Source organism: Babylonia areolata, chromosome 8 (genome assembly GCF_041734735.1).
Source record: "Babylonia areolata isolate BAREFJ2019XMU chromosome 8, ASM4173473v1, whole genome shotgun sequence".
Taxonomy (NCBI): domain Eukaryota; kingdom Metazoa; phylum Mollusca; class Gastropoda; order Neogastropoda; family Buccinidae; genus Babylonia; species Babylonia areolata.
In genome coordinates this window covers 9,931,674-10,003,762 of record NC_134883.1, presented here as the reverse complement: position 1 = coordinate 10,003,762, position 72,089 = coordinate 9,931,674, and the positions used below count along the sequence as shown (strand labels likewise).

Sequence of the window (72,089 nt, the reverse complement as noted above, 5' to 3'; positions counted from 1 at the left end):
TGAGACACTTCACACACCCCGCACCCCTTCCCCCACCCCATATATGTGTATATATATATATATATATATAGAGAGAGAGAGAGAGAGAGAGAGAGAGAGTGTGTGTATCTACCCCCCACCCACCCGCACACACTCATGCACATACACACACATACACGAACACGCACATACTCAGGCGCGCCCGCGCGCGCACGCGCACGCGCGCACACACACACACACACATACAGACTTATGCACATACACACACATACACGAACACACACACACATTCACGCGCAATTGCGCACACACACATACACACACACTCACACGCGCGCGCGCACAAACACACACAAAATGCGCGACGCGAAGTGCCAAACTCGTATCATATGACAGCTGCATTAGAAAAAGAAATGAAATAGGCCCAGGAAGCTCTGGCTGGGGTATACTACATTCCCCAATAATCAGCATACGTGTGCTTGTGCTCACCCTTTGTCAGTCATGATTACTGAAGCTGACTCTGTTACAGGAAAAGCCAGGCTTATCGAGACATGAAATTTAAACCCACTTCTGTTTCTTCCCAATAACACAGGACACGAATATAATTATTATGTCTGTGCTTGTGTGTATTTGTGCGGGTGCACCTCATGTGTGTGTGTGTGTGTGCGTGTGTGTGCGCGCGCGTGTGCGTGTGTGTGCTTAAGGGGGGCTGATCCGCCAAACAGTCCATGCTTTTTTAAGCTTTGATGTGGCAGAGGCCCAACTGAGAACTTCCTAAGGAACCATCAACGCACGAGCACCAAGAACACAACACGACACCTTCCTTACCTGTGCTGTACAGAACGCATCCACTCTGTGAAACCTCAGAGCAAAGCATTTCCACGACAATTCCTCTTTCAGCGTTGCCATTCGCTGGGTCGTCAATTGTTTTCCTTCCTCGATACAAAACAGATAAATAAATCAGAGAAGAAATAAAGCCGTGAAAAGAAAATATATAACCACCAAAAAAAAGTATTTTTTTCTAAATGTCAATATGGAAAGTTAAATTCCTCCCTAAGTATTAAGCGGCTACTTTGTAAAATATAGCAGATGGCACGTCGATGGTTCAGTTCACTTCTAGCAATCCCGGGTACTGTCAGTGTCACAAAATATGGCGGCTTCGAGTCAAAGTCATTGTGCAACACAATTCAGAGGGGAACCCAGCTGGTGATAGCACTTTGTTCGCATTCGCTGCGAACACACACACACACACACACACACACACACACACAGCACAGCACACACACCGAACATCCAAAACTAATCCATCTACCCTCCACTCTGTACAGAGAGAGAGAGAGAGAGAGAGAGCAGGCAAAAACAACTGTCAACTGTCCCCACTTGTACACGTCCCACTTTCCACCGAATCCTGTTCCGCAAACCTCTGATGTGTCAACTGGTATGTGACATCATGCTTCGTGTGATATCTGCAGGGCCTCCTCTGCTATATTTTTTTTAAGAGGAGGGAGATAAAGAAAGACTGAGTCAAGTAACTGGCGAAACACTTCGCAAACATGGTCTTATCATTTACAGCCAAGTCAAAAGCACAAGGCGTTATCGGGACTCCATGTCAAATTCGGGGAGTGGGTGTGTGTGTGACAAAGACGGCGAAGTCAAACTACGACCTTGCTAATACCTGAAGGACTATCGTATAGCGCCATGTTTTCGTGTGTGAAAAAATAATGGATGAATGAAAATGTTTGCGAAGGGGGAGAAAAGCGTGAACGGGTCACTCGCTCACTCAGCCCATCGCATGATGACTCGGTCCAGGCTCAGAGTCAGCACGCCTCAGACACATGGGCAATGAATGAAACAGGTTCGAGAGTCAGTTTTATTGTGATTGTCTGCAGTTTTATCAAACATGAACAGGCCACTAGATAACTCAGCCCATCGCATGGTTTCTTCAGTCCAGTCAATGGGTATATGGAGTGTTGTAGCAGTAGTTGCGAGGGAGTTTCGATGAGTCCCATGCCCAATACATTCTTGGTACATGTCCTGGGTACAAAATGTCACAGGTACACAGTTTCGTTAAACCACCTTTTTATTTTTTGTGTGATGTAAGCCATCTCTTTGAGTAACGAAGGGATTGCGAGTTGCTAGCTAAAAACAGTGACTGCATTGTTTCAATAGAGCGAGATCAAAGCAGCACTTCAGTGCGATTTTTTTTCTAAGTTTGTAATTTGCCTATGAGACACCTTTTGAACCATATTCTTCCTAAGCTTTAGTATCAAAGAAGCTCGCGTTCTGCTACCGGAAGCAAAAGGCTTCGGGCAGGATGTAGCGGAAGTAACTCAAGCAGACGAACTCATTTCTGGTTTCCTGTCAAATTTGCTACGGTGCCCTTCCTGTGTTGTTCAGTTCAGTTCTTTGTTGTCAAGTTCATGCCCTTCCCCCATTCTTCCAGGCATTGTTCAGCGCTCAGACTGCATAACGTGGAGTTTAACTACCTATATATATTGGCTTACGCCCTTAGGACAAGCTGTTCAAGGCTTAGGTCCTTATTCGGTGGAAGTTGTGTTGTTCGAGGGGGTTAGTCCTGAACGCCGCTTTATGGGTCACCCTATCTGATGTTGGACCAATGTAATATTCTACAAAAACGAGCATATGATTTTCACCCATTGGCTGATCATATCATTGATTCGGATTCAAAATATCATTCACACTGTCCGGGTAAGACATATTCAAAGGAGAGGTCCAGGGCCCCGGGACCTCCCCCCCCCCAGCCCCCTCCCCCCGTCCCACCGGAAAGGACTCCACCACTTTGAAATTTCATTCCACTTAAACAACACCCACGGCACCCCCTTGACACACCAGATAGGTCTCCCACCAGGACAGACACCCAGGACTCATCACCTTGAACAAGGCAACATTCACCGAACCAAGCCACAAGTCCTGAGCATCTAGACCTCAAGGGCTTTTTGCCAGTGGATCGTTCAGCTCCACTTCAAGACCCCAGACATGTTAAAGAGATCCAGGTTGAAACCCGGTACAGTCGCATCAGCCGCCGTTGGACATCATCTGGTGTTCATCTGATATATTTCACCTTTTTTTTTTTCCGAGAAACGTCAGGAAACGTAATCAACAAGGGGGACTGCTAGTCCGCGGAAAGTGATACCTGTGCACAACGGTGACAGGAAGACTGTTTGGATTCCCGCAACAAAAGGCCTGGCACTTTTTGGACATGGGACGTATTGAACCTTGAATGCATCGTGACGTTCGTTTTACTTCTTCTTACATGTGTTTAGGGGTGGGGGTGGATAAGGAGGGAGTGAGTCTGTGTTGGGATGGATGCAAGTGTGTGTGTGCGTTTGTGTGGGTGGGGGGGAGGGGGGAAAAAGAGAGATGTGTGGAGTTGGGAATGGGTGGTTCGAGACAAGAGAGGCTCGGAGGAGGAATGGGGATGCACGTATGACTGTTGAAGACAAGTAATGTGTGCAAACCGACAAACCGTTATCCACTGTACGCACAGTCAAACTCGGACGAATGGCGAAGGGAAGCAGTACAAAACGATACCTCTGCCGTTTCGCTTTCGGTGTTTGGGGGAGTTTGTTTTATTCAGTGGGATAAGCCACAGAGACTTCGACTCTGAGATACTGAAATAAAGAGCCCCCCAAAAAGTAAAGTCTATTTTTCTTATGTTCTGATAAGTTTCAGGATGATAAACTGGCCACGGGAATAACCATTTACACGCTTTCTGTTCTTTCACAATGCACAAAGCGCATTGCAACATGCATAGTAAAATACTGATAACGGAATGTTTGTTCTCCACGCCTTCAACTTCCTTCTGTGTGTGTGTGTGTGTGTGTGTGTGTGGTCCTGTTATTGTGAAACTCAAGTCAAGAAAAACGAAAGCACTCATCATATCAAAACGAAAGTAACTTGAGACGACCTCAAACTACAAGACCGCATATGTGAACGATAACCTGACCCCTCTAAGGAGCAGAATGCTTCACATCGCGAAACAGAACGCAAACGTGGACAGAGTCTCTTCAACACCAGGGTGCAAGATCCGCTGCGTGTTGAAGAACGCACCGGACCAGACATCGGAACCAAAGATGGTTTTCCTTGATACGCCCGACGACCTGCTTCTGCTGGGGGTTGACAAGCTGGACTTCAGTGCCCTGGGTTTGCAGCACCTGGTCAACTGGTAGCCTGCATGATGGAGACCCCTGCCCATTGCACCAGACTGTGTACGTAACATTGAATCTATGATTCTCTTTATGAATACATGTGAACTGGAAAACAGAAGTCAACTTGAAGATTTCACTGATCATATTTCAAGATTTGATTGCCTGTCGTTGTTTTTTAACACTAAGACTGGCAGACAGCATACCATGCTTATTTATTAAAATTTTCAATGATTTGGGATATAAAAAAATAACATTATTTTATCGTAAATATCTGTCATATCAGCTGTTCAGGAGGAAATAAGTTGTTTAAAACGTTCTAACAATGTACGAGTCTTTCCTGATGATGACTAATTAAGCATGATTGTTTGACTGAGATGTGTTACAAGATACTATAAATAACTGCTAGTTGGAACAGTTGACAGTCTCTGAAGGATATCATGGCAGTATTTATTTGTTTGATGATATAAAATATTTGGAACAGTTGACAGTCTCTGAAGGATATCATGGCAGTATTTATTTGTTTGATGATATAAAATATGTTTATATCAAACTAAGTATAACGTACTGCAATGCCCCTTTAGATGGACATTTAATGTATGCACTGAAATACTTGATGATTTCATGTGGTGATGCGAGCCAACTTCGTGGTCTGCTGGACAGTGAAGAACGTGACTGTTGAAAGTAAAATCTCTGCGACCCGCAGACTGAAAATTGTATGTGTAAATAATTTGATATATGTGATTTGATTAGAAAGCATGGAGAATACGCAGATATTATGCATATATGAACTTATATGACTGTACCATTGTTAACAATAAGATACATTCGCCAAGTCGTGAACAAAAAAGTTAACGATTGTACTGTTAATCACTTTGTTGCTGTGCGCTGGGGTGTGCATAGTCCTTTTGTGTAGCCTCAGGTGTTGCTGGAGGTTGTTGTGGGCTGCTGCACAAAGGAGTCATCTACTTCAGATCACTGATGCTGAAAGGACAACAAATGTTTACATGATGACTCATGTGACCTCATTTCAGTAAATGACGTATGACATGGTTATGACGTAGAACTCGTAGTCTAAAAAAATTTTTTTTTAATTTAAAAAAAAACGTCAGCGAAAAAAAGGCCAACGATTGTTTAATTTTTCTTGTTGGAAGAGGCTTTCTGTGTAATTTATTTCATGCAGCCAAGACAATTTGGTTAAACTTAAGTAATGTTGCAAAGATGAGCAACGTAGTCTATCTATCCTGGGGTTTAATACCAGAAAAATACTATCATCATTTATGTTGTGTTTCATATAGTTTCTATTCTGTTTCTGATAGTTATATTATTTTAATTTGTTTAATTTTGGTGTAAAATACTATTGCTGTTATATATTATCCTCCCTGCCCCAAACGGGGTGAAAGGGTTAAATATTCTTGATTCTCTTGTGTGTGTCTTTTGTTTAACGTCGGTTCATTATGAGTTATATCAGAAGAGGAGAAAAGGATTGGATATAGGGAGAAAGTTGTGTGTGCGTGTGTGTGTGTTAGCTCGAGCTTCATTTCAACTTCTATTCACGAGAGAGAGAGAGAGAGTACTGATACAGAAGATCATAACTATGCTACTGTATATGCCAAAAAACAAAACAAGTGCTGGAATGTGAACGCTCAGCTTGGCAGTCTGACCGCATCGTATCAGTGTTTCACTAATATCCAAAACAAACGTTCGTATCTGTCGAACTAATATGTTCATATTTGCTGAATGTTTAACGAATTTGTCTTTTCAGTGGATTCATCAGATTGTAAATGATCACATGCGTAAGCAGATAATTATTTAAAATGTGAACTGGCTAATCTATTTTGAAATCGGGCATGCATTTGTGAGTGGGTGTGTTCGAGTGAACTGTTAGATGGTGTGGGTAACCGAAGGGTTATAATCGGGTATTGTTATCATCAGAGTATCCAAACAATCTCCCTTTCCCTCCAACCCCAACTTAATGCAATGAATGTTTCACTGACTGAATCACGTGTTTTTGAACGAGCTTGGATGGCCGGGAGGGCAGGTTGGGGGTGGGGAGAGGATGTTGATATGCATGGACCCATGACCACTAGGGTTATGATAGATGTTCACACACTAACTCAATGACAGATGACATCCCTGAAGCAAAAGGTGCAAGATTAAAATGACTGTTTTTGATGCACTGTCCACAAATCTGAAAGCGTCAAAAGCATTCAGTATTTTGTTGTTGTTGTTGTTTATGACGACGGTTTGATCCACTTCGATGTAAACTGAAACTGCTCTCAATGTTGAGCATTTATTGTCGAAAATTGACAACGTACACTTTGGTAGCAAACATCGCTCCCGTAAAGAGGTCCAAACTGGTTCAGTGAACCCTTATCAGTTTGTAGCTGCTTTTCCTATGTCGTGCCGACTACCTTGAACTTTCTTTCAACAGTTTCGATAACCCCACCCCCATACGCATTCATATCAGTGACCTTAACATTCGTTTGATGTCTGTCACAGTTGCAGTCCGGTGTCTTTTCTTATCGAGTTACTGACCTGACTATGAGTATTGTTGACACACTTGACCTCTGGAAGGTGACCGATTGTAATGTGGCGATTCCAAGACCTAGTGTGCTGGCCAGAGTGAAAGGTGACTGTGAAGGTGAGAGACAGAGGCATAGGACAGAGACAGAGAACGAGAGAGAGAGACGCACAGTACAGAGTTAGTCAGCGCACCGTAAACGAACAAGCGATACTGTTCCACGAAAAAGTCTGCCATGCACCGACGTCACTGTACACAACTGGATTTGTTTTTTTTTCTTTTTTCCCATCGATGGAAATGCCATGTTTATGATCTACATCTTTGAGAAATTCTGTTTTATAATGGCAGACAATTTTGCATGCTCTGGCCTTTATATGCACAACAGAAAATACGAAAAGTCAGAAAAATAAGCGGTGAAATGTGAAATAAATAAAGAAACTGATAAATGTATAAAGAGAGATACAACAAAAAAAATGTAACATTATATAGGTGGTCCAAATTTTTAAAACCACGTTCATGCACAATTTTTAAGTAAATCAAATATATAAAAACAGTTGAAAAAATTAAGAAAAAAAAGGCGTATTCTAAAACACGGGCGCCACACGTACATATAATGTAAATGTTTCCCTGGCCTGTTAGAATGGGCACCAATTCATATATGTATAAAAAGACAGGAACATATCTACCATCTGACATCCTCACGAAAGACGCACCCATATGCATTTTCGTTTGCCTAAAAATAAATAGTTAATTAAAATACAGTTGCTTCTTTTTCCCACAACACTGTCCAAATAACTGCACAATGTTGTCAGTTTAACTGGGGATCCAGCTGCTAAAAAGATGTAATGATAATCAACAGTTTTGCCCCTTCGAGAATTCAACGTGGAGCTTCAATCAAAATATGTTTCACTGGAGGGGAAAAAAAAGTAATATCAAAAAACAAGACCAGGCAGCACACAGAAAATGTGTCCGTGAACGCGAATATTCTTCACACTCTCACAATTCACTATATTCGACCCATACACTGTACAAAAGGTAACTGTTATTAGTCAAAGGAAAAGTGACGTATCTGTGGGTGATAGAATATACAGATAGAAGACAGAAGACAGAAAAAGAGTAAAATGAATACTGCGATAAAATATACAGATGCAAGTTAGAAGACAAAAAAAGGTCAAATAAAATATTGTAAAAACACTTGGGGATCAGTCTGCTTCTTCCGGGATCTAGTACTAGACAGCAGTTGGCTTTACAAGTCAGCCAGCAGAGTAAGATAATTATACAGCTAAAATAAAAGAGACTTAAATGTAAATAATTATGACTGGAATATCAGTTTGTTTTCTTCATGGACGATTCAGCCACGGCCGTCGTCACTGGTCAGCCAGTACAGTAAGGCAGGTGAGGCCGAGAGCGGGGCTTCCGATGGGCTCCACGTCATCCAGCCAATAGTCGGCCTCCACGTCATAGCACTCCACGTCACGCAGCACCTTATTCTCCACCGATGACACTCCGCCAACAACGAAGATGCGGCTACCTGTTCACATTTATTGTTGTTGTTGTAAAAGATGTAAATGGTAACTCATCTATGTATTTATTTATTTATTTATTTATTTATTTACTTATTCATTCGTTTCTTTATTCATTCAAGCTTTTTGACTCAAGACAGACAACTACTCTTTTTCTTCTCCTCTGGGACCCCCCATTTTCCCCACCCCTCCCCCCAAACAACTATCGACCCCACACCAAGGGCGAACGCCAATAGATCCTGTAATCTTCAAGATTTGACAAAAAAATATATAAATAAATATATAGATGAAAAAAAAAATTTAAAACGTGTCCAAAATGTCTAAATGCCATGTCCACCAAAGTACACTTCCGCAAAATTTAATTTCCAGCCAAGTCGTCATGTGTGTCTTGTGGAAAGAAAACATCAGTGTCTACAGGTGGGATGGGAAAGGTCTTCTTGTAACTTGACAATTCTATTCATGTTGGTCATAATATTATATGCAACACTTGGCACAGACGAAGAGAGAACAAAGAGGCCAGGGTGGGTGCGAAGGGTGTTTCAATTTCACGTTCAGTTTCTTTTTCAAGTGGGCGTCACTCCATTTGGCCAAATACATACAATTATGCTTTACCAAATCTGCAAAGCAAATGCCTGACCAGCAGCGTAACCCAACGCGCTTTGTAAGGCCTTGAGTGCATGCATATTTCTGTAACCATCTGAGTGGATTCCCTCTGCAGTAATTTGCCTGAGGATAACACTTTTGCTGTCGTTGGTTCTTTTTCAGTGCGCCAAGTGTGTGCTGCAAACGACGGGGACGCCGGTTTATCGTCTCATCCGAATGACTAGTTTGATTTTCCATTCAAACCTAGGAGAAAGGGTCAGAGCAGGAATCGAACCCTGACCCTCACGAACACTGCATTGGCAGATAAGCGTCTTTACCATTCTGCCACCTTCCTCCCGTGGGAGGGTAAGGATTCTGCTGGCCGGCGATTAGAGTTCAGGTCAGGGTGAGGGCAAGGTTGTGGGATCAAAGTATAGATAACAGGACATGTCCAAGAAAGAGTAAGGGATTTGAGGACGACGAGATAGGTGAAGAGGGTGGTGCGGGAGGTGGGGGTCATGAGAAATGGGGTTCTTGGGGTAGGGTGAAATGTAAGTTCAATTGGTCAGAACCGATTTCGGGGCCCTCATTCAATTCAGATGGCTTTTTTTTTCTTTTAAAGATCAATGTTTCGTTGACTCTGTTTTTACAAGCTGTTTCAGTTTGTCAGAGGTGGGTTGCATGCCTACGCTGAATGGTTAACCCAGTGTATTTGCGGGAATTCGGCTCTCGTCTTGCCTCCCACAAACGCCAGTAGCTTATTTAAAATGATACATAGATTACACAACAATGAACAAGGCTAAAGCGTTCGTGTGTGTGTGTGTGTGTGTGTGTGTGTGTGTGTGTGTGTGTGTGTGTGTGTGTGTTCCAGCAAGTGCGCCTCCCCATCCCCTACCCTGCCTCCCGACCTCAAACACACATCTTGCCCGGAAAAAACAAAAAATCGGATAACTGTAAAAAAAAAAAAGAGAAAAAAAAAAAGGGGACGACGATCACGAAATACACGCAGAAGCAAGTGTGAGTTTGCATGCCAATGTGTGTGTGACTGAGCTTTTGTGTGCATGTGAAATTACATCAATTCCACGCTATATCGAGACTCACCCAGTACTGCTACAGCCATGTCATGGCGTGGGGTTCGTAACGTCTGGATCCTGACCCAGCTGAAATCAGTGATCACACAGAGTTTCATTCCAAATCGAACTGTGCCTGTTTTGAGTGTACTACTCAATACATCAGTAACTGAACTTAACCAGCGAGCGAGTAAAATCTGCCGGCGTCAACAAAACGCATGCATGCTTAATAATTGACCTGTTCCATGCTACTGTCCGTGCCACCAGTGATGCGCGTATTACATACCAACACACGTGGTCCCTACCAACACGCCATAACACGTTGAATCATACCAACACATTTAGACCATACCAACTTACATACACAGGTACACATATGCATACGTACACACATACGCACGTACGTACGTAAATACCTACCTACCTACATACATACATACATACATTCCTACTAACAAACATAGACCCTACCAATATTACCAACATACATACATACTAACAAAATACATACATACATACATAAATTATGCTCCTTACCTCCACCTCAGGCTTCGCCCTGCCCCCAGCCTGTGTACGTCGCCCCCCCTCACCCCCACACACACCTAGAGGTAACGCGTCCACCTAGGAAGCGAGAGCATCTGAGCGCGCTGGTTCGAATCACGGCTCAGCCGCCGATATTTTCTCCCCCTCCACTAGACCTTGAGTGGTGGTCTGGATGCTAGTCATTCGGATGAGACGATAAACCGAGGTCCCGTGTGCAGCATACACTTAGCGCACGTAAAAGAACCCACGGCAACGAAAGGGTTGTTCGTGGCAAAATTCTGTAGAAAAATCCACTTCGATAGGAAAAACAAATAACACTGCACGCAGGAAAAAAATACAACAAAAAAAAGGGGGGGTGGCGCCGTAGTATTGCGACGCGCTCTCCCTGGGGAGAGCAGCCCGAATTTCACACGGAGAAATCTGTTGTGATAAAAAGAAATACAAATACAAATATACACACCAATCCCCACTGCACTCACCGGTCATCGTTCTCGTCGTAGCGTAACACGGATGGTAGGCTGCAGACTGAGGCGGTGTTGGCAGGGAAAGTGGACCCCCCCACCAGGTACAGTTTGCCCCCACACTCCACCAGCCCCGCGTGACACCTCGGGGAGGGAAGGCCACTCAGGCAGCTCCAGCTGGCCACCACAGCACATTAGGGGATGGAGTGAAAAATGTCTCTGAATATAATGCTTTATTCGAGAAGGCCTTTTTTGGCCGTGACAAATAGGGGTGGGGGGACTCGCGTGGTGGCATCCATTTTGAAGAACAATACCGATCTCTAGGAAGCACAAAGTGAATATACAAACAAACAACTTATGCATGCTTGAATAACATTCATTCTGATGAGCAATACTAATGTATAGGATGCACAAAGAGAATATACAAACAACCGATCTATGCATGTCGAAACAAACAAAATATAACACAACATACTCGTACTCGTTGACATATGGAAATCATTTCCTCGAAATCAGTGTGAGAGAGAGAAAGGGGGGGGGGGAGGGAGGGAGAGAGGGAGAGAGAGATAAGTATCCAACAACGAATGAGTTGTGGCAACTTTCCACTCGCTCTTTTACCAGAACCAACTCTTTAGACGCCGGTGAAACTTCACCGTTGCTTTCACGTCAAAGGCTATAATTCACTGTTTACGCGGTCTCCTTGAAAATTTTGTAACTAAAAAAAAAATGAAAAAATAAAAAAATAAACACAAAAAACACCATCATTCAGCCAACAAGTCAACAGCAACCAGGCGCCACAGCGACCAAAATGAACCATAAACATCACTACCGCCAAAACATCCACCCACCCACTCCCTCCTCCGCCGCCCCTCCCCCCAACCCAACCCCTCCCTAGCTCCCTCGCACCTCCAAAACCCTACTACCTCCCCCCACATCCCTCCCCCCCATCCCCCAACCCCCCCCCCCCACCCCCCTGCCCCCCAAAAACACATTCCCAAGCCAAACTCTCCCCACCTGTAGGTCCTGGGATCGAAGACCTCCACCGTGGCGCGGACCACGTGCTCATGCTCCGTCTCCAGGAATCCTCCCACAGCGTACAGTAGGCCTCGATACGCAGCCACCGCCACCCCTATCCGCCCCTCCGCCATCGCCACCCCCGTCTCCCACTCCCCCACCTCCGGCCGGTAGCACTCCATGGAGGAAAGGTGTCTAAAAAAAAAAATAGTGAACAAAAAATATATAATGAAGCCATCAAATAAAGTCATCCACTATTAGTTGCTGACACCGTGGCCCATGTTATCTGTAGGGCAAGCTAAGCACAAGTGCGGAAAAGTTTACATTCTGGCCATGCTCTGAAAAGAAACAAAGGCGCGAAAAGAAGGCAACAAACGAAATTTTAAAAAAAGGCACAGGAACGAAGACAGATGAACAGAGACAGGAGGGTGAATGGAGGGGAGAGAGAGAGAGATAGAGAGGTGGGGGAGAGGGGGAAAGAAGGAAAGAACGAAGGAAAAGAACAGAAAGAAAGAATAAGAAGAGAAAGCCATGTATTATTTTCTTTATATCGTAACTATTTGCACACCGTTTTACAAAATTCTAAAAATGCATACCCGTCGTTTTCAAGGAATGTCTATTCTAGTGTCTGGAACAGACGTCGCTCATATTCTGAAAACGGTTATAAAATTCTCTCATTCCGATAAGTTAATTGCTGCACGATGAAGAAAAGCAACATTGCGTTCTGGGATCAAGATACCGAATGCAAAACTTGGAAACCCTTTCTTTCTGACATTGTGTGAACAACATCAAAAAGAACAACAACAAAAAGGGTTATATTTCGTAAATGTCACAGAAAAGAAAAGAAACAACACACTTCATTGTTCATCAGTCTTTTCGCTCCTTCAAAAGCCCCCCCCCCCACCCCCACCCCCAACCCTCCCGTTATTACCAAAGTGGTCTTGCAACCTTCTCTTTCTCGTGAGAGATTTTTTTCAGTTTTGGGGGACAGCTTCTTGCCTGTGTTGGAGACTTTCTCTGCAGACAAACTAAAGACAAAGATAGTGGTTAACACAAACACAACCAGGGATCACCGGCCTAAAGAGTCTTCAGAGGGTGAAGTGGCCATCACTTGCCTTGGCAGCTGCCAAACATTAAACCTGCCTAATGAGGTTGTCGAAAATAATCATGGTTTATCACTTTCCAAGGCTTTGTTTTTCATATTTTTGTCTTGTCCCTCGATGATTGGACTTTGGTTCTTCTACCCCCCACCCCCACCCCCCCCCCCCCCAAAAAAAACAAAAAACAAAAACAAAAACAAAAAAAACACACACAAATCCACCATATAAACAAAAAATAATGATGTCGAAAAAGTCAACAAACACCCACACGAAAAAACAACAAATGCACTAAACTAAAACTTAGCTGTTTCCTTTCACTCCTTAATTTGGGCTGTGTGCTAGACGGGACTCTATGAGGTTACAGCTGGTGAGAATAATTCCTTGAACAGGCTCTGAAGACGTTCAGTTATTTCATCCTCAAATGGTATGTGGCACTACCCTCTCACCTGGACTGCTGGGTCTGCCCAGCCATCACGAAGATGACCTCGTTGAGGACGGCGGTGGCGTGGTACATCCGGGGCACGTTCAGAGGAGCGATGGCGCTCCACTGTTTCTTGGTCAGATCGTAGCGGTAACAAGAGGCAGTGGGGTTGCACAGCTGTTCGGGGTTCATGTCGTCCAGGATCGAGCCACCTTCAAAACCAAAATCATCAAAGGATTGATATAACGATAATAATAATAATCATCATCATCGTCATAATGATAATATGACCGTGAATATCCTGTTCGGGGTACTCATAAACTCGACCCAGGAGAAAATGGAGGAAAGAATATCCAGCACAAGACTAGACTGTCTCCTACCTGGCGCTTGGAGCAATGGGGTGGGCGGTTAACAGCCCTGAGAAACCACACACGAGGGAGAAAAAATGTTGCCAAAGAAAGTGAACAACCAAATCTTTGTATAAACTGCAGACTCGTAAATGCCAACATAAAGCTTGCAGCGGTCTATTAATCCAACAGGACATGCTTGAAATGGCTTTCGACCTATGAGAAGATTAAATAGGAAACCCTTATCCAATTCTATCCCTTTGTTTGGGACACTCTTTGTTTGGGGCACTCCCCCCGCCCCCCTCCCACCCCAAACGAGGAAAGGAAGACGACGACGATGATGACGCCGACGGAAGAGGGAGAGAAGAGGAACGAGAGGGGGGGGGGGGAAGATGGGGAAAAAAACCAAAAAAACAAAAAAATCAGAAGCAGGTGTCTGACCTATGATGTACAGATAACCCCCAAGCAGCACGGCCCCGTGGTGGTGCCTGCCGTCAGGCAGATGGGTCAGGGTGGTCCAGTGGTTCTGACGAGGGTGGAACTCGGCCGCCAGCCGTGCCTGTTCATCCACATCCGGCTGGAAAGGATTCACGCCCCCCACCGCCAGGATGACGTCACAGGGAGGCCAGGCTTGGGTCAGGGGTCGTGGGACCTGGCGAGACGATGACGGCAGGACCAGTCGCTGGTGGGACCAGGACAGATGGCAGGTGGTGAAGGTTTACGGATACCTAGTCTGTGTGTACATTTTGTTTCTGGCTTTCGTGTCTGTGAGTCTGTACATTGTTGCATATCTGTTGTGCTTGTGTGTGTGTGTGTGTGTGTGTGTGTGTGTGTGTGTGTGCATGTTTGTGAGTGCATTATCACGCTTGCGTTGGTGTATGCGCGTTTGTGGGTGCACACGGTATAGGGTTTGTTGCCTTCTACTTACTTTTCCCTGCACTACATTTCAATGTACATATACCTTTTATCGTGATCACCATTATTAATTTATCTATTTACAATTATTATCAATATTGTTGTTGTTGTATTTGTTTGTTTGTTGGATTTTTTTTGTTTGTTTATTCGCTTGTTTTTTCCTCGCTGCTTGACTAACCGCGTTGTGTTATGCTGCTGGTCAGGCATCTCCTTGGCAGACGTGGTGTAGCGTATATGGATTTGTCCGAACGTAGTGACGCCCTTTGGAGTAACTAAACTGAACTACGAATACCATCTGTTCACACCGTCAAACAAGTACCCCTTTATATCAACAGCCCCGCCCTGACTCAGCATCTTCATCATCACCATCATTATTAACATGATACAAGATAAAAACAAACAAAACATGTGGGTTGGTTGTGTTTGTGAGATCCAGAATAATCGACAAGAGACGCAAGGGGCTGAGAACTATCAGGCACTGTGTGCATTTTCCAGATTGTGACAGTCTATCATGCAATCTGGATCACTGCTTTTCTTCTTTTATGGTTTTTTGTTGTTGTTGTTGCTGTTGTTGTTGTTGTTGTTGTTTGTTTGTTTGTTTTGTTTGCTAGGGTTGTTGTTTTTTTTTTTTGGGGGGGGGGGGTTGTTGCTTTTTTCTCCTGATGTCATTGTCCTTAAATCATGTCTTGACAAGTGGTTGTCTCACATGATAACAAAAACTCAAGGAGAACTGGACAGTTGCGCACTCCGAAAGTACATCACTGTGAACGCTAATGGTGAGGGGTTACGGACTTACCTGTGAAGCAGTCGTGCGACACACAGTTTGTTTAGTTATCGGGCGGAGTACAGAACATGCTGGATCAAAGACATTAGACAGTCAGATATATTCATATAAATATTTATACATACATATATCTCTGTGTGTGTGTGTGTGTGTGTGTGTGTGTGTGTGTGTGTGTGTGTTGTTCGTCCGTCAGCACGACGAGGACCATCTTAGTCATCCTGGGGCTGGGGTACTTGGGGTCGGTGTGCGCGAAGAGGGCTGGTTAGTCCAATCTGCCCCCTGAAGATTCTCTGGCAGTGTGGACAGGGGATGGTGGCGGTAGTTGGGGGTTCCATGAATATAAATGCATATACATTTGGAAAGGGGGCGCTCACTCAAGCTCTGTGATGAAGCATACTTGGCCTCGTCAGTTCCACGAACACCGCAGAAGTGACTCAGCTGCAGTGAGGGGTCAGCTCTGCTTCCTGAAGACTGTAAGAGGAATGCGACATAATGAACCTAACAGTACGACTCAGTGTCAGAAGGGCACTGGAGGAACACTTGGGCTCAGAAGATGGAAGAGAGAAAGACGAGGAGAACGCAGATTCAAAACAGAGAAACATACTCGGCGTGGACTGTAGGCGGGGGTGCTATGGTCCTGTGCTGGCATGGCTTCCAAAGCCACATACTGGCGGCGGGGCAGGTGATGGCCTTGGTGTCCGTGCTGACAGCCGCACGTCTGCAGAGCGTGGTGTCTGCACGTGGAACGCGGTCATAGGTGTTTACCTCTAGTTACACACATCAATAAGTTCTTTTGATGCATGATTCCAATGCGATTAAATCTAAGAAAATGCACAAATCTAACATTGGTGTTTAGTTTTATTTTATTTTGTTGTTGTTGTTTGTTTGTTTTGTTTTGTGTGTGTGTTTTGTGTGTGTGTTTTTTTTCTCTTTGCAGACCTATTTTACACTGTACATGTAGAGATACTGACTGATGTTTCTATCTCTTGCTATGATTTGGTGTACGTGCCATTCTTCGCAGTGAACAATGTTTGCATGTGTACGTTTAAAAAAATAAGGAGAGAGAGAGAGAGATCACGAGTCTGTGTCTAACTCATTTTGAAAAGCTTCACTTTCGTGTTTACGCAAGATTAGAACGCTGATCAGGAAACCCGACATTTAATCTTAGAATGTAAATGATAAGAATATCAGGAACGCATGTATCCATACTATACACGCACGTGCACTCATAACACACAGACCTGTAGATGCACAAAAGGAGTTCTTTGCCCTCGTCTCCATGGAACAAAAACTGTTTCGATTCAACGTGTTTGGCGATCTCGTCAGGGGTGACGTACGCAAACCTCACGCAACCAATCAGATCTGCTGCAAAAGGTAACCTGCAACGTCATGAAAATTTACTGACATGTAATATGCAAAACGCACCCAATCTTCAACACACGACTGCGTGGAATTTTTCGTTCAGTTGGGTTATTTAGTTGGTTGGCGGTGGCTGATGGTGGTAGTGGTGAGTGGTATTGTGTTTCTGTTCACATTCGCATGTTTATGAAGTCTTTCAAACTGGTACAGTCCAAACAAAAATCATTATTATTATTAAAATGATAGATGAAATAAAAATCGAGAGAGGGTTTTCCCGCAGTTTATTGGTGAATCTTTGGAGAGTCTATGGCACCCGTGGTTTCAAAGCAGGGCGATAAGAACAGACAATATTCCTTCTTCAAAGAAACAAAAATCCCTACTGAAGGCTGTTTTCTGATTATGATTAAAAGTGCAAAGTTACTGAACTTAGACTTTTTTGTTTGTTGTTTTCTTTTTGTATGGACAAAAGCCGGTTGACAAATCTAACCCCGATAATATGTGTTGGCTGTATAATATGAATGGCGATGATCAGCAGCAATGAGAGTTGAGTTACAGCATTGGACTTTCAGTCTGGGGGTCTCGGGTTCAATCCCGGTAGCGCCAGACGAGCATAGGTCGGAATTTTATCCAAAATCCCAGTAGAGTGGCGATCCGTCCAGAAGAAACGCCGCCTATGAAGCGAGAGAATCTGAGTGCATGGGATCGAATCCCACACTCTCCAGTATTTTCTTCCCCTCCATTAGAACTTGATGCTTGGTCTGGACGCTAGTCATTCGAATGAGACGATAAACCGAGGTCCCGTGTGCAGCATACAAGTAGTGCACGTTAAAGAACCCACGTCTACAAAAGGGTTGACACATTAAAAAAAAATATGTGGAAAAATCCACTTCGATACGACAGCAAATACGTATACCTGAGGACAGAAAACAAAGTAAATATATATATGGAAAAATAAATAAATAGATAAAACAAAAATGGGGTCGGGGTGGCGCTGCACTGTATCGACGTTCCCTCCCTGGGGAGAGCAACCTGACTTTCACACTGAGCAATGTGTTGTGACAAAAAGTAATCACCGCCTACAATACATTCAATACACAATACAATAAACAAATCGGCAGACCTGCCAGTGCCTGTAACCCATTCCGCGTGCATGCAAATATGCAAACATGATCGATTACTCAAATCAAATATCCTATCATCCATGTCAGAGAATAGGTGGGTTGTGAGGAAATACATGTACGAAATACGGCAAAAATATTCAGCAAATGTGTTACAGATGGCATAACAAAAATTACCTGCTGACTCTATCCGCGTCAATCCACGCAACCGCCGCCAGAAAGACGTCCAGTTCTCGTTCCACGTGGAGATTGTTCTCGCTGAGGAGGTCAAAGACCTGGGGAAAGTTCAAGGTCTTCCATCCCCGCGTGCGGGACACGGAAAGGAAGTGTTTGCAAAGGAAGTCGTAGAAATAGGTGAGGTCTTCACAGAGGTGGTACTTCTCTGCCAGGGCGCTGAAGGGGATGACAGTCTCGATATCGGGGTTCACTATCATCTGTGGTGTGAGGAAGTGTGTAGTTTTTAATGAATCTCTCTCTCTCTCTCTCTCTCTCTCTCTCTCTCTCTCTCTCTCGTGCGCGCGCGTACCTTGGGCTGTACGTGTGCGTTTGTGAGTGCGCGTGCGTGCGTGTGTGACCGCGCGCGCGCGCGCGTGTTCTCACGTAAACCACTCTGTACGTGAACTTATTACTCTATTGTGAGTGATCTGTGACACTCGCTTAGAGCTACTTCTCCCCTTTTTATGTTTTTCTTCCTGAACATGGTAAAAATGCTGATTAATTTTAGTCAGTATCATAATACTCATCTTGCAAGTTAACATCAAAGAAATGCGTAGTCCACACTTAGATACTGCATAGGCTATGATCCACAAACAAATGGCCCATTTCTCTCACCTGTTTACACGAGTGGACGATGTGGTCGATGTGGAGAAAGGATGCAGCCGCCAAGACGCTGCCCACGTTGTCCGGGGTCAGACGGATGTCCCCGGAGTAGACGAACCGCAGCACCTCCTGCAGACCGCCCACGGTGGTGTCAGGGACGTCGATCACCACATCCCCGCTGTCTCCTTCACAGTAGGTGCGGGCGAAAGTGTCACTGAACGCAGCTAGCGCCAGCTTGTGCGCAGACACCCCCTCCTGCCCGTTGGCTCGTAAAGTAACATCACACAGGCGATGATGTCGCAACATGTCTGAGAGATTGGCGATGAGAAGACTGTCGCTGTGAGCGATGCCGCTGCTTTTGGTGTCAACAGTTTCTGTTTCTTCGTCGTTATTTTCATCATCCTCTGATGCTGGTGGTCGATGTTTGCATTTTAAGGCAGTGTCAGATTTCAAAAGATTATGGCTGTTGTGACTGATCTTTGCAACATCTTTTTGTGGTTCTGCATGCTGGTCAAAGCAAACACGACAGGTCTGCTTATGGCTGACATCCCTTGAACTGCTGCGTCGCTTGGATATGGAACTGTTTCTTCGGGCTATCCTGCCTCTTTCTCTGTTGGATTTTCTCGACAGGCTGGTAGTACTTTTCCGACGTCTGTTCTCATTGAGGTTGATCAGACCTAACTCTGAATCTTCATCATCGCACGTTGCATAATCGTTGATGTCTCCTTTGCATTTCAGAGGCTTGCGACATGAAGCTGTTGATCGGTGGTGGTCCTGGTAAGAGAAGGCGCTACCCTCTGTGCAATCGTCTCCTGAGGAATCATCCACTGTGCACGTTTGTCTGCAAGGATCAGTTGATCTTACCCAGGTCCTATCGTCCAGTTTAGAGATGCATTTCTTTTCGCGTGAATTTTTACGACTGGCATGACCTATATTTCTTCTGACACAGTCACATGTGGGCTGATCGCCGCAACAATGACAAGCTTTATTTTCTCTGGAGCGTTGACGTCTGACTCCCGCACACCTTCCATTTTTTCTTGTACCCTCCAGGCAGCTGCGCTCACAGCATTCACATATGTTCCTTTCTTCGCGTCTCTGGGGTTGAGCAGCGTGAATTCTTACAGATGAGGTGGATTTTGTCGGTGACCACACCGTCTCAGAGGCCACAGTGTATCTTCTGGAATGCCGTTTCTTCGGTCTATGCGCTGACCTCTCCTCTCTCGTGTGAATAAGATCTTTACCGCAGTGCAAACAGTCTAACAGAGCGTCAGGGGCCGATTCTGTTCGGCGGCGTCCGTAGCGAGAGTTTTCCAAGCCATGTTCCGCTGGTGTATACTTTGGTCTGTCAAGTCTGCCTCTCGGGGAATGATGATCTAGACACAGACCATTGGGTAGTGACTGTTTCAGTTTATAAGACATTCCGGACCCGTCGTGGGTTCCTCGACCACCGTGGCGTCCAGGCGTGCTCTCACTGTTCATTCCTGGCTGAACACCAGTGTGAAGACTCCCATCTCTCCACGTCAAACTTCTTGCAGATCTCAGTGCAAACACACTTGCTGTGCATTTGAAGCTTGAAAGAGTTCAGTCTTCATAGGTACCCGTGAGCGCTTCAAGAGTGACGTTTTTGTCGTGTTGACTGCGTCAGAAAAAGTTGACGTCATCCGAGTCGTCATTTTCACAGAAAATAACTTTCTGATTCTTTATGTTTCACTGTTTGTTATGTGTAATATGAAATGTATGAAATGGAACACACACACACACACACACACACACACAGAGGTCTAGGTCGACATATAATGTATGCAGCTTACATACACATCTAGATACATACCTGCGATCATTGTCGTGGAAAACAACAGAATGCATCCAGTGGGTTGGAATTTTCCACACACACGAAGTGTGACATCAGTGGGGTTTTGGGGTTTTTTTTAAAGGGTATTATGACAAAATCTCAGTTAGAGATATCCGAATAACCACTTCGAAATCTGAAGATGCTGATAACGTAATTATCAGGCATTTGACTTATATATTTTTCTCTACCAAAGTCACTTTTGAAATTTCGATAAAACAAACATTTACTACTCGCCTCTAGAGCATGTCTCCATAGATTTTGAAAACTATCTCTCAAAGCAATGTTGACATTCTTGCAGAAACATTCCCTAAGAAGAATTGAGCATCCCAAACACAGTCACACCCTGTTTCTATTAAAATTTGTCTGATACAACTCATCCATTTTGAAGAATAAATACCATTTCGATATAAATCAAGTAATATCAAATATATTTTCCCAAATTATTTTTCTGTGTTTGATATCACTAATCTCCTTTTCACTAACACACTAACGGATAAATGCCAGTTTCCCCATAAACAATTTGTGTCATAGTATTTCTGTTCAGTTTGAACAAGAGTTTCAAAAATTTCAATTCTAATTTTTCAAGTATATCTACATTTTCACAAGCCCATATTTCTGCACTATACAACAAAACAGGAACAATCATAGACTGGTACATGTCCAGAACAATATGTAAAGGTAAATCTTGATTTCTGGCTGACTGGAGTAAAGAAAACATAGCTTTTTGGGCCTGTTCGTAAATCATTTTTTTAGCTTTGTAAAAAGCTCCGTTTCTACTAAATTCGATATCAAGATATTCAAAAGAATCGACAACATCCAAACATGCATCACCAAACTTAAAAACAGGCTTTAGCTTGTTTGTAGAATTAAATATCACCATTTTAGTTTTCTTTAAATTAACCACTAGTTTCCATTTTAAACAATATTTGTGAAAAACATTGAGGGACTGTTGTAATCCTTCTTTCGTGTCCGAAAGTAAAATTGTGTCATCTGCATACAACAGTACAAATAATCGCATGTGACTATCTAAGTCTGAAATGTTAAAATTCAATAAAAGATCAACAGGTGGACTCTTATGCTCAGTCAAATACGACTCTAAATCATTGAGATACAGAGAAAAAAGCAAGGGCGAGTGATTTTCTCCTTGTCGCACACCTTAACAAATGCAAAACAAATAAGATTTTTCACCATTTAAAAACACACATGACTTAATTCTATCATACATGTTCATTATGACACGCAAAATTTTACCATTCACGCCTTCATGAACAAGCTTTTGCCATAACCCACTTCTCCAAACTGAATCAAAGGCTTTTTTTTTTTAAATCAACAAAAGCACAGTAAAGTTTCTTCTTTTAATGGAAAAAATATCAATTAGTGATTTCAAAACAAACATTTGATCTAATGTAGAATGGAACTGTCTAAATCCTGCTTGGGCCCCTGAAAGTATATTGTTTACATTGATAGAATCAGTCAATCTAGCATTTAACACTGTAGTGAATAGCTTTCCAATACAGCTGAGCAAAATTATTCCCTATAATTATCACAGTCAAGTGTATCACCTTTGCCTTTATACAATGGCAATATCAAGCCGGATACCCATTTTTCTGGTACAACACCTTCGTCCAGTATCTTGTTAAATAATTGACAATATGTTTCTGTCAGCAAAGGAACGCTGTTAATGATATATTCATTACGAATCATGTCTTCACCGGCATTTTTGCCTTTCTTCAGTCTTTTGATGGCTAAAGTAATTTCATCTTCAGTAATACATGCATTTCAGATATCATCATTACCCTCTAAATTGATAATGTGCATTGTCATTGTACTGTCAATATTTTCATTATCATTAACGTTGAGGTTGCTGAAATGGTGAAACATGTCTTCTAAATTTATGGGACATGATGTTTTCTTTTTCTTTTTAATAATTTTTTTAAAATTAAAAAACCACATGAGATGAATGGATGGGGACAGAAAAAGGGTGTGGATGGAGCACATTTGTTTACAACAGGATGTGGTGTCAAGGTCAGTTCTTTTGCACTGTTCTTCGTCAATGATCACCATGCGCCTTGCCTTATCAGTCATATACCTTGACCTCTCCTTGGGGACGTGACTCTTCTTCAAAACTTTGCTGCCCACTGAAACTGAATTTCTCATCGTTTCAAAACAAAAAAAATTTAAAATTAAAAAAACGAAAAAGAAAAAAGAACAAGTCCTTTGGCTTATTTCCCCCCCCCCCCCCCCCCCCCCCCCCTCCCCGCATGCACTCGACTCTTCATCAAGGATCAAACTCTCGCGTGCGTCCAATCGTAAGGACCTACATGTATACATGTTTCATGATATCTGTTCATGCCTGGTTTGTGCAGTCTGAAATAATAGGGCAAGTTGGTTAGACTCTTTACATACGTCTCTCTGTTTCATTTACTGTCTCTGTCTCTCTCTGTATCCCTCTCTCTCTCTCTCTCTCTCTCTCTAGCTCTCTTTCATGTCCTTACACAGATATGACCATCCGTGCCAAAAGCGTATACATAAAAATACTACTAATAATAATCAGTTTGTGCAGAATTCAATTTCCCTTTGAAACTGGATCCCTGTGTTGTTGTTTTAATTCCAACTGCCTAATTGTCAGATCTAACCCCCAAGTTGATCGATGCGTCATGCAGATTTTTATCTATTTTTGTTTTATGCTTAGTTCTCCTATCCCTCAATGACATCATGACATAAAAAGCTGTTATCTACTCCAAACGAGTTCTTGTTTAATTACTTTTGCTCGTTGTTGCACTGGCGAGGAGGGCGGGGCATGATTCGTTCAGTCACGATGACTTCTGTCACACCCACTTTATCAGCGCAGTGTGCTCTCTGTGTTATATGTGTGTCGAAACTGTTGCCACACCTAATCCGTGGATAGGTCGAGGGTGCCACCACACGTTCCGCCTACGCATTTTTCCCCTTCAATTTTTTATTTTTATTTTTATTTATTTATTTTTTTTTTAAACCAAGTCGGCCCCTCCTTTTCAGTGATCGTGTCAGTGGGTTCATTTCGCCAACACACTGACATTCGTTTGGCCTACGCATCCACTACGTACGTTGGTTTCGCCAACAGGTGAAGCATTGATCACATTTCCTGAAAAAAAAAATTTTTTTTTCGACTTGACCCCGGCTTCCAAAACAGAATCTGGTCGTGCATTTTGGACGAATACAACACCTGTTTATTCCATCTACTGGAGACTGGTTATTGACTGAACGAATGAAAAGACAACGGGAATTATTCAAACTCAAGTTAATTTGCATTCAGTGTTCTGAACTCTGAACTCCCAATTAAGCTGTTGGTGAACACGAAGAGCACCATGAGCGGTCTTTCACAGACGAAACGAACGCCTAAAAAGGGATGATGAAGATGCCTTTGTAAACGGGAAAAACTGAGACTGATTGTGGAAATGTTGGAAGCATGCTCATATGCAATTCATATTTAGGCAATACATTTCAACAGGAGTTAAAACCATTTGTAAACTCGATCTTTTTTCCCCCTTTTTTAATTCTTTTTCTTTTTTCTTTTTTGACTCACTTGTGTAAACAAAGTGAGTCTATGTTTTAACCCAGTGTTCGGTTGTCTGTGTGTGTGTGTGTGTGTGTGTGTGTCTGTCTGTCTGTCCGTGGTAAACTTTAACATTGACATTTTCTCTGCAAATACTTTGTCAGTTGACACCAAATTAGGCATAAAAATAGGGAAAATTCAGTTCTTTCCAGTCATCTTGTTTAAAACAATATTGCACCTCTGGGATGGGCACCAAAAAAAAAAAAAAAGAAGCCTAATTATATGCAAACTGCATTTACTGTTATATTTATATTTTTTGTATTCTCTAAACTTGGCTTGGATTTTTTTTTTACATGTATCACAAGTGAGTCTTGAAGGCCTTGCCTCTCTTTTTTTTTCTTTTTTTTTTTTTGTGTGTGTGTGTGTTTTTCTCAATTCATGTGTAAAGTTAGTATGAAATTGTTGACGTAATAAAGTCAACTGGCCACCAATCGGAAGAATTGTCGATATGGACGCACAACATTGCCTGTGACAACTTGAGTCAGTTCTATGATTAGGCCCAGTACTCGTTTGGAAAGGTATGTTTCAATAAATTGTGTTAATAATACATTTTAATGAATGCATGCAAACTCCATTTTGACGAAAACAAACGAAAGCACTTGAGGACGTCAAATGTCCGTGACGTATAAACCACAATCGTGAAGAAGTAAAGTGGGGGAATATTGGCAGCTAGCTAAGCTGTGCGGTCAAAATAGCTGTGGCATTTTGCACTTTTGCACAGTGGAACATGGACTGCTTAATGGACACATCTCTGTAGCAAAGAAGCAAAAACGTGCGCACACACGAACAGAAGAGGCTAACGACCGGTCAGTAAGTCGTAGTGACCGCATTCACACTCCCACCCGGATAAGAACTTACGAGACGTAGGCCTTGGGCAAGGGACGTTGTATGGAGTGATAAGACGAACACCCCCGCCGCCCCTTTCCCAGCTGTCTGCCAACCGAAGGTCAGATGAGTACTCAAGCGTCGTCATACGATACGTCTTCGCGCGTTCTGCCCACAGCCGATCGACTGTCGATCACGTTGGTTTCACCTTCGCATGTGCACCAACAGTAAGCCCACTGTTCACAACCAATAAAAACAAGAGAGGCAAGGCCTTCAAGACTCACTTGTGATACACTTTTTAAAAAAATCTAATCGTTAAAATGTGTTCTGTATTTGTTATTATAAAGCTTCGCGTTTAAAAAAGTATTAAAAATTTTTTTTTTTTAAAGTCCTAACCAGATTCGAACCCCGCTGTTCGGGTTAGAAGAAACTGCCTTATCCATTACACTGTCGTGTCTCCTTACCCGACGTTCTAAAATTTAACATTAAACTTTGAACATACTTTTTTAAAGGGCGATAAATCAATTGCGGTATTCGCAGTGAGAATAATAATAATGAATACTTATATAGCACACTATCCAGAAATCTGCTCTAGGTGCTTTACAAAAACGCTTTGTTAACATAAAACATTACATCTATGTTAAATACACACACCAAAATATGACTACACACACACACGCACACACACACACACACTGCACACACACACACACACACACACACCCGTGACACACACACACACTGCGTACATACGTTTTAACAATACATGTATATCTAACAGCTACCCTAACACATACGCACACATAGGCAGGCACAACCTTACATAAACGCACGCGCACACAATACACATTCATATACATGCATGTAGTTAAGAACAGAGAACGCTGTTTAAATCATATTATTCTGGTGTATCTTGGGCATTCAAAAAATCTTTAAGGGCAATAAAAAAATTCTTTTTAATGGCTATCGCCGCAATCACACTGCAACATTTAGCCGTTTTCACTAGATCTAGATATATGTACAAGTTTAGTTACACCCGCCGGGGATGTAGTACGACACGGTCGATTCAATTTCTCTTTTATGTTCATTCTAGTTTTATAGTTTTAAAGTTGTTATGAAAATTGAGTATTTTGTTAAACTAATAACATGTAGAGCCAAGTACAAGTACTTCTAAACGTCGTAAGAAGTGAAAAGGACTTCATTTTGAGAAAAGTCAAGTGGAAATTTTTTCGTTTCATCGTGATCAGTTCAAGGGTATTAGGCCTAACTCGCATGGTTTACAATTTTTAACTGTGAATTCCGACTGATTCTGTGGATATCTTTATGGCAGTTTGTGGCATAATCCAGTAAGTGATGAGGCGTTCACAAATCTTTCTCAGAATAAATATTTAACGGTCTCCTTCTCCAACTTTCCATCACATGTTATCGTGTATTGTCCATTGAATATAGGATTGAACGGGCAGGTCAACAACTTGAAACAAAATGGCGTCGTTCGCGAAGAATATGAGCGCGCGCTTTGAATGTGTATAAATATGTGTACGCAATAATTGATTTTTGCCCATGACCTTCAGGGCTCAGCCAACAGATGTGTAAAGTCCACTCGTCGTATTGATTTTAGTATTTTCCGAAAAAGACCACTTGGGCGAATGAACATAGTGAAAGCCCTGTACACTGAGAGTAAAACACACAAGCTTTTTATGCATTGAGTATAATTTCAAAATGTAATGTTTCAGATGAGAAAGATCAGTTTAAAGCAAATTAAGTCCCCTAGCATTAATTACAGAGTAATTTCCCTTCTTTACTATCTGCACCAAAACGTTTGCAAAATAAATAAAACTTCCATGCTCAGCAAAATGCAGTTTGCATATAATAAGGCTTCATTTTTGACTCACTTGTGTAAACAAAGGTAGTCTATGTTTTAAACCAGTGTTCGGTTGTCTGTGTGTGTGTGTGTGTGTGTGTGTCTGTGTGTCCGTGGTAAACTTTAACACTGACATTTTCTCTGCAAATACTTTGTCAGTTGACACCAAATTAGGCATAAAAATAGGAAACATTCAGTTCTTTCCAGTCATCTTGTTTACACAAGTGAGTCAAAAATCAACTGCATAACACGGTCGATTCTTAACGCGGTCTTTAGTATGTAAATATCATGCTAGCTTTGACGTTGTGCTACGTGAACGTCGGCCTTCTCCAGCATCACTTGTGTTGCATCTTCAGAGCTGTTCAAGTATAGTATACTTGCAGTTGCACTTTTAGGAGATGATAATTTGTCCACTGCAATAATCGTCAACGGATACCTTTGTATTCCGTCTTCTTCCAGATATGAGCGAAGACAAAATTAATAGGCTATTGGTGTTATTAAAACAAATGAAGAGAGAGAGGAGAGATGCTTTTAGTGTGGCTGGAATTAATCAAATTGACAAATAATCTAATTTCGCCAGTATGCTCTCTCTATGTCTCTCTCTCTGAGAGAGAGGAATCGTTTTGTAAAAGATAATTTGTAGTGACAACTGGTCCAGAAGAAATGAAAATGCATAACACTAAAGATACCATCGAACGTCGAGATTGTTTTCTAAAGGTCAATCAGTCATTCAGTCTGTGTGTGTGTGTGTGTGTGTGTGTGTGTGTGTGTGTGTGTGTGTGTGACAGACGGAGAAAGACAGGCGTCTCGACAGGGACAGAGATGTCCACCTTTCCCCCCAGTTCTCAGGTCCCTATATCTAATCTTGAAGGTCAGTATGCTAACTCAAACACATCGGCCCACTCATAGATTCTCAGCCGTGCCCTGACCATGACTTGTGCTCCGACTTACATAAAATAAATGGCTGGTGCCCTATAAAGCCTCTCTCCGGGGGTTAGTCTGCAGTCTTGATAGTACTGTTGTACAACAAACTGCAAGTGTATGGACTGTGGCGTTCACTAAAAGCGTCGACGATAAGCCACCGCTTGTTTCCCCATACATCTGCATGTCACCATGTGGAGAGCGTTGTTCGTCCGGATGGCTGATAACAGTGACATTGCACCAGCGGTGTTCAAACGTCAGTGAAAAAACTGCACGAAGTTTGTGTGAGGGAGATTGAGAGGCCGGAAAAGAAGAAGAAGAAGAAGAGAAAAAAAAGAACAGACGAAAGCACGGTTTGTCCTTAACTCAGAAAACGATTTACCACCCGTATGTCGGTTAAAAGCCCCAGCGGGTCGCCAACGCGTTATAAAACACTTTACTGAATGGGGGTAAGGCCCAGTACATTAGTTTTTGGTGGACATCTATAGTGGGTTTGTCGAAACGTTAACCGGAACTTTTCTACATGCTTTCACACATACAACTTTTATTTTCTGAGGTGTAGGCCTACATTCAACCAGCGGTGGTTGTTGTTTTTAAAGCATTACCAGCGACATTCGTTCCATTGTTTTTTGTTTTTTTTTCTTTCATTAGAAATAAACCACTGTTTTATTAGTGGTTTCGGTGTGGATTGTTTCTATAGATAAGACATGGGCACTGCGATTAAAAAGGAGTTTTCTTGGAGATGTTTCGCCTTACGGTTCCACAAAACCGAAGCCTTTTGTGAAGCTCAGGTAAGGATTCCAGAACGAATTTTGGTTGTTGTTGTCTCTCTCTCTCTCTCTCTCTCTCTCTCTCTCTCTCTCTCTCTGAGAGAGAGAGAGAGAGAGAGAGAGAGAGAATAGCGTTGACTAATACTTTGGAATTTCAGTTAATACATTATCACACCACTTGTGTCCGTTGTGTTGGAAAACACACACACACACACACACACACACACACGTGTCCACGTCTATGTGTGTCACTAAATGAAAAGGATACAGTTTTGTTTTGTTTTGTTTTGTTGGTTTTTTGTTGGTTTTTTTATTTTATTTTTTTGATTAGGTGCTCCGGTTGGAGTGAAAGTTTGGTGTTTACACAGCCAGGTATTTTTCACATGTTTATTTCTGTTTGTTTTAATTTGTTTGTGATATGCGTGTGCGTGTGTGTGTGTGTGTGTGTGTGTGTGAGTGAGAGTATAGATGTCTGTCTCTCTGTCTGTCTGTTCCCGTGTCTATATATGCCTGTCTGTCTGCCTTTCTGCCTTCCTGCCTTCTACAGAATGTGGGCCTATGCTCCACAATATAAGGATGAATAATCAGATTAACTCATTGACTTCTATTCCCAAATGCAATAAGTGACTCCACCCCCCTCTCCACTACACACACACACACACACACACACACACACACACACACACACACACACATGGGTTCATCCTTCATGTTCAAAGTTTTGACGTATTTTACAGGCATGCCCCTCCTTGCAGGTCTATGTTCAAACTAACATGAAAAGATTTATGGTGTGTTGTTTTTTTTAACTCACTCAGTACGGCCAGTCCTCTCTTCTCCTCTACACAGACCCCTCGGATGTCCGGTGGGTGTCTGAATGACCCAACCTTTAGCTTCTGTCGTCAGAACTGTGGTATTCTTTGTCAACATTCACCTCTTCAGTATAAAAGCGTTCCGCTTGCAATATTTTGATGATGGTAATTGGGATGAAACGCTGTTAACGTCGTCTCTTTCGCTGTTCGTATGGAGAGAGTTAACCTCAGAGGGTACATGGGGTGGGGGCGGGGAGATGGAGGGGGTCCGGGGGAGGGAGTAATACACGACAACATATCAAATTCCAATCCACAAACAAACGTCAAAATGACATATGACAATGTACACAGACACGAAAAGAAGAAAACATCCAACCACATTGGCCTGCCACGCTCATACCTCCCTACCGCCTCACCTTGTGACTCCTGCCCTTTCACACATGGTAACTAGAGCTACAACCTTTGGGCCCAGTTAGCCTTTGCCGACCTTCCCACCGCCGACTGTTTACTGCAATAGGATTTGTTTTTTGTTTTTTTGTTTTGTTTTGTTTTGTATTTTTTGTAAAGGACTACGATTGTCAGACTAGGAGGCAAGACTGCACGGGCTCTTCGTGCTGCAACCATAGGGATTAGTTGGCCTTTGGGGACCGTCCCAGCCCTGTTGGCCGAGAGAGTGGGAATACAACCTAACTTTGGCACGACATTCTCCACTATGATTTTAAGTTCTAGTCCAGATAGCTAAGACAGCAGTTGCCTCACCTCTGCTGTATTGATGGTCATTGACTACAGCTCTGCGTTCAACACAATAGTGGCATCAAAACTATATTTTAAACTGAAAGCCCTCTCGCTGCCTGAATCAGTTTGTGCATGGATCCTAAATTTTCTAAGATGCAGACCGCAAGTTGTTAAAGTTGGTGACCTCACCTCCTCCACATGCATTCTCAACATAGGCACCCCACAGGGATGTGTTCTATCCCCACTGTTGTACCGTAAAGTTCGGTCTATAAGCTGGGTGCGGCTTATATACCAGTGCGCTCAATAGACCGAACTTTACGGTACTCACTATTCACACATGACTGTGCAACTCAAAATGAATGTAACACAATGGTCAAGTTTGCGGATGATACTACTCTAGTAGGATTGATTACGAACAGTGATGAGTCAAAATATAGGGAAGAAGTACTGAAACGAGTCAGCTGGTGTGATCAAAACAACTTAGAACTCAACGTATCAAAAACCAAAGAATTGATTTTAGATTTCAGGAAGACTAGATCTGACCCCTTACCACTTGTCATTAAAGACAAACAAGTAGAGATCATCAGCGACTTTAAATTTCTCGGACTGGTCATTTCCAACGATTTGAAATGGGAGAAAAATACGGAAAAAAATTGTTAAGAAAGCACAACAGCGCTTGCACTTTCTCTGGCACCTCAAAATGTTCGGAATTAAAAAACAAATCATGGTTGATTTCTACCGAGCAGTCATTGAAAGTGTGCTAACCTTCGCTATTACTGTTTGGTACGGAAACATTTCCAAGGCAGAAGTTGCAGCCCTTAACAGAATCGTAAAAACTGCCACCAAGATTACCGGGGTTGATCTACCTTCTCTAGAAGACATATATTATAAGCAGCTACTCAAAAAAGCAAAATAAGTCAGCCAGGACGAATCACATCTAGCTTTTGGGATTTTCCAGATGTTCCCCTCTGGTCGACGGTACAGAAGTATAAGGACGAAAACCAATTGCTTCGCCAATAGTTTTTTTTTTCCCGAAAGCAGTCAATGCCCTGTCTCTCGAACAAATCCAGTATGATAAATAGAATTGTGCAATCAACAACTATCTACCTAGAGATCTAGTCATCAGCCCCATCCACATGTAATATACAGCTTCTGTTCAAACGTGTGTGTGTGTGTGTGTGTGTGTGTGTGTGTATGTATGTGTGTGTGTGTGAGTTTGTGCGTGTGTGTGTACGTGCGTGCATATATATATATATATATATATATATATATATGTGTGTGTGTGTGTGTGTGTGTGAGTACGCACAAGTTTTACATCGATATGCACTTGTATGTATCATAATTTCTACTGTATCTGTGTTTGTGTATGATTTTCGATTTATGTTCGTATCTTGTTATGTACTATCCCTCCCAATATTCCTTCTGACCCCGGTAGACACGGTAATAAAGACATATTCTATTCTATTCTATTCTATTCTATTCTAGGTCGGACACGACTGACAGACTATAGCAATATTAACCTACGTGTTGCAGTGGCGCGGGCCTCGGGCAGTGTTCGTGCTGTACCGACTGCTGATGTCGGCCTACTCGCTGTTCGCCTTCACGCACATGGCTGTGACCTTGGACGTGCCTGACAGCCACCACCACTTCATGGCCTTCCTCACCAACTGGACCTACCTTGTCCTCGTTTTCTTCTTCTTCTGGGGGGCCGTGCTGGCCGTCTGCTTCTTCCTCTGGCCCCACCGGGTCCTGAAGACCTGCCACCACCCTCCCTTGGGGAAAGATCTGGGTGAACTGAAGAAGAAACCAGCGGAGGTAAAAGTGGGGGCTGATAACCCTGCTTTTAGGGTGGGCGGTAACAAGATCGCTGGGAAAGACGCTGGGAGGCCTGCAGTGCCGCAAACGCAGTCTTTGTCGCCGCAGGAGACCACGGTGGTTGTTGGAGACGTCGGGGGTTCTAGTACCGGTGATGCCGGGGAGTCCTTGCCGTGGTACGTGCAGGTATACTGGCTGCTCAGCAACGTGATCCAGGACATGGCCATCACCGTCACCATCATCTACTTCGGCGCCCTGTACTCAGCAAGTGAGGGCGTCACCTTGATGGACATGAACATGCACGGCGTCAGTTCCATCATGATCGTCATTGACGTACTGGTGTCCGCCCGCCCGGTCCGCCTGGCGCACGCGCTGTATCCCGTGCTTTACGGGGTTCTCTACGTCATCTTCAGCGTCATCTACTGGTCCCAGGACCACGTCAACAACGTGTTGTACCACAATGTCCTGGACTGGAACTACCCGGGTCAAACGTTCGGGGTGGTGCTGGGTCTGGCGACTGTGGGCATTCCGCTGCTGCAGCTGCTCCACTACGGCATATACCGGCTGAGGCTGAGTTGTCATCATCGGATTTATGGGGAGAGGTACTTGTGAGCGAACAATGGTGAGCTGCTACGTCTTGCTCATTAGGTTATGGTGTCATCACAAGTTTTTCACTTGTGTTTCAGCTGCCGTATCTTGCTCTCCGGTATGGCTTAAAGGTTGTGGTGTCATCCGATAGGATTTATGAGGAAATAGTTCTCGACATGGAAGATGCAGCTGATCTTAACACAGCCATAATACGCAAGCAGTCACTTATAACTGTCGCTACAAAAGTGAAGTGGGTTTTTGTGATGTTTTTACAGTTCAGATCCATACTGTCTATGTGCATGGGTAGTTGGGGGAGGGCGAGTTGCGTATGGCTTCAGGTGTGTGCGTGTACGTGCGCGTGTGTACGCACGTGGATATAAATTATTGCATATCTGTGTATATGGGTGTGTGCGTATGTCTGTGCTGAAAAGAAATTCATTGCAAGGCAAAGACACTCACCATCAAGATAATGATGATCAGCACATCAGCAAGTTACACAATGGTTAAGAAAAAAACAGAAAGAAAGAAGAAGGAAAAAAGCCCGATGACTTTCCACCTTACCACACCCCAGCTTACATCCACACCTTGTGTATTCTATCTGTACCCATACTTATGACTGATGAATTGAATTGTGAAGAATATAGTGAAATTAGCAATGCATGTATATATTCTGAGTGAGCTACATATGCATTGCTGCAGGCCTCAGAATGGGATTTGTGTATAGGCTAATCATACCCTTAGTTTTAGCCCGAGTGTTACGTTACTTGTACGTGATCCTGTCTATTGTGCACTAGAATATTGTTGTCGTACGTGTTTATACCACTGTTGTAGATTTCAGTACTACTGCTGTACAATTCTGCATCAGGTTTGTCGATCTCAATACTCTTGCTGGAGTACACAGTCGCATGGGTCATTTACAGGCCTGTGATTTTACTTGGGGCTTTTGATATCTTTACCGTAGGATTGACCTGTGTTAGTGTTATGATTGTACTGTTATCCATTTATAACAGACTTGTGTTTTTCTATCTTGTGTATACATACATAGTTGTATCAGTTAACATCGACGGTTTGCATTGAAAGTTGTTGGCGTAATTTGTTCATACAGTGAACTCCGTGTACCGATATTGATACCTTTGGTCTGATTATTCTTTCTCTGATTTATTTTTTAGATCTATTTTAATGCTCTCCCCCTCTCTCTCTCTCTGTATGTGCGCGCACGTGCGCATACATACGTACGTGCGTGTTCGTACGTGCGCATTTCAGTTAATTGAATTCAGTACATACGTGACTTGTTCATCTTCCTCTCTATCCTGAATCAAACGACTAAGTTTTGCTGTTGGACGCAAATTCAGATCAACCTAAAAGCGCTTGGGGACAAAAAAGAGAAAAGAATAAACGGAGGAAAAAAAAGAAAAGAAAAAAAAAGAAGCTCAACCTCAGTTTGAAATGTGTTGTTTTGTTGCTGTATGCAATGGTGCGTGTAGAACATGCGCGTTGAGTTCCAGTTCAAGTTGTAATTACCCACTGCCGTTTTCCGTCCCAGCAGTCCCGATATGCCCGACGATAGTGATTTCCATCCCATTAATTATCACGACTGAGAGTGGCTGAATCAAGTCAACCCTTCCCTTGTGGAAGTCTTTTTTTTTTTTTTTTTTTTTGTTTATCGACTTGCCGATGACTGTCGTGGTTCATGCATGCTGGGTATTTTCGTGTCTCCGTAACCCACCGAACACTGACATGGGTTACAGGATCTTTAACGTGCGTATTTGATGTTCTGCGTACGTATACACACGAAGGGGGTTCTGGCACTAGTAGCTCTGCACATATGTTGACCTGGGAGATTGGAAAAATCTCCACCCTTTACCCACCAGGCGCCGTTGCCGTGATTCGAACCCGGGACCCTCGGATTTAAAGTCCAACGCTTAAACCACTCGCATATGTGACCACTTGCGTATCCGTGGGTTGTTTTTTCAGGACAACTTATAGCATTATCATTAGGATAGACAATAAAATAAAAAAAATTTCATGGCCCGACAGTCAAGAAACCTTACATGTTTGTGTGAAAGTGCTGTTCTTTTGTGAGTGGTTTTGTGGAACAGCGGACGTTTCCGAGAACACTCGATTGGACTTTAATTTTCCAAGCGTCACCTGTTTCCAATCCATGTTTTAGTGGATTCTGGCTAATTTTCGAGGCCTTTTTTTCACCCAAGGGTTAATTGCTGAAAGCTTTTTTCTTTTCTTTTTGTGGATGGATACTATTAATTTTCGGCAAACTTCCCTTTTCAAGCTTTATTTAAATCCCACTTTGTCTTCCTTTCACAATGAACAGGCTGTGCTGAAAAGAAATCATTTAGAAAAGGGATACGTCCAAGGACACCTGCAGAAATAAGGTCAGAATCAGAACTGCTAATCTGCAACAGTGTGTGTGTGTGTGTGTGTGTGTGTGTGCACCTCCGTCGAGGAAACGTCAAGACCGGTTCTTTTTGTATTTTAACTGTTGAAAGTCTGTGGCCTGAACGGGCAGGTCACCTGTTAATAAGGCATCAAAACAAAATGAGACAATAATACACACACAAAAAAAACAACGACGACGACAAAAAAGAGTAAAGTTTCTAAAAAAAAATAAATAAATAAAAATAAAAATGAGTTCTAGATTTGCTCATGTGTGCCCGACATCGATGTTATATGTATGCTTTGTTGTCCACTTGTACTCTACTTTTTATCAACTCGTTTTCAGACACAAACACTTTGAAGACAGGCGGTCTGTTGGAAGAGATTTTTCACTGTACATTTTGTGTTTGAGGTATTAAATGCGAGGTAGTGGGTTGGCATACAAAAGCATGCGTGTGTGTGTGATAAACAGGTCCAAGTATAGGTTTATTCCCTTTGTACCGCACAGTATTCTTGCCATATTTCAGTGTCGAGTTCGAACTGCTTTGCACTGAATAAATGAATTGGCATGAAACTAGGTCTGCTTGAATGAACTAAATGCCTATCAAAACTGATTTTTTTTTTTCATCATACAAACTACCACCACTCATTATGATTTTGTGTGTGAATGTATTAGAGTGTGTATCGATGATTGTGACAATAATCATGCTTTTGTTGTTTGATATTTTTGACAGAAAATTTGTTTTTGGAGATGTGTATACGTTTGCCTTGAAATACAAAAATATTAAACATGTTTTTCTATGCCAGTCTTGCAGAGTGTTGTGTGCAAAAAGTGGAATGTACGGAGTTGCTTCTTCAATGGTCAAAACTGCCTGTGTGCTGAAATTCTTTTTTTGTGTTTAAATTTGTTTTTCTCAGTGACAATGAAACACCACCAGATCAGTGATGACTGTCCTGTTTCTTCAATGACGATCCATAAGACAATCCAGTGTAAGGATTCTGCATCATATTCACAGCTGATTTCACATCACATCTTTCAGCCAACAAAGCTTTATTTATACAGCAAATCATTGAAAATTCTTAAAACCATACCAGGGTGAGGAAAATTCCTTACCTACAGACATCCAGGTTAAATAAGTAAATGTCTGTACATTTCAGGCTCACATTGGGTTTATATGGAGTGAGATGAATGATGATGTGGGTGTCAAAAAATGTGATGGGCTGGGGGGTAGGGAGGGGAAGGAGTATAAAGGTGGTATGGAGGGGGAGGGAAGGGCTATGGACATGGCAGCAAGTTCTAGCTCCTGAAATGTCGAGTTCTATGAATATTATTTTCATTGCTGAATACTTGAGTCCATATTTACATCTCTTTTTTTTTAATATGTTAAATTATGAATAAATCAAACTTTCTAAAATGTGTTCATGTTAAAACATAAACTTTTTTTTATCATCAAACATGCTGATATAAACAGAAAAGAAAAAAACAATTCAGGCAAGACAATACATAACTATGAAAGGTGACGTATCTTATACCAGTGTTACCTGTAACTATTTTCTGGACCCTAGATATGTTTTGAAGACATAATTATGTGTAATACAACTGGTCAGGATTTACTTTTAGTCATCTTTTACTCGGTAAAACTGATAAGATTAAGAAGTGTATTTGATTAAGCATTTCGCAAACTTTGTGTCAAAATTTCAAAATTTGTGTTCACTGCCTCCCGCAGTTATAACTGACTACAAGAGCTTGTACAAAAGAATAATAAATAAATAACAGTAAATAGAATAAAAAGTATTGCTCGATAATTAGGCATGAATCTGCACAATTTGTATCACTCAGTTTAAAATGACAACTGTCATTTCATAGCAATTTAAGTTGCTATTTTCATATTTACTGGGCTATGATAATCTAATTTTAAGATAAAATTAAAACAGAAGATAATTATATTTAACAACTTTATGCTTTGAAATTTATCAAAAAACAAACCACAACCCCCCCCCCCCCCAACAAACACACACACACACACACAAAAAAAAAGCAGCAAGCATTAGCATTTAACTGACAACAGTATTAATCTATTACACATCTTTGATAGCCACAACACATACCCATATGTACACATGTACCTGTGCATGCACACACCTTGAGGCACACACACACAAAGCCACTTGTTGGAAATCTCAAATCAAAGTCACTGATATTATACTAATAAGATATGATTTTTCAAATGTTTATTGTTCAAACCAACTGAAAAAAAAAATTTTTTTTGGAAGAGTGTATACAACTTTCTTCTCCCAATATCTTGAGTTTGAAAAGTGTATATAATTCAACTTTCTTCTGCTAATATCTTGAGGACATAATCATACATATGTGAAGTCTAGCTCCAGTTTTAATAAAGATATGAATTAAGTACAGAGTCTTGATGAAAACTGAAGATTTGTCCTTGACAAATGTGTTATGATCATAACATTTAAGGGGCAAACCACACATACACACACACAAGAAAACAAAGAGAGAAGCTACGAAAGAGTAGACCTACCAACCCCACAAGACTTGTAATATTCTGGACAGAGTGTCAGTAGTAAATCTCATTAGTCAGAAGCACACTAATATATTCTGTGCAAAAGACACAGACGTGGTCATACTGAAAGGGCTATTTATCATTTGTTCTGCTTCTGATCCAAGGAGCTCATGCCAAATATTTCACTGTCGCTGTCCTCTTCATTCTGAAACAGCTGTATTGTGTGGCAGTGCTGCTCATCACAAATATTTGCTAAAACAACTTTCCAGAATTGTCCACTGCACTGAGTGGTATCTAGTTTGTAGAGAAATATTATGGCAACTATTTTTTCTAACTTTTTCAACATAAGTGTAACAGTGTAACGAAATTCGTTTGACCATAGCAAATTTTATTTAAAACAGAGCAGGTGGCATGTCCAAGAGAGAGATAGATTCATAGTAATGTAATAAACATAGTTGGTATTTGAGGATATTAAGATACAAGAAGAAAGAATCTCTCATACATATGAGCAATAACCTCTGTATGCCAAACATGAAAACAGTCAACATTACACATAACTAAACATGATTGTGTGATTTCATGCCATGAAGATATTCCATCTTCAGAGAGACACCATTCAAAATGCCTAAGTTCTATAAATACTTCTGCAAGTCACATTAGACTTTTTGGAAATAGTTTTGATTTATAAGTATATGCATGCTCATGCTGCATGTGCATGACTTTAATAATGTTTCATTTTCAAATGTGAGTGTGTATCAGTATATGTGTGTGTGCTTGCCTGTTACTTTCTGAGCCATTCTGCAAATGTTGTCAAACCATATAGAGACCTTATGCTGATTTACCATACCCACACACACATGACATTTACGAGTACCCGACCATCATCCATCAAATCAGTTTTGATTTGTAAGTATTTGAATGACCAGAACAGATGAGCACATCCAGTTTCAGTGTGATCTCCAAGCAATAAAGCTGAAAATCAAGATGCTATCTTAAGTCCACAATCAAACCTGGATTCATTTAAGTTCATTTTTCCTCCTCTCTCCATTCAGAGGATGAATAAACTTGACAAAAAAACAAAAATGATACCAAAAGCATACCATCAAACAGATCTATAACTCAATGGATAAGTCATCAAATCCCCCACTCAACAAGAACATTTTCTTTTTTTCTTTTCCCAGGAGCCTTTTCACACCAACACAACCATCTATGACATATCAAGGATACAAAATACTCTTGAAATGTAAGAATCATAATGCTGTCATTTTGCATTATTCTGTTAATTTTGTGTTTCTTTATCCAACATAAAAATGCCCAGCATGACAAAAACAAAACCAGCTTTTCTCTTTTCAACCACTGAGCCCAGTTAGGAAAAAAACAACGTGTGAATGGTCCTGCCCATCACACAATTAGAACTGTGTTTTGAAAACATTAATAATCCGAAGAAACTTTATCAAGCATTACTTTTTTTTAAATATGTAAACTGTAATGAATACAAACCTTCTGCTCTAATGACAACACACTATTTTTTTCCAGCTGCCATGAAGTTTTCTTTGTAATGTTAGATTTTCTATTTGTAAAGATGGTGATACATCAATTAATAGAAGATCACCAGTAAACACAGAGACTTCATGCCACAAATGGAGATATGTCTCCAAGCAAATGTACAGTTGCTTGAACATTGATAAAACCATATGGTCACAAAAACATTTATTCACAAACACATCCACACTCACACTACAAACACTGTGAAAAGGTACACACACACGTTGAGACCTTACACACATACCATGCACACAAACACACAGCCACGCACAAAGCATTTTAGCTGCCTCTGAAGACTAGGTACATAAAACTGTAAGCACAATATTATACTAAACTGCTGGATGACACAAACACACCAAAAAAAAAACTGAAATGATAATTAGTGAACATATTGCAACAAGTGCCTGACAACCCTTCTTTGTTTAATTAAACAAAACTTAACATCCAAACTGACATGGAAATACAAAACAGAACCAGCAACAGCTGCCATTTCAGTTAAACCAACACCATTTGCCACTCTGCTGGCAGATTTGCTTAGCCACACATGAAGAGAAGAATAGGACTTTTTTCTTTTTCTTTTTTTTTTTTTTTTTGCTGTGTGTTTCACCTAAAACCTCTTCCTCTGGTTTTTTCTTCCTACTCCCCTTTTATACTTACTCTTTCACACAGAATCAAAATGGTTTCACTAATGAAATTAATGTAAAATCATAATAAATGAACACATAAAGCACATAAATCAATGGGGGTGAGAAAGAGAGAGAGAGAAATCACTTCACAACTTTAGAAAGGAAATTTACTGCTTTTTCACATGTTAAAATCAAAAGTTACTGATAATTCACAAAGTCCATTTCCCTGTCTTTCACACCAAATGTTAAATGTATGCTGTGACATGAGAACAAAGCACACTGCTGGATTTGGGGGGAACAAAAAGAAAAACAGCCAGGATGGCCATTCGAATTAAGATACAGGAAACCTCCCAGATGCCTTCCCAACACAGACTCAACACAGTTCATACACATGACAAACAAAACCAGCATGTGCATGCTCACTACGATGCCATGGTCAGTATGATCACAGGAGGAAGAGATCCCTTACCCACAAACCTCCCCTCCCAAAAAATCAACTTCTCGCCATGCAAGTTGGTCTGGCTCAGCTGTATCACCAAAACAAGCCCAAAGGCACCGTGGACAGACTGTTCCACCGGGACTGGCACGCACAGAAAAGCAGCTGGGTGAGCGGCATCAAAGAAAGGGATGATAAACTGGCCTGCTCACTACAGCACCACAGAGACAAACGGGGCCTTTGTCTGCTGCCTCTTTGTTTCTGCTGATCTCTTAATTTAGGTCATGGAAATGAAATTACAGGTCCTTGGATAATAGAAAACATGAAACGTGATTAAGTCATTAAAAAAACCCACAAAAAAACAACAAAAAAACCCACCCTCACACAGCGATATACAGACTCCATGATCACCCAAAACACCTCTCTTGAAAACCTGTTCAAATGAGCACAGAGGAGGAACGACTGTGAATCTGAAAACTGATGAACAAACATGACCTGTCACTCTTTACTGTATAGCCTCACACAGCTTCAGTCTCATCGTCTTTCAGAAGGCTGTCTTCATCCTCATCCTCCATGCTTTTGTCCTTGCCACCGGCATCGTCATCACCCTCCTCTTCTCTGGAACCCTCAATCTCCTCCACATCTTCTTCATCATCCTCATCCTCAGCTTCCACTTCATCTTCCTCAATCACTTCCACATCCCCTGCCAGACAGATCAATACACTGATCATCAATACTTCCGATTATAAACAACAAATAAAATAAACTGAACATAGAATGTTTTTTCTCTAAGATATCCTTTCAAAAGAACAGTTGAGGCACAATATTTCTTTTTTAATTATGAAAAAAAAAAAAAAAAAAAAAAAGAATCCTACCAGATTATGAATTTTCATAAATATCAGAGGGACTAGGAATCACTGCACATTCAATATTCAATTAGCAAAATGTCATATTCTTCCTGCTGTTGCAAGAATCATGAAAACACAACAGAGGGAAGGAGAACAGAGGAGATGAATGGCACACAGATAAATTTAGTTTCCTTACCCAGTACAGTTGCTCATGTCACACACTTGTTTCTGTTTGTTTGGGCCCAATTTCATACGGAGTCAAGAGTACAAATGTCATTCTCCACAACTTCTCATGTAGTATATGCTGTTTTAGATTTAGGTGAACCAGGACATTGAGCCTACTGTTATCACAATATTGTTGCAAAAGTTATCTCCGTTTACAAATAAAAAAATATTTCTAAAAGTTCCCATTAAAATGAAGTTGTCTCACATACATACACACACACACACACATACCAACATACATACACACATCTTGATACAAGATACATACCAGTTGTATCCAGTTCTTCATCATCTTCATCTTCAACTTCATAGACTTCTTCATCCTCGTCTGAAACATATTTGAAAATAAAAATGAAATTGTTTTTATTTTTGCTGAACAATGTCATTATATTGTATACACACTGTGCAAAGTCACAGTGGCTGAAAAATAATCATCACAAAAACAAAGTGACCAAATTCATTACAGGGACATCACTGAAAAATTGATATACCAAAAAGTATAACTACTGTTTGTGTGTCTGTATGTGAAATTGCTGTTGGTATTGAACAGTCCAAATGTGGAAAAATTTTTTTATAAGAGCCATAGCACCCTGAGGACTTCCAACACTAAGACAGCAACAGACAAACCTGGATGCAGCCGAGTAAGGGGGATTCTTCTGCATTTGTAGGTCACAACTCCCACCTTTACTTGTACATGTACAAGTGGGCTTTTACGTGTTATATATAACCATACCTATCCCACCATTTAGGCAGCCATATTCCGTTTTACGGGGTGTGCATGCTAGGTATGTTCTTGTTTCTATAATTGATGAACACTGACATGGATTACAGGATATTAAACGTGTGTATTTGATCTTCAGCATGTGGGATTCAGACACCAGCAGGTCTGCACATTTACTGACCTGGGAGATTGGAAAAATCTCCACCCTTAACCCACCAGGTGCACCGAAACCAGGGACTGAACTCAGGAAACTCAGGTGAAAATCCAGCGCTCTAACCATTCAATCACTGCAGCCGTCGTGTATTGGGGATCAGAATGAGCGGTGTGGGTATGCCACTGAAATGGTGCAGATGAGGGGGCAGCAAAAAAAAAAAAAAAAAGACCACCAAATTCTAACATGCATACACACACTTACACCCGCACGGACACACTGAATCAAGATCATCACACAGCATAACAAACCAACACATTCATTCTCCCAGTCAATCATTGAAGAATTCTCTCCCTTTAATCTGCGCTTTTTTCACCCCATCATTTTGCTTTTTTTAGGGGAAGTGGGGGAAGGGAGGGGGAGGAGTGGGGGTATGAATTAACATCTATCACATCTGCACATTCTCTCACATGATCAGGCACAAAACTGTAAAAAAAGCGTAACCAAAATGCACTGCTCTTGATCTATTAATTGAGACATGTCAATATGTGCTAATATGAAATACACTGGGTGACAATCAGAAACAAAAAATTTTAGAAAAAAAAGCCTGTACACATGTGTATACATGATTTTCAATACATGTGACTGACCTTCATCGTCATCATCTTCTACCACCACAACAGATTCATCAAGCTCATCGTCGTCGTCATCACTGTCACTGGAAATGGACAAAACATTTTTGTTTCAGTTCAGTATTTTTTTCTTTTTTTAAACACCAAATATTTCATACATTTGCCAACTTCAATTTTTTTTTAAAATTCTGAACAAAAGAAAAAAAAAAGGATTAAAAAAAAAAAATTCTGAACAAACAAAAAACAACCCCCCACAAAAAAACAAACAAAAAAAAAAACAACCCCAAAACACACAATTCCATAATTTTCAGGTATGACTTTTCCATGACCATAGGAAGCATTTTATTACCACTGGAGTATTTTCCCTCAGCCTCATGCTTATTCTTGAAATTATTTCCAACGTTCTTTTCAAAAATTAAAATCAATTTCAAGTCATACAAAAAGTGTCTAACTCTAAGCTAAACTGAAGTCCATAAACAAGGAACTACCCCCTTCCTCCTCAATGAATGACATGCTGCCGTTTATTTGACCAATAAATTATTCTCAAATATTTTCTTGTCCTGCTATTTTTTGACAGTACAGCAGTGACCAGTGAGAAGTAGGTAATTCAAACATATTGTTCTGCCAAGTAATAAGTAAAACTATGTTCTTTAATACACTCATGCCATTTTTTCTTTCTCTATTGATATCACCATGTAGTGTGTGTGTGCTTGTGAGTGGTTGTGTGCGTGTGTGCTAGGCACATTGCCTGCATGCATGCGTGTGTATGCAATTGTTCATGTGTAATTTGTAGTACTGTCCTGGTGTGTATAGTATACATGTGGGGTTTTTTTTTGGTTTTCTTTCATGTGCTGTGTTATGTTACTGTGTACTACGGTAGATGTAGATGTTTCATGTGAGGTGTTTAGAGCCCTGGGAGTTTACGCCACATAACTTCTATATATCATTATCATCATTATTAAATGATAATGTATTTACACCTACTGAATTCACTGACATTTTGTTCACATCCATATGAAAACCAAGGATGATGACTGTGAAAGCCCTGTGCTCCACATATAGCAAGACAGCAAAGACAACAAAGAAGACAACCTTGGAAACTGATTCCTATCAAGTATTTCATTTCAGCTACACAAACATGGTTTAATCAAGACAAGAAATAGAATTCATATGAAGCGAAACAGCTAGGGGTACATGGAAAGTCAAACATTTATCATTTGACACAATACTACCTAAAATTTGACATACTAAGATTTTTTTTTAATATATACCAAACATGAAGATTGTTACCACTGGTTCTTTCAAGTTCAACTGTGCAAAGTGCATGGTGCATGGAGGCATCATTTTATTTTATGATCCAAATTACAAACACCCATAATCCTACATAAAGTCTAGCTGGGGGAGTGAAAAAACTTGGGCAGGTAAAACCTGAAACACAGAAATAAGATCTTGTCGCTCTACAGACTGGTGCTTTATTATTCTTATTCTTATTATTATTATGAGCATTTACGCCTAATCTTGAAAATAAGCCCTAGGCGTTTACAAATAGAATACAAATGTAAATATCAAAAAAGAAATATTGAACACAAGATACCAAACATTATTAAAAATTATCCATCCCTCCCTCACACACAAGCACATGCACACACACACACACACGTCATAGCACACAATCGTAAGTAGTACACAATCATTGAAACTATCAAAACTCACTCACTAATAGTCATTTTAGTTCATACTGGAAAGGGATGAGCTGTTGAGAATTATTCAGGAGGGGTGAAAGTGGGTCTTCAGACTGGATTTGAAAGACTGCAGCGTAGATGAGTGACAGAGAGGCTGAGGAAGTTGATTCCAAAGAAAGGGGGTTTGGTATGAAAAATCGCATTGGCCATGTTTTGGTTCGAGCTGGGGGGGTCCTAAGCATACGGGTGTCAGACGAAGAGCGGAGTTGGTGAGAGGGTATGTAAAGATGAATGAGATCAGAAAGATACTGAGGACCAGAAGCCTCAAATGGACTTGAAACAAAGAGACAACTTTGTAAGTAATTCTTTCTTGTACTGGGAGCCAGTGTAAAGCATGAAGGAGAAGAGAGACATGATCAAATTTAGAGGAATGAAAAACAAGACAAGCAGCATTGTTCTGGGCTTCCTCAAGCCTAGTAATCCACTAGCCCACAATTAGAATTTAGCGGTGTTGAACTTACAAATGCTGGCATTCAAGAAAGTTTTTTCTCAAAGTCAAATGCTTAGTCAACTAATTTAATTCTATGAAATCATGTAATAAACTATCACAATATTTGCTACATTATTATTCAGACAATAACTAAAATCAGTACTTACTCCATGCCGTTCTTATAATCTTTCTCTCCCAAGTAGTAGGCAAGGGGGTTTGGCCACAAGTCATCTTTAATCATCTGGAAAATAAAAGATCAAAATAGAGATACATAACATAAACAAATATTCGATGTTCTGTCTTCTACTCTTGTTACATGTAGTGAAATACAAGAAAATTTTGGTACAAAAAACTCTAAGAGTGAAAAATTCAAGAACAATTGAATTATGCCTTATTTGTGGATGCAAAATGCAGATCACCTGCCTGATTATATGTGCCCACATTTCCTGGATCAATGTAAAAGCTTCCATGTCAGTATGCTGGAAACTTGACTTTATTTATTTCCTTTTTCTTCTTTATCTTACAAGATGTGTGTATGCTTGACACAGGAAAAATCTTTACCTGTTACTCACCATGCAGTTGTCACTGACATGGAAATCTATGTCAGTATGTTGGAAACTTGACTTTATTCATATCCTTCTTCTTCCTGATCTTACAAGATGTGTGTATACTTACACAGGAAAAATCTTTACCCGTTACTCACCATGCAGTTGTCACTGACATGGAAATCTAACGCACTAATCACTATCACTCAGTCCCTGCAGCCAAGCTAAGTGTTTAAAACTCAACATGAAATGACAGACACACAGGAAACAAAATGTGGATATCAGTTCTACACTGTTCGGGCAGCCTTGCACATATTTTCGCCCATATCACTGAGTAATGTCCCAGCATCAAATCCCAATCAACTGAACTTTCAAAACTCTAAATAAACAGGACATACAGGAAACAAAATGTGGATACAATAACTGCACTGCATGGGCATTTTTGTGCATATTTTTGCCCAAACCCCTAGGTAATGCTTAGGGATCAAATCCCAATTAATCAAATTGGTTCCAAAACAATAATGTGGAAAAAAAAAGTAGGGAAGGGACATAACTCAGTCACTGACAAGGTTTTAAGGGAAGTTTGCAAAAGTTTCAAGCACATTTTGCAAGTTTTGTTTGTAATCATGGTGAGAAAGTCATGTTTCACTATTCAGCAATGGGTTCGCTGTCCCAAGGCAAATACAGTGATTTAGATACTGATGATATTCAGAACAATCTTGCAGTCATGGTGACAACTGATAGGTGAGGTAATTTTTTTCGTTTGAAAATTATTTTTTCAAATTACTGCTATAGAGTTAAAACCTGCCAGGCAGGGAAAATTGCACAGGCAGTATTCCTTGCAGCACTAAATGGGTTAAACACAGAAATTTCCCATTATAATAAATAAAATTTCAAAATAACATCATTTGACAAATAGACAAAACTATAGTACACTACAAATGCAGCCCTTCTTCAGTTCTTGTTCCCAGAGAAGAAGCTGTTTCTACACAGACAAATAAACAAAAACAAATTAACACAAAAGCCAATAACTCATTCCAAAGGACCAGCTGGTAAAATATATCTTTAAAAATTAAGAAAATAGAAAAAAGGAACACCTACTTCTGCAATACCGTCCAAAGAAGGGTTTTTATTGTCAAGGAACCATGTGAAGAAACTGGCCTTTGCAGCTCCTCTCTTTTTCATTGCCTGGGCAGACCCAGCTTTTCTGTCCTCTTCTGTGAGGTCCATTCCATCTTTCCAGTCAATCGCTGTTGACTTTGATTTGGGGTCCCCTGCAAACCAGCATTGTATCACAGATAGTTAATGGAAAATGACATCACAGAAGATGAGACACTGTTATTAATCAGTATATATAGGACAAATGGGAAATAACACAACAGAAGATTGCATAATAATATCATTATCAATCAATTTATCGGAGAGATGGAACATAACAGATTAGATATTGTCATTAATCAATGCATTTACAGAATAAGGGGGCGCAACTCTGTTCATCAACCCCAGGCTTGTTGTGTCGTCTTATTTTTTTGTCGTTTTTCAGTGGATGTAGCTGCTCTTTATTCCTGTGAGTGTACAAGGAGTTGTGTGAACATGGCAGGACATTGCATTTTCGCTGTCATCGTTTTCTGTGTGTTCTGTGACTTGCTTTCTGTGACTTTTGCTTGATTTTTTTAAAGGATAGACCACAGCGTGTGTGTGATGGCTGCTTGTCAGATGAGATTGTACTCAACGCAGGGGCTCCACAGGAGTGCGTCCTGTCTCCCACACTATTTTTCATCTACACTGACCATATGACTATGAGATGTCAAACTGTTTTTACATCACTTTTTAAATTTGCAGAGGACTCCTTAGCTACATAATTTACTCAAATTTCTGTTCTTAGTACATGGTGGCGAGACAGCTACTTAGAAATGAATTTTGGTAAAACAAAGGAATTAGTCATAGAAGGAAGTCAGATAACAGTTTTGCACCCTTGACATTAAACGATGATCATGTGGAAGTTGTACAATCTTTCAAATACTTAAATACAATAATTGACAACAAACTTTCTTTTAGTTTTAATGAGCACATAGATATGATAGTAAAGTTTACTACCATGTTATGTGCTCATTAAAAGAAAGCCAATCAACATGTGTATCTGTTGAGGAAGCTTTGAGCTTTTGATGTTAGTCCAGATACACTACATAACATCTACAGAAGTCTTATCGAAAGCATTTTAATCTTTAATGTTGTTTCTTGGTATGGAAGTATCAGTATGAAAAACAGAAGACGGCTAGCTTGAACTGTGAACATGGCTGGCAAAATTACCGGAACTAAACAACTGTCCTTAGATGATCTTTCCCACCAGGCAATGAGGCGGAAGGCTGCCCAAATTACAAATGACTGCTCTCACCCCCTGTACCCCTGTTTTGAAATGCTTCCCTCTGGTCGGTGATATAAAATGCCGCTAGCAAAGAAAAACATATTTAAAAAATCTTTCATTCCTACAGTGGTATCTCTTTTAGACACCTCTTTGCACTGACTATACTCAACTGTCGTACAGTGTGATTTATATTTGATTATCTTATTACCTAAAAAATTAATCTTTTATTTGCATGCCTGTGATCTGTATCTAGATTTTGTGTGCCTTAATCGGATTATCCAATAAATGAAGTGATTTATTCATTTATTTTAGCATTGAATCATATGAATAATTTACTATTCTACATATGAAATGGTCTTAATTTGCGATTTGTCCTTAAACTTGCATTGTGGCCCTGGATGTGTGTGTGTGTGTGTGTGTGTGTGTGTGTGTGTGCGCGTGCGTGCATGTGCGTGTATGTCTGTGTGTGTGACTGAGTGAGAGTACATTTTTTAAAGGTTCCTTGTTATATATGTATTTATAACCAAGTTTAATTTATGATAAAGACTTATTTACTAATGTATTTGTATGTCGAACCTTCATATATATATTGTTAACAAGTCTACTGTGATGATGGTGCAATGCCCTTCCATCCCTCACTCCCAACCATCTCTCGCCATGTTCGTGTGTGTGTTTTAATTTAAATCATAGAATATATGTTTTCATTTTTAAAAGTTAAAATAAGGGTTTATTTTCTTTACGACGAGCCTAAAGGCGAATTTCTGTACTCTGTATCAGGCAATAAAGTGACTGATTGATTGATGGATTGATAATGTGGTGTGTGCTAACATGCAATAATATACATGTACTGAATTATGCCAGTAATGTACATAAACTGATAAAGAGACAATTATAAAATAAATAAGCCATGATTTGGCCAACACATCCATTTCGATTATCCAAGAATCAGTCCTGGTTGGGAAGAACAGTAAAAATGCTTAACAAAAATTGAAAGAAGATAAAAATCATGACATTTCCTTTCCTCTCAGTGGTGTAGAAAAAACTGCAGAATAAAAATAAATAAAATAAAATAAAATAAATAAAAATTCAAGGAAGGTAATCCACCCTTCAATCTCAAGAAGTGCATTGCGTACCAGCCTGAATCATTTCTTAACAACTAACTCCAAAAAGTATGCATGTATTCATCAGATGTACACATGTGTATCTGATATCAAAAGACACACAGCAGTATGAAACTGTGGTGGTAGGCTGCTGCTCAAACAGCAGGCCAAATGTTTATATAAAAAAAAGAAAAAAGAAGAAAAAAAGAGGAAGCTGCAAAAAGCCCTGGCACAAATTCACTCAACAAAGTTTGCTCTCCTTTTTAAACTATAAATGACTAGTAAGTTATGATTGACTGAGTCAATCTTCAAGACCCTTGCTTTTCCTGTTACCACTTATTTGTTGCCTGTTCTGAGTTCAACTTCAAGAGCTGCTACATCAGACCATCTCAATGTACTGGCCCTGGAGCCAAATATGTAAACCATTATCACCCTGGGTCTCAACAAAAATTAACAATGAACTACTAATCCATGACCAATAATGAAAGCATCTGTTTAAAAAAGTTTGCTCAATCTGCTTTGAGTACACTTTGTGTGTGTGTGTGTGTGTACGCTTGCGTGCTTGTGTTCATACATGTGTGTGTTGTGTGCGTGTGTGTGTGTGTGTGTGTGTGTGTGTGTGTGAATGTCAAAATTTCAATGTAGTCTGGGAAAACCTAAATGAATTTTATGGCTGAATAATCTCAGCATAATACCAGGGAGATTTCTTTTTTTTTTTAAATAACGAGAATTCATCAAAGAATATAGAATAAAAACAGATAAACCTATATAAGTAAATAGCGACAAGAAATTTCCTTACCTGTTTGAGCCAGATGAAACTCCTTACACAAGACGTCATTGGTGAAATATGGATTTGGCTTGAAACTGAAGCTCAGTTTATAACCTGACTTGATGTCGTCAAACTCTTCCACTTCCACCTGTGGACAAACATTGATAAATTCCCACCTGCCCTACAGTACAAATGTACACCATGACATAAAATATTAACCATCAATACGTTTGTGTTCTGCTGAAAAAAAAAAGAAAAAAAAAGGTTAATATAGAGCAGATTTCAACAAAATTAATGATGAAAGTGTCTGTATCTGACCAATCATGGAATCAGGGATTAACTTCCTTTACCTGTTTCATGGTGATAAGAATTTGTCTGTGATATAGTGTGAACAGCACTAATGTTATCGTTTCTCAAATATTCTGGTAGTCATCACAAAAAAATACTGACTTTTCTCATTGATTCTATGAAAAAATAAAGTGGTCTAGCAGATAAGTGCTGGTTATACTGGCACTGATCCACAAGAAGTTCTGCTCAACCTAACAAATCAGTGGATATTTAAAGCCCAATTAATCTGTATCATTCCAGCCTGATCCACCATCCCAGTCACAAATCATAATCATACAGAATGGGGTTTAATAATAAACAGATGATATATCAATAAGCAAAAAACTAATCTGACTTCATTCTGTACTCATGATAAAAGACTATCACAAATATGTAAATCATCATACATAGATTCAATTTGAAACTAAAAAAACATGTAAATAATATCATTATATTATGATAATCACTGACATTCAAGAACAAGCAGAAATTAAGACATGCATGACAGATTTATACAAGTTTTGGAACTGTTTAACTCCTCACCTTGTTGAGAGATTTAAGGCACTCTTTGTCCTCCTGCTTCACAACAGTTGAAACCTGAGGGTGGTTCAACAACTGACAAGTCAAGGGACATAACCCAATAACTGTTTACAGACTTGTACTGTTCTTGCTACAATGCTGAACACAAATACCAGCATATTATATATATATATGTATACATATAAATATATATATATATATATATGTATCTATACAAATATATATATATATATATATATATAACAGAAAACAATCAGCTGAATGTAATTTGTATTACAAATTCCTATGCATAAGCTTAATCATTGTTCGACTGCCCCAAGTAAGTGCAAGCATTATGATTTTCACAACTCTGGTCAGATTTAGAGTTGAAAGCTTTGTTGGAACTCCCCAAAACATGATCACTGAAGATGTTTTTTTTGTTTTTTTGTTTTTTAATTTTTTAATTTTTTAAATTTATTTAGAAATCTGAGGATTTTTTTTAATTTTTAGAAGATATCAGAGGATGCTTATAAGTTCTACAAATTTATGACAGTCTCAGCATCCACAGAAGACTTTTTCCTCCCTCTTTTACACCATAATTTTCCTCCTGTTATATTTTTAAAAATTTATGTTTGTCTTTTTACAGTCTTTTGTTTTTTTCTTTTTCTTGTAATCTGTCTTCTTCCCATTGGCATTCTCCAGTCTTTTCAAGACCATGCAACACTAAGCACATTGATGATAGTTTTACACAACTGACAAAACTCTCATTTTCTCTGGAAGCACTATAATTATGCAAGTATACTCATGTGCACACTTGGTCTCAACACTTGGTCTTTCTTTTTTTTTCTTCTTTTTTTTTTTAAACATATTTCTCTAAGGTGTAGTTCTGTTATAAAGATTTTTTTTCTTTTCTTCGTTTACATTTGCTGCTACTATCACTAATAAGGAGTCTTGCTACCACTGTACCAATTACCACTTCTACAAATCAGTAATAAATTCTAAGTGTGATACGGGCAGAACAGCATGCCCCCCCACACCCCCTCTTTTTTAAATATTTTTTTTAAAGACAAACTTAGCCTCCATCATAGACACTAACAACTCTTGACATGCTGAGATATTAGTGTTTACCATTCCATCGAGATATTTCTGAAATATATATTATGAATAAACAACAAGGCACCAATGATGATTAATAAAAATGGTCGAAAGGATACAGATAAGAGCCAAAAATTCGGAATACGTTCGATGATTACATTCCTTTTGTCATAATATGGTTTTCTAAGTTTGTTGTACTTTTGTTCCACTTCCAGTATCTCTACGCTTGCTTTTTCGTTGAGCACGTCAATTTCGTTTTGGATGCCATCAATGGCTTCAAGAGCAGTCTGTGTTTCCTTGTCATTCCCGTCTTCGCTGTCGCTAGCATCGCCACTCTCAGTAGGAAGGTCAACCTTCTGCTTTTTTGCCTTTGGTGGTCCTTCTGATGCCATTTTGGATCAAGCAAATTCCGATCGGTTGTGTACAACTGGACTAAGCACGAGTACCTATTTGGCACGTTTCAAAAGCGATCGCTCTGTCTTCTCAGTAGTGCAGTTCCCTCACAGCACGCGCGTTGGCTTCCGCCTAATTCATATCGTAAAAAGCTTGTCATTGGTCGAATGCTGGAAATTCAATGACGTCAATGATCCTCAATCCAATCAAATCGCACGTCTTACCTAGTTTCGATTGTTTGTTATCGACTGAAATAGAATCAAGATGGCTGACGAAGAGACGATGGAACCACGTTCTGATGAAAACATTTTCGAAATTCTACAAAAGCAAACACCTTCGATAACTCAGGCTGATGATTCAAGAGTTACTGCAGAAGTTGATAACGTTTGTCCGTGTAAATCTACTACAGATATACAGGCAGAAAATCGAAATTTACCTGGGTTGCAGTTTCCTGTGCAGTCATTGCAGCAGATGACGGACATGGAGGGGCCGGATTTATCGCCAGATATGCCTGGTGAAGATATCAGCAGTGACAGCTCACCATCCGAACCGAAAAGACCGAAATTGCTAATGCCAACAGCCAATACACAGAACTGCAGTAACAATGATGCCTGTCAAAGTCCAGAATCTGGCAAACGACGAAGAGTTCAACATGACTATCGACGTCTTTCCAGTTCAGGCTATGTGGATGACTATGAGAAAGGTAAAGACAGTAGATTTTCACTTTCAAGTGATGGTGATACATCTCCCATTACACCAAAGCCAAAGAGCAATAACTCGTCACCTAAAACAAAGTCACCAAATCCATTTGTGGGACTGAAACTGCCAGTGGCTGAAAAACCAACATCAGGTGGGTATAGTTCTAAAAACAAGACTTCATCAAGTTCATGATCAGTGAGAATGAGTCACGAGTTTCCTTGGCTTGAAAATGGTCAGAATTACCAAAGATCATACTCAGCAGGTACCAAGTGTCAAATCAAGTATATAATGTGTCAGATCATTATGTATGAATGTGTACTGTAACATAATTGAGTATTAAATAATTAGACACTAACAGTACAGCTTGTGCAGCCATCACATTAATTTACAATTCCAGTGTTGGAACTGTGGGAAGTTGATGTGATGTGCTTTGACACGGACACTTTTATCTGGGAGCGTAGCTGCACAATATTGGTTATAAAAACAAATTACAGTGTTAAGGGAGAGAGAGAGAGAGAAGTGCATATTTTAATTGAGTCTTAAAATTAAGTTGATATTAATTGACTGACATATAACCAGAATAAGATATATGAATACCATGAGTCGTATGACATATACCATTATTTGTTAATACTTGCAACTTGATATAAACACAGGAAAAATATTTTTAAAATGGTAGCAGAAGAAAGCATTGAACAGTAATCACAGTGAAGAAACATTATTGATTTTCTTTCCCTTGGCTACTGCCTTCATCATTGTGAAGATTTTGATATTGATGGTCATCGCTTTATCGTACTTCGGGGGGGTAAATAAAAAAAAAAATCACCAATGAAAATGTAGGAACTCACCAGCTGTTAGCTGAATCACAAACTGTGAAGCTGAATCTGGTAAGAATTTCGAGGAAATTTATATTTTTGTCTTTAGCAGATTCAGGAATTTTTTCTTTTTTTCTCTCTCTCTCATTTTTTTATGTTTCATTGCCTTTGTGGTTTATTTTTTAATTGTAGTATATGCATTATTATTTTGGCCAGGTGCTTTAGGTTGGTTTGTTTTTTGTTATTCTCAATAACCTTTTATAAATGTTACACTAGTATGGGTGTCCTTGCCAGTGTCTCAGTTCATTTCAAATGTGAAATATCCGATTAAGTGAAAAACAAGGCCAAGACCTTTTTTCCCACAATGTGCCAATGTGGAATTTTAAAAAATGTCATTAGTATTATCATAATGAAATTTGGAAATTAGAATAAGATATTAATTTTACTAAATAAGGAATATATTCTAATGAAAAAGCAGTTATTTTATGGTATTAGTATAAGAATTAGTGATAAGAAAAAATTCAGCTGGTTCAAGTCACCTGACAGACTGGTACATGTTTTCCCAAGTGCACATTGTTGTATACAGTGTGCACGAATGTTCATACAAACTGATGAAACTTGTTCTGTTAAATTCCTTGTTGCAGTTTGCACAGTTTTTGTTGTTGTTTTTGTCTTTTTATCCATGCCTTGGTTTACCTCAATCACTGTGCCAGTGAACACAAAATCATTCACTCTGCATGAACACTTTCAATCATTCTGTATGAGTACTTTTAACCTGTTCTTTTATGGCTTAGCTGAACAAGAGGAGGTCACACATTCAAAGTGCCAGATTCACAGTGAGTGGGTGTTCTGCAACATATTTTTTTGGTTTCACCAGTTGTGAGGTAAAACAAAACAAAACATTTTTATGGATACAATACAAATTAGAATGCAGATTTGTTCCCCTCCTGTTTCAGTTTAAGTTTTAACAGTTGCAATAACCCAGGGAAAATATTTAAGATTTAATACATGTGTATTATGCTTTCTGACCCTGCCTGCCAAACAGGAAAATTATAAGGAGTATTTAACTACTCTCTTGCAAATTTTTGTTCCCACTTCCAGTGCATCTCACCAGTTGTCAGAGGATAATATTGGATTTTTTCTTCAGGGTTTTGTATTATCATATGTGAAGTTATAAGTACCCAAAAATGAAATTTCAGATAAACTTCTTTTTTTCAGTCATGACCAACTCAGTCACAGTATTTTATACATAGCTGAATTTTGACTATCGTCAAGATGGAGTTCAGTGTCACCACATATCATCAGTGTAAAATTACTAAAAATATAGAGTGTGGTAAAGCTTTTGTTTTATTTGGTTATAATATAACAAAAAAGAAGACTATATTAGTATATATATGTATAACACATTGGAAGATGATATTTAAGCTGTACAGTGTCCATTTTCTGTTCCATAATTCCTATCTCTTTTTAGTATTTGATTAAGTGGGTATGTCATATAAGTCATGAAGGCCTTGCTTCAGTTGCTGTCTTGTTTTTAACATTCTATCACTCTTAGTCTTATCAATGTTTTTTACACACACAAAAAAACTTTGTTTTATTTTGCAGAAATCAGTTCTTCGTTCTTGGAAACATCTGCAAAGGAGAAAACAGAAACTGTAGATGAACAGTCAGCTCTGCAGCAGAAAGATCTGAATGCCCAGTTGTCCCCATCATCATCGTCATCAGTGTCCAAGATGGAGCAGCCACAGGGTCAGTCTCCTGACAAGCAGCACAGCCCTCCTGGTCACCATCATCACCACGACAAGCACAGTGCAAGTCATCACCAACACAAGCATGCTGAAGTGTCTGCCAAATCAGGAAATGGCAAATCTGAAGTGAATCAGCCAGAGGATGTTGAAAACTCTGATACCCCAAGAGAACTGCTGGTCCTGGGTCCAACCAAGATTGTGATTCGTGACCCAGTAAAATCTGCAGTGAAAAAGAAGTCTGTGGGTCATTGTGGTGTGCAGGTCAGTCTGAAGCGCCGCACAGACAGCAAAAGAACTCAGACTTCAACTTCAGCCATGGCCTCATCCGCGCAGATGATGACACCTGCAAAGTCTGATTCAGACACAGTTGTGTCTTCAGTTCACAAGGGAACAAAAAGTGAAAAGAAAAACCATGGAACACAAACTAGAAACAAAGACAAACCTCACACCTCTGCGTCCCAGCATGGGCAGTCTGATGCAACAGCACATATCTCTGGCAGCCTGTCAAACTCCCGTTTACTGTCAGAGAATGAAGCAATGCCTGACTGTGTGCGTCTGGCACACTCTCGCTTCAGGAAATATGTCCACCTTGAAAGGTATGTGAACGGAGGGGCTCTCGTGGCCCATGCTTACCAGCATGAGCTTCAGGAGTTGTCTGCCCAAGAGCAAGAGGAGTTTGCAGATGAGTTTCTGGAGCTGGTCTATGGGGAGAAACCTTACCAGGTGTCCCACTGTGTGATGGGGATTGTCCATGGTGCTGCTGCGGACATGGAGGATTTCATTGACCACCTCAGCATCAACCACAAGGGCATGACGGTGAAGATGGGTATCCTGGGCAAGTCAGACATTCAGACGACTACAATAGAAAAGTACCGTGATTCCATGCTAAAGAGCTACAAGAATGGAACCTTTCGATGGGGACCATTGCTGCAGATCAGCCTTGTTGGTACTGTGCAGGAGGAGGTAAGCTGATGAGCAATCACATCTTTTTTATGCTGTCATGAAATCTTTTAGTTTTGTTGACTTTTAAATGGGTTCCCTCACTTTATTTCATGAATAGAATTATACGATTTTAAATATTATGGGTGTAGTGTTAAACACAACCAAGATAGAGATTTAAAATATATAACGAATAATTGACTCTCCTGTCTTTCACTGTCTTTGTTACTGTGTAGACTCTGCCTCTCAGTCTCTGTTTCTCTCTCTCTCTCTCTCTCTCTCTCTCTCTCTCTCTCTTCTCTCACCCACCTCCCTCTCATGATCATGATGTCATTTTGCTGATTTTTTTTTCGTCTTTTATTCTTATATATTCTTATGCACCTGTGGTTTTGTATATAATAATATTCACTGCACCCATTCATGAGGGGTAGTTGCATGTTTTGAATTAATCAGATGTTAACCTTACTTTCTGTCTGTCTTTCTCTTTTTTACCACTGAAGATATTGTACATTTTAAACCTGGAAGTTACTTAAGAGGTCAGCATTTGAGTCTTTAATGTGAAACTGAAAGTTCTTGATGTTGGTTTACGATTGTGTCCAATGAGCCGAGTTCCGGTAAACTACAATTTTAACATAAGGTGGGGGTTTTTTAGTATTAAACTCACACATCTGAATTGTTTTACATTATTGACTCCTGGTATTATTTCTGGAAAAGCTGTTAGTATTTGATAATTGTGAAGAAGTTAAATGTTTGTTGACCAGTTTGACATTAGAAATAGAAGTAGAACAACACACTGATTGTGAGATCTGTAACTGGTAAGCAGGCAGTGCTATTGGTATCTTGACCTTTATCTTGAAGAAGAGTCAACAGAGCCTGTCGTGGTTCTCCTGAAGTGACCAGTAATGAATCACCCTCCCAAGAACTGGATGCTTTCATCCTGTCAGTGTCTTCTTCCATGTGGTTACACACCACCAGTACAGAACTCCACCAGTAAACAGACAAGACCTCCAGGGGCATTTTTCTGTGCTTGGCCTGATATTGTTAATATTTATTTTAAAACGTGCTATAATCGTAACGGCTGTGCTCTCTCTGTCTCTCTCTCTCTCTCTCTCTCTCTCTCTCTCTCTCTCTCTCTCTCTCTCTCTCTCCCCCTCTTCCATCTTCCTCTCTACCCTCCCCGTTATATCTCTGTCTCAACCAATCCAACTCAAGGTCTTTGTTTCTGTTTTCTTGAGTGTAACTGACTTGTTACTAACTTCAGGTTGACTTTTTTGGGGGGAGGGAGGGGGTGGGGGGGATGTGATTTGTTTCGGTGTTTGTAACCAGTAAGTAAAATTCGGATGTCTTGAATTTAAATCTAATTTGTTGTAAACTTGTATACACCAGACTTTGATATTAGACTAGAGCTCAAATACAAACATCAAAACAGATTACAATCAGCACTATTTTTTTCTTTCCTTTTTTTTTTTCCAGTGAATATAAATTATATAATGCCTGAACTGATGGGTATCAGATGGACATATTATGAGTGCTTCCATACATTGATACAGTGTGTTTTTGATACTATCTAAATATTAGATGTGCCCCTTATTTATTGCATCCTCTTTTTATATTTTTTTTTAGGCTGGAAAATACCTTCCTGAGTTCCTTGACATGCTGGAAAAAGATCCATTTCTGCGAGCGGCCATGCCATGGGGCAGTGAGTCCTTGCTGTGTGGGAAGATCAGTCGAAAAGAAAGCAACGATGGTCCCATCTTGTGGGCCCGCCCAGGGGAGCAGATGGTACCCACAGCCGACATGCCAAACTCCCCCAAGTCACCTTTGAAACAAAGGAAAAGGTCTGTGTTGTATTTATGGTTAAAAAAAAAAAAAAGTTTTTAATCTTTATGTTTTTTGGGTTTTTTTTTATGGGATCAGTAGAGGTAAAACATTCAGAAACATGCTGAGAAAATGAAGATCCGTACAAAAATAAAGACCTAAACTAGGCAAAATTTTGTAAAAGCTAATATAAAACTTTTCCTCTCTCTCTCTCTCTTGATCTTGCTCTTTCTTTTCCTGGAGGGCTGGGTACATGTAAAAAATGCATGATTTTCCTAAAGATCCATACTTCTGCATTTGTGGGCTGCAACTCCCATGTTCACTCATATGTAAATAAGTGGGCTGTGTACTATGACCGTTTTTACCATGCCATGCAGGCATACTCCATTTTGGGGGGTTATACTATAGATCCATTCAAAAATAAATACAGACCTAAAGGCAAAATTTTATAGAGGCAAAATTTTATGAAGACAAATCTCTCTCTCTCTCTCTCTCTCTCTCTCTCTCTCTCTCTCTATCTCTATCTCACCCTTTCTTTTCCTTGAGGACTGGATACTTGTCAGAAATGCTTGATTTTCTAATTCGTTCCATATTAAAAAAAAAAAAAAATTATTCAATCATTCCATAATCCCTCTCTCTCTCTCTCTCTATCTCTCTCTCTGTGCCCCACTCCTTGTGTCCCCCATCCCACCCTGTCTGTCGCCCTTGCTCAGTCTTTCAGGATTGGATGGTATAATGTTGAAATTTTATGGAATATTGGACCAACATGCTGTATCAGTACATGCATTTGTCACTTGGTGTTTTAATTTGTGATTGAGAAGAAAGGAACATACTATCAAGTTATGCCGTGTTTAAGTCCACATTTAAGATGTTAGGATGACATTTGATGTAAGATTGATTGGTTTTTGATAATGAAGGACATTTGATTATAATTAGAAGTCGATGTTTTGTGCTTTCGCATGCATGAAATGAGCTTAACAGTAAGTTACACTTGTGCATAAGATTGCATGCATGCACACATCTAGATGGACACACATGCATGCATGTGCACACACACACACACACACACACACACACACAGGTCACTCACACAGGTCACACACACACACACACACACACACACATCAGTAATATAAAGATAACTGCAAAATAGTTGCATCAGACAATGTTGTCACAACACTACAGATTTCTAACACAAACACATTCTGATCTATACTTTGTGTGTAGATTGAAGCAGTTGAGATAGTCATTCCTTCCTTACACTTCTTGTTCACAGGGGAATGAATGAGATCAGGAATTTACAGTACCTGCCACGATCCTCAGGACCACGAGAAGTATTGGTGGAGGATCGAACTCGCTGTCATGCAGACCATGTTGGTCATGGCCCTGACCGCTTTACCACTGCTGCAGTGGGTGTGCTGAAGGGCATTAATGACCCTGAGGAGTAAGTGATCACAAAAAGAACTTTGTGGATTTATTCATATAATTTAAAAAAAAATTTTTAGCATGCTTGTACATACACACACTCACACACACACACACACACACACACACACACACACACACACACACACACACCCCAACCTGTCTCAGCTTGCACATGCTCCTATGCACACATCACATGTACACATCTTATGCATACATCGCGTACAGGCATGTATAATGCACACATCAATGCATGCATTCCCTGTTTTTTGGTCCCTTTTTTGTTGTTGTTTTTTTGTCTTCTTTTTTTCCAGCATACCAACACACACAAACATATGATGATATTTATTTGTATACAGTAACGGACACACATTTATTCACTCATTAATATGATGCACTGTGTATTCTTTTACATTTTACAAATGTGTGAGCATGCACATCAAGTATACATGCATAGTATGCATCTCATTTTATCTGTTCACAGCTACTGTTTCTCTCTCTCTCTCTCTCTCTCTCTCTCTCTCTCTCTCTCTCTATATATATATATATATATATATATATTTTAAACTTCCTGTGTCATAAACCAGAAAATACTGTTTTACCCTCAAAGTTCATCTCCACAGTTATATTGAGAGTGTTGGTAACTCCCGTTGAAGAAGTTACATTACACACTACATGGTTGAGCTGGTGTGTTACCATACTGTTGCAGCACAATGCCCACTTTGCAGTCAGTTTTCTTTGTTTCCATTGATTTTGCTATTGAAAAGCAAAAGTTGTGGCAGGAACACCTGTAGTGTTTGTGTTTTAGGCTGAAAAATATTACAGGAACACTTGCACATGTATACTCTGTCAAAATGTGATTCATTTAAGCGTTTTCATAAATCTGTGTAAGCTTACCCTGAGACAGAATCATCTGAATGAGCATTAAGTATCAAATTTTTCAGTTTCAATCTGAATGGAAATGCTAAATGATGTCTGTGACTTAGTTGTGTGTGTGCATTTGTCTCCTTAAAAGTTTTAAGCATGAATAAACATTGCTTGTTTGATCAAAAAAAAAAAAAAGGCTGATTATTCCAGAATAGTTGTTGAAAAAAACTTTTTAAAGGACCATTTTCCACATGTCAGATTCACACTCGTTTTGTATGATGAGTGGGGTATGAGTTGGCTTTGTGGAGGTGAAAGTATGTTTATCAAAAAAGATTATTGGTTTTAGCAGATTTACTCAGTGGTGTGGTGTTATGGATAAACTGGCAAAAGTGGTTACATGCCAAGTAAGTGAAATTTATAAAACATAGAATTCCTTTGGGAAGTTTGCTTAACTTTCTGAGTGTGTGTGTGTATGTGTGTGTGTGTGTGTCATTTTTGACTCACTTGTGTAAACAAAGTGAGTCTATGTTTTAACCCGGTGTTCGGTTGTCTGTGTGTGTGTGTGTCTGTGTGTCCGTGGTAAACTTTAACATTGACATTTTCTCTGCAAATACTTTGTCAGTTGACACCAAATTAGGCATAAAAATAGGAAAAATTCAGTTCTTTCCAGTCATCTTGTTTAAAACAATATTGCACCTCTGGGATGGGCACAAAATTTTTTTTTTTAAATGAAGCCTAATTATATGCAAACTGCATTTACTGTTATATTTATATTTTTTGTATTCTCTAAACTTGGCACTTTGATCTGATATTCTGACCCAACAACAAGAGCAGTCATTATTATCATTTTCTGTTCAAACAGGAACTTCTTTTGCTAAGCATGGAAGTTTTATTTATTTTGCAAACGTTTTGGTGCAGATAGTAAAAAAGGGAAATTACTCTGTAATTAATGCTAGGGGAGTTAATTTGCTTTAAACTGATCTTTCTCATCTTAAACATGACATTTTGAAATTATACTCAATACATAAAAAACTTGGATTTTTTTTAAGTGTATCACAAGTGAGTCTTGAAGGCCTTGCCTCTCTTGTTTATGTTCTATTTTTATTTTTTCATTCAGGAATTCATTCATTCACACATAACTCATTCAACACTAAGAGTCCAGCTGACCAAGTGGATTTCACTAGGGTGGTTTTCTTGTTTGTTTGTTTTTGTTTTTTCTATATTGGTAGACAAGTTGTTGGGTTTTTTTTTTATATTCTGACATTGTACAGAAAAATACCAGTAGGTATATCGAAACACGAGAGTAAGTGGAGTATGAGCGCATTGTTTTTGTTTTTTGTTTTTTTTTTACCTCTCTCCATCACTACCAGTAGGTATGTTGAAACATGAGTAAATGGAGTATGAACGCACTGTGGGTTTTGTTTTGTTTTATTTTGTTTTTTTGTTTGTTTTTTTAACCCCTCTCCATCTTCAAATTTTACAGAAAAGAAAAGGCACGAGTGCTCAAGGATGTGATCTGTTTTGATGCTGCTGATTTCCATACGCTGGTTGAGAAGCTTCAGCTGGACCTGCACGAGGCCCCTGTGTCGCAGGTAAAATGAAATCCTCTTTATTCTCACTGCTTTAGTTACTTTCTTCTTTTCTATGAAGCCCCTGTGTCACAGGTAAAATGAAATCCCCTTTGTTCTTACTGCCTTGGTTTCTTAATTCATTTCTACAAAGCCCCTGTGTCACAGGTAAAATGAATTTCCTTTTGTTCTTACTGCCCTGGTTTCTTAATTCATTTCTACAAAGCCCCTGTGTCACAGGTAAAATGAATTTCCCTTTGTTCTTACTGCCTTAGTTTCTTAATTCATTTCTACAAAGCCCCTGTTTCACAGGTAAAATGAAATCCCCTTTGTTCTTACTGCCTTAGTTTCTTAATTCATTTCTACAAAGCCCCTGTGTCACAGGTAAAATGAAATCCCCTTTGTTCTTACAGCCTTGGTTTCTTAATTCATTTCTACAAAGCCCCTGTGTCACAGGTAAAATGAATTTCCCTTTGTTCTTATTGCCTTGGTTTCTTAATTCATTTCTACAAAGCCCCTGTGTCACAGGTAAAATGAATTCCCCTTTATTCTCACTGCCATAGTTTCTTTTTTCATTTCTTTTGTTTGTTTATTTTACCATATCTAGATTTTATCCTTGAAAAAGGTCTGTACTGACCAAAGATTTGGATAGTTTGCATCAGTTTGACATGGTAAGTATATTTAACACCAAACATGGAGTATAATACAAACTCCTCCTTTTAGATACATACAATTAAAATACATTAGTTCTGTTTTAAAGTAGGTGAATCCCAATTGCCACCAGAGAGAAGGCTTGATATGTCTACTTTCATTATCCGCAAGGAGCACAGAGATGCCATCTGTTAGGATTTGGTGGTATTTTGTTACATTCAATTGCAGCTTGTTCCGACTTTATGCCAACATCAAAATTGTTCCGATGAGTTCATTTTGACAACATAGCTTGGTCACTTGCTTTCCTGTTGAAACATATCCCAGATGCTCGAGACTTGCTGATCACGAGGCCAAGGCAGTTACTACTAACCTTGGGTCTCACATAATGATGTTCAACTAATCGTGTGCGTGTTTGTATTGTAACAACATTGAGTGGACCGATCACCTTAATCATTTGCCTGAACAAGAGAGGACATGGCTAAATCAAGTTGCGTCTCGGTCAAACAGCGTCAGTGCCAGGTGGATTAAGCTATAGAGTGCAAGGAAGGAACAAGCGTCTCCAATTAGAGAAAGTCAGCTGACTACATTCCTACTGCAGTTTCCAAAAACTTCTGATTGAATTGATAGGCTGAAAATGTGTACAGTGTAGAATATCATAACTTTGGATCATAGTTCATGACTATATGTACATAAGGTATGGCGGCTCATTTAGTTTTTAGTATTCATGTATTTTCTACATTCATTTGGTGGCTTTTTCTAGCATCTTATAACTTATATTCTGAAAGTATGTGAAATTTGTTTGTCACATTTATAGTTCACTCATTGTAAAATACCCTTCAGACTATCATAAATTGATGGTCTGTTCATTTTCCTTTAAGAAAAGTATGGGTTATGTATACTTTCTTGCAATTGTTTGCATGCTAGGATTTTTTTTGTTTGTTTGTTTGTTAGTCATTACCCTCTGCAACAAAAAAATCACCTGGCAAATACAACGTACAAGGTGAAATAATACTTGGCACTGAAGAGGTTAAACAGAATTAATCAATAAATCAAAATATCTTGTATCTAGAATCTTCACAGTAGTGGTGTTTGACAACTTATTCAAGAATACTATATGGATTATTCTGATAGGGAGAGACTTTTTAACTCTTGCCAGCAACTTCCATTCACAGAATGCCCCATTATTAAGTACACAAGTCTACTAGTCGACGCACAATTAAGTTCACTATATTTAAAAATGATATGTCTCAAATTTGGGAAGATTCAGCAAAATACTGTACATTGCACCTGTCTAATATCACTTTACAGACAACAGACATTGACAGAAGAGTCTGTATACATTGCAAGATCGGCCTATATTTGGCCAGTATGTATGAGCACATATCACAGATTGACATAAGTTTTACAGTTGGGCCGACAGCAAAGTTAGAGCTGTATTATCAATGGTTTCTCCAATGCAATGGGAAATCATTTACAGCTTAGTCTTTTGTGAAGGACTATGGCTCTCAAACTTGAAGGCAAAATTGCTCTGGTTCTTAGTGTTGCAGCCCTGGGGGCTAGTTGGCCTTTGGGAACCATCCCAATGCCGACTGTCCTAAAACTCCTTGGCCAAGAGAGTGGTGGTGTCATTTGGGTTAGACACTGTCCACTATAATCAAATTCTAGCCCAAATAGTCAGGACGGCAGTTACCTCCTGTTTTTCTGATGATCATAGTCGAACACGACAGACTATCATAGGTACAAGATGTCAGTATTTTAAAGTGGGAACTGATGCACTTTTGCTGGAAAAAAAATCTTGAAAAATGCGCACATTGAAACTGCATGACTGAACAAAGGCAGGATAATTACCACTGGTGAAGAAGAAGAAATACCTAAGATAAAAGGAGTAAGGGGTGGGGAAAGTTGAAGAAAGAGATGTGATTTTATGATTATTGTGTTAATTCACTTAGACCTGGTCGTCATATTTCTGTGTGTTTGTTTTAATGTGGTTGCTGTTTTATTTTGTGTTTTCAGTTAAGATTTTTTAATTATCTGCTTTCAGTTTGCATGGCATCTGGGGTTTGCACAGCTATGGACAGTGTGGATTTGGATTAGATTTCATTAATTGACAGAGTTAACTTTTTCCTTTTCTGTTTCAGTGTGTGATGTGGGTGGAAGATGCCAAGCTAAACCAGCTGCGCAGAGAGGGTGTCCGCTATGCCCGTATCCAGCTGCGGCACAATGACATCTACTTTATCCCTCGTAACATCATCCACCAGTTCAAGACAGTTGCCGCAGTCACCAGCATCGCCTGGCATGTTCGACTGAAGAGATATTACCCTGAATCTTCAAGCTCCTCAGATGTTATGGAAGAGAGCGACGATAAGGAAAAGGGTGTTGAGGAGATCATGGAAACTGAAAGCACGTCTGTTGAAACTGATCATTCTCAAGTGAAGAAAGCCCGAAGTGAGCCAAAGGAATCCAAAAATGACAGTACTACGGGACATGATAGAAACAAAAAGACTCATTCACAACGCTCAAAATCAATCAAATCTCATAGAAAAGATGACGTTCAAACTGCTAAAGGCAGCTCGTCTCATTTTCACAAGGGTGGTATGGATGACAGTTCCAAATCAAAGAAGCCTTCATTGTCAAAGACATCTTCAGGTCAGCTTTCATCCCAGGCAGTTCGTTCTTCATCACACTCAGACAAATCTCAGCTGAAATCCTCATTGTCACATTCTCCGTCTGATGGACCCTCCCCAAATACAACACAGAGTAGATCTGACAAACGTGTACCCAGTCATCATTCCAAGAAGCCTTCTCATGAACATCACTCACAGAGAGTTTCATCCAGCCATTCCAGCAGAGGATCCACTGACAAGTCAAAGGCAACAAGCCATGGACATTCTGGCAGCAAGAGTTCCTCAGGCCACAGCAAATCCAGCCACCAGAAGGGGGTTCAGGATAAACAGAGACATGGGCCCTCCCATGGAAGAGAGGAAAAACTGCCAGTGAAAGATTCAAAGTCGTCAAAACAGAGCTGTAAGACAGCTGAATCTAGCAGCTCTGAACAACAGAAACGTGATGATGGGGCTGAAGTGAAAGCAAAGACAGACTTCATTCCAGTCCAGGCAGATTTTGACGTCAAAGATGACACACTTGTTGTTTCCCAAAATGAGGGTGGTGGTAAATGTGGTTCTCAGACAAATACTGCAGCAGAAAGTGGTCCTGTGGTGTCTACAGTCCCTGTGCCTGAGCCAAGGCCACAGCCACAGCACAGCATGGAACAGACTGCTGTAAAGCAGGAAAACAAAGATGATGAGTATGAGGTAAAGACTGTCTTTGATGAACCTGACACTTCTGAAGCAGCACCAGTGGATGAATCTGCCCAAGCTGAAACTGCAGACACAAAATATGATTTAAAGGAGCGTGCACACTCCCAAGGCAGTTGTCTGCTGCCTGTAAAAAGATCTTCAGAACCTGTGACTGAAACTACAGGATGCACAGAAGATTTTGCACAAACTGGTGAAGTAAGTCAAGATCCAGTGGAAGAATCTGCACAAGCAGTTTATGCCACTTCAGAGGGAGAATCTTCAAAATGCGATCGTGCCATTGCAGCACCTGTGCAGGAATCAGAACAGGCTGGAGACTCAAATCCCAACCCAGAAATGACACAAGAACCTGATGCGATGAGTACATCATCAGTGGAAGAATCGGCATCAGGGGACAGTTCTTTACAGTCAGAGAGGATGAGCTCAGAACTAACGGAAGTATCTCCTGTGATGCAAAATGCAGAGGGTGCCATCCAGACACAGAGGAGCAGCACTCCTACCACACTGGATGCTTCAGGAGACGCTGGTGACATTCCCGCCACTGTGAGTGATGGCACTTCTCCCATTCCCACACACCAGAAGCTGACATCAGAGGCAGAGGATCAGCCACCTGTCACTGATGAATCCTTCGTTACAGGAGAGTCCAAGTCCCACAGAGAGGGACAGGCGTCATCGCATGGCTCTGAATACTTTAAATCTTTCTCGTCAGTGGAGGACAGTCTGTCTCAGAATAAAAACACTTCAGGCTCTGCTACAACAGACAACATAAGTGAAGTGGAGAGAGAGATGACTTCTGAGTCAGAAGAGAAAATGGACATCTCTTTTGAGGACACAGGCTCTTCTCACAAAATGCATCCAGATGATGATTTGTAGTGTTTCAAATGCATTTTGGGAAGAAAAAACTTTGTGTTACCAGGATTCAGCTGATTGAACACGAATCCTTTGCCTGGTCATTGTCATGTAATTTTGTACAGTATATATATTGTGTTGTATTCTTGAATTGGCAGCAGAATCTTGTCTGAAACAGAGAAAGAGAAATATTTATTTTATTGTTGGCTTTCCCCCATTATACTAAATGGTTGAATGTTACAATTTGTAGTTTCATGATTTGTGCATATTTCAAACTGCTTTCAGGTGAGTCTCCATTGTTTCACACTGCAATAATGTGTGTATATAATATATGATATATGTGTGTGTACAGTGTAAAACATGGAATATTACAGCGGTTGAGTTTAACATGTTGCTCTGTTCTCATTCTTATCACTCTGTCTTGGAATTTTCATTTTCTTTATTCTATTTTTTTTTGGGGGGGGGAGTAAGGGGGGGTGATTGTTGTTGTTGTTTTGGTTTATTTGCATCGTGATATGTTAGTCGCAACATTAGCTGATAATTTTGCATTGTCATTAGATACTGAACCTTGTGGTTAGGCTTGTGCAGTGTGCAGCACTGAATCCGTAGTGGAGATCTATCTTTTCCAAGATAAATCACATGATCTTCATATGACTGGCATCATTGAAATTCTGGAGATGTATAGATCAGGCTGGGTGAATAACACTTGACAGTGCAAGGACTTTTGTGAATTAACACACTTGTTTACTTTCAGTCTTTACACACTCTCTGTAGTTTGTCCACAGACATCCAGTTCGGATGGGACAGGAAGCAAGATCATCACCAGGTTTCAGACTAAATGTTTGTATCAATACCCTGTCCACATTGAGTTGTTTTGGGGTTTTCTTTTCTTTCTTTTTTTTCTTTCTTTTTTTCTTAATGGATAGCTGTTTTGTTTTCTTGTTAATATTCTTTTTGTTAAACCTTTTTTGTTTGTTTCCCATAACATAGAAAAATGAATTAGCATGAAACACTGGACCAGCACTTATTTCCACACTTTCACCGATTCAGATACAGATGTATACCTATTCGAATACATCATACACCTGTTGTGACATATGTGTACAATGGAAATGGCTTGATATTATTATGCCCATCTTTCGTAAGAGACCACACCCTCAAGCACTTCATTTCTACAATACGCTGCCTACCTGGCTGATCAACTGGCTGATGCCTTGAGGCACTGATTAGTTATTTCCTGTGTCTTTCAGTCAAGCTTCAGCCTCGTGCATACCCACATGTGTAATTACTAGAGTGGACTTTTCTTCAGAATTTTGCCAGGAACAATCCTTTTGTTGCCATGACTGACATGAGACGTCAGTTTATCATCTCATCTTCCCCCATGGGGATGCCGGGGGTCTTGCAGAATAAATAGCATCCCCGCCTTCTGGAAATTCTGTGCTAGAAATTTCCTCTTTTCTATCACTCTCTTTCTGCCTTTTTTCTTCCTTCACTGTTGTCTCCTTTTTCTGCCTTCCCAGTTCATTCCCCTTTTTTTTTTCAAGCAAGTCTTGACACTTTTTTCTCTTTTCCGCAGCCTGTGATGTACTATCTGTGCTGTTTTGCTCTGGTGATGAGGTAATGAGATGTAAACACTGGGATGGGCACTAGCTGCCCATTCTGCAGTGTTATTTGCCAATATGTCCTTTTTTATGTAGTTTTTTGTTTGGCTTTGAAGTATTGTTTTTTTTCTTTTTTTTACAATTATTTGTAATCTGGGGATGATAAACGGAATGGCTGGCATCCTCAGCATGACCTAGTCTTCTTTGCCATAAGGAGCTAAATGGTAGGGATACTGTGTCATGAACTTTTTGTGTTCTAGATGTGATAGTTTTAGTGTTGACGCGGTTGAACATTTGTATGGTTTGACAGTCCTGATATGGCCCTGTGCGGTTGGCTGGACTATAAGCAGCAAGAATATTAATAATATTATCTCATCTGTATAAGTAGTGTCCAGACCACTTACTCAAGGTTTAGTGGAGGGTGAGAAAATTCTGGCGAATGTGGAATTCAATCATGTACCTTCAGATACTCTCACTTCCTAGATGGACGTATTTCCACATGGCCACCACTCCATATCGCCGTCAGTTTGAAAAGATGAGAGAATTGATTGTTGTGCCCACACAGGGCCTCATTTAATTGTAATTTGTTCCAAACAAAACTAAAATTGGTGTTTATTATAACATGTTTACAAAGAAGTGGAAATTGTGTGAACCAGATGAGTGTGTAACCCAGACCTACAGGAGTAAGTTAGACACCATATTGATGCATACATACAAACTGATAACGGGCTTGCATGCATTCATACATGAATACACACAAGGTTACAGACATACTTAAATGTTTCCATATACCCTTACATGTATGTGACATTGCTTGTTTTGATGCAGTGAGTTTGAATCTGCTGTGTCATCAAAAGATGATAGTCTGCATTGATGCTTTGTGATTCAATCTGTAGTATATTCATTGTGATTAAGTATTTTATCTTTTTTGTGTTTTATTATGGTATTTTATGAAAATAGCCCTCATCTTTTTGTGTGAGGTGATTGTGATTCATGTTATTCCATAGTCTGTGTGCTCTGTATCAACATGGATGCATTCAGGTATGCTAGAAGCTGGATTTCAGTGGTTGTATTAAACTCAGGCAGACCATTTACTGAAAGAAAACTCACTCCCAGAACAAATCACTTTGATGACATGGATTTACATTTGGTCTTGTTGTTTATTATTGAAGAAAGTACTGCCATCTGAACATTCATGAGGCAAAGGTTTTGGATCCCACGAGCACCAGTTTTCAAGTGTTCATTTTATTTTGATTTTCCGTCTGTGATTGGTTCTGTATTCACCTTCCTTTTTGAAAGATGGACAAGTGATTCCTATGCTTCAAATGTTTCTGCAGAGATGTCAGCGTGGACCTCTCATCAGCATGAAAGAATATGTTAGCCAGAAAAGTAGAAATAATTCTCTTAACCCTGTGATAAGAAAGGTGAATCTTCAAAAGCATGTCTCTTTTATTGCTTTCATTGGTACAGCCATACAATGATACACACACTCAAATTCACACTCGAACACGCACGCACACACACACACACACACACACACACAGAGATGACGGACAAAGACCAACATACATATAACACACACTTTGAACATATATATGCATGCATGAAAGTCTTACACACTGTGCCTTTTTGTGCGCACATAATCGCTCGCTTTTTCACACACATTCACCGTCTCACACTTACACTCACATGTTCACACACACTCGCATTTTTCAATTTATTGTTCAAATTGATTCTGGAAAGGAGTAAAATGTTACACTTAAAAAAACTAGCTGTAGGTTTTTTGTTGTTTTGTTTTGTTTTGTTTTTTATTTTTGAATTTGTGCTATGCTTGAAGCTTGTTATGTAGGTTTTTCTTGGACACTGCAGGAATTTGGCATGGCTATACAGAAACATGGCGAAACAGTTGCAGTCAAGCCGTCTGCGTTAATTTGTTTAATTTGGTCACCAATGCAAAGATGTGAATTATTTGGATTGACTTCAGTGCAGCTACACATAAGGAATATGGACATATGTCCATGACACATACCTGCATCGACCAGTTTTAGTGTTGCTTCAGATAATGAATATCAAAGTTTAGAACATTTACTTTTTTTTAATTTTTGTTTTTTAACCTTGACCATGGTGCAAGGTCAAAGCAAATGATTTTGTATCCATATCCAGTTTTCTCATTGTTTGACAGACACTGATGAAATTTAAGATACTGATGCTGAGACATGAAAAATTACTGCAGACATAAGTGACCTTCAACAGTTAGTCAATTTATAGAATGCTTTTTTTTTTTTTTTTTTTTTTTTTAGCTCCCCTTTGAAATCATTCAAATTGAAGTCAGTTGACTTTACATACGAAGGCAACATCAGTTTAGCCTAGAGAGTTTTTAACAACAGGAAATATGTTTATGTACCAGGTCAAATGGACTACAAGTCCAGATCAGAGGATAGCCTTCTGTATGGTTTTGCTCATAAGCTTATTGTGAAATTCATAGAGACCTGGCACAGTTCTTGACATTGGTGAGATTTTGTTTGTGACATCTCCATGTAAAGTATAGATCTCTGAAGTATATGTGCTGTGTTTGATTTACAGCTTACATTGGAAAGTTACAATTTATATTATTTTGTTACATTAACTAGAACGACACATAATGGCCTTACCATTTCATTTGTTTTAGATAATGTCAGTGTCAGCTACTGCCAATTGATTTGTCTTAGTTAAAATGTAATGGAAACATTGATTGTGTCTTGTACAATCCTTGATCTTACGATTTATTACTTTGATTCATTTGAATGATTGCTGGAGAGGTTTATTTTGAGTGGTGCATAGAAAGAAGAATTCAGGTTTTCAGTATGTTTTGATCAGAATTGGTGAGTGTGTCTTTGAGTGAATGAAAATTGTCTTTCAGTGCTGTTTTATTTATTGATCATTTTGTATATATTTTGTATAGCATCATGGGTTTTTGCATTTGGCAGATATTTGTCACCTTGATAACTTTCATGTTTGTCATAGTGTGTACATGTTTTGTTTTGTTTTTTTGGCCGTTTTAATGCAGCATAATTCCTGCTTGTGCACCCACATGTATGCACAGGCTTACATTACTGCTGCATGCCCACAAGTTTTGACTGCACATATGCTTACCTACAGATTGAACAGATATGCTCATGCATACACACACACACACATTCTCTCTCTCTCTCTCTCTCTCTCTCTCTCTCTCTCTCTCTCTCTCAGTCTCAGTCTCTCTCTTTGACACACACACACTCTGACTCACACTCATGCTCTGCACCATATGAAATAAGAGGAGGCTGTTGAACAATTGAGAACAAATGTTACTTTTGTTACATACTTAGTTATCAAATCATTCTGTTTGTTTGAATTAGATACTCTGATCTTAAATGTGATGATTTTGCTTCATGTACATGGACATACAGTAATACCAGTCTTGACTTTCTCGTGTGTAAATAAATTCCTTATCTGTATGTGTTAGTGAAGTTTCAGTAAAATAAACTGCCTTAGACTGTTATCAAATGTCACACATTAAATGCTTATGTAATTCATAAACATATATGTGTTGATTTGTTTATGCACTGCTTTCTGTAATATACATTAATTCAGGTAGGGTAGCTTTTGAGATGTGTACCTTGATCACTTGATGTGTGACCTGCTTGCAGCACATAAGCAAGTAGGAAATAAAGCCTTAAAGGTCAATGCCCTCTGAAGGCCTCTTTGCTGAAGTCCCAGATTGGTGCTGAAAAGGAGGAGGGGGTGGGAGAGAACATAGGGCAGGTAGGGAGAAGCTTAAAAGTTGACAGGTATGAACTAGGTTAATAATGTATTTGAAAAAAAAAAAAGGTAGGATCATGACTGCAGGCCACCTTTGTCAGCAGATACAAGTATTTTGTTTGTACCAGGTCCGTGCTGGA

At 40.0% G+C, this 72,089-nt stretch overlaps 4 protein-coding genes across 5 annotated transcripts in view; 2 read left to right on the top strand and 2 right to left on the bottom strand.

The window, feature by feature from the left end:
• LOC143284532 (uncharacterized) overlaps positions 1 to 1,407 on the bottom strand; it is a 6,021-nt gene extending 4,614 nt beyond the window's left edge. The window contains exons 1-2 of one of the 2 annotated variants that reach the window (XM_076591244.1): positions 1,360 to 1,407; positions 808 to 915 (exon numbers count right to left, since the gene is read on the bottom strand). In XM_076591244.1, the coding sequence (XP_076447359.1) occupies positions 808 to 888 (81 nt within the window). In that variant the 5' untranslated portion in view covers positions 889 to 915; positions 1,360 to 1,407. Of the gene's footprint in view, positions 1 to 807; positions 1,339 to 1,359 lie in introns of those variants that run through there. The other variant, XM_076591243.1, reaches the window with a different exon arrangement.
• A 26,538-nt stretch (positions 1,408 to 27,945) lies between these two features.
• On the top strand, positions 27,946 to 35,081 carry LOC143285034 (uncharacterized). Its single transcript, XM_076592214.1, has 3 exons — positions 27,946 to 28,132; positions 28,480 to 28,570; positions 31,627 to 35,081. The coding sequence occupies exons 2-3, from the start codon at positions 28,487 to 28,489 to the stop codon at positions 32,518 to 32,520; spliced, it is 978 nt and encodes a 325-aa protein (XP_076448329.1). The 5' UTR covers positions 27,946 to 28,132; positions 28,480 to 28,486; the 3' UTR covers positions 32,521 to 35,081.
• A 1,841-nt stretch (positions 35,082 to 36,922) lies between these two features.
• On the bottom strand, positions 36,923 to 51,945 carry LOC143284531 (protein SET-like). Its single transcript, XM_076591242.1, has 8 exons — positions 51,605 to 51,945; positions 50,415 to 50,486; positions 49,575 to 49,692; positions 46,412 to 46,584; positions 44,933 to 45,006; positions 42,612 to 42,679; positions 41,358 to 41,417; positions 36,923 to 40,719 (listed from the first exon to the last, which is right to left on the bottom strand). Exons 1-8 carry the CDS (start codon positions 51,875 to 51,877, stop codon positions 40,535 to 40,537), a joined length of 1,023 nt encoding a protein of 340 aa, XP_076447357.1. The 5' UTR covers positions 51,878 to 51,945; the 3' UTR covers positions 36,923 to 40,534.
• A 137-nt stretch (positions 51,946 to 52,082) lies between these two features.
• LOC143284530 (uncharacterized) lies at positions 52,083 to 66,952 on the top strand. The gene is made up of 6 exons (XM_076591241.1): positions 52,083 to 52,728; positions 54,998 to 56,103; positions 57,703 to 57,917; positions 59,174 to 59,341; positions 61,673 to 61,781; positions 64,547 to 66,952. The coding sequence occupies exons 1-6, from the start codon at positions 52,143 to 52,145 to the stop codon at positions 66,593 to 66,595; spliced, it is 4,233 nt and encodes a 1,410-aa protein (XP_076447356.1). The 5' UTR covers positions 52,083 to 52,142; the 3' UTR covers positions 66,596 to 66,952.
• The last annotated feature ends 5,137 nt before the right edge of the window (positions 66,953 to 72,089 follow it).

Coding starts and splice junctions, on each gene's coding strand:
- LOC143285034 (XM_076592214.1), top strand. CDS start 28,487: ATGGGCACTGCGATTAAAAAGGAGTTTTCTTGGAGATGTTTCGCCTTA. Junction 28,571..31,626: donor AAGCCTTTTGTGAAGCTCAG/GTAAGGATTCCA, acceptor TACGTGTTGCAG/TGGCGCGGGCCTCGGGCAGT.
- LOC143284530 (XM_076591241.1), top strand. CDS start 52,143: ATGGCTGACGAAGAGACGATGGAACCACGTTCTGATGAAAACATTTTC. Junction 57,918..59,173: donor CCTTTGAAACAAAGGAAAAG/GTCTGTGTTGTA, acceptor TCTTGTTCACAG/GGGAATGAATGAGATCAGGA. Junction 59,342..61,672: donor GGCATTAATGACCCTGAGGA/GTAAGTGATCAC, acceptor CAAATTTTACAG/AAAAGAAAAGGCACGAGTGC.
- LOC143284531 (XM_076591242.1), bottom strand. CDS start 51,877: ATGGCATCAGAAGGACCACCAAAGGCAAAAAAGCAGAAGGTTGACCTT. Junction 50,487..51,604: donor CGAATTTTTGGCTCTTATCT/GTATCCTTTCGA, acceptor TTGACTTGTCAG/TTGTTGAACCACCCTCAGGT. Junction 45,007..46,411: donor CTTTGGACGGTATTGCAGAA/GTAGGTGTTCCT, acceptor TTTATTTTCCAG/ATGATTAAAGATGACTTGTG.